General features: G+C 52.1%; 1 protein-coding gene across 1 annotated transcript; it reads right to left on the bottom strand.

Moving 5' to 3' along the window:
• Positions 1–28,856: 28,856 nt before the first annotated feature.
• Positions 28,857–70,306, bottom strand: ATP7B (ATPase copper transporting beta). Its single transcript, XM_058276860.2, is given in 21 exon segments — positions 28,857–31,063; positions 40,549–40,651; positions 43,373–43,490; positions 43,579–43,782; positions 44,728–44,870; positions 46,120–46,263; positions 47,160–47,313; positions 49,339–49,428; positions 49,430–49,480; positions 49,482–49,523; positions 51,196–51,225; positions 51,227–51,391; positions 54,224–54,304; positions 54,493–54,647; positions 54,734–54,861; positions 64,442–64,533; positions 65,291–65,524; positions 67,052–67,226; positions 68,291–68,315; positions 68,318–68,366; positions 70,126–70,306. Coding segments are annotated over 21 exon segments (2,610 nt in total). The 5' UTR covers positions 70,279–70,306; the 3' UTR covers positions 28,857–30,789.
• Positions 70,307–71,397: the final 1,091 nt, after the last annotated feature.

The following is a 71,397-nucleotide window of genomic DNA, read 5'->3' as shown; positions in this document are numbered from 1 at the left end:
TCCCATGGGCCTCTTCCCGTGCCCCTGTGCTCAGCTGATGCCCTCGGGCCCCCAGGACCTCTCGGCAGCTCAGAGTCTCTCTTTCTGCAGCTGCAGGGACCCTGGGGTTCCCTCTCCCATGGCAGGTAAAACGGCGGCTGCCTTTCTCCACCCCTTCCTCGGTTTACACAGGAGTCCGGTAGAAGGATTAGGGCGCACCGCCGTCAAAGGCCCGTACCTGAAGCGGTCTATGGAAAACGCCGGTACCTGAATCTGACCAAAGGCCCCCCGCGCGGTGTGTTCACACGCACAGGAATGGGGCAGCCTAAGAGCAAGTTTTGGAGGTCCACAGAAGACTCAAGCCAGGACAGTTTCGTTTCTTGGGAGAAGCCTGCTGATCCGAGCCACGCTTATCCACACACAGCCTGGCACATAAGGCTCGGGAAGTGGCAGCTGTCATCAGTGCGCTGGAGCACGTGAGATTTGTGTGCATTCTGGTGGCAAGGAGGAGGTCACAGGGCTCCAGGCCCTGGCCGGGTTTGGCACTTCAAGCCTTGGGACAGGCAGCCAGCCCTGCCCCCACCCCGGGGGGTGTCCCTCAGGGTCACCTCCGGTCCCTTACTCAAGGAATCTTGAGTTGTGATCTTTAGGGTGCCCACCTATGGCTCCTTTCCTTTGGTGACTTTCCCCTGAGCCCATCAGACACTTCCCCTCCTGCCAGCTCAGCACGGGCGGGTTGGGGGCTCCCCCCCCCCTCAGCCCCTCCTGCCTCCCCACCCTCCCGGCTCCCGCCGCCTCCTGCCATGCTCTGCCTCCATCCTCCGGCCCCAGGAGGGACCCAGGCCCAGTGCTTCGCCCACCCCTTACTCTGAGGGGGAAGGGGTCCTCACTTGCAGGCCGGAGGCCCCTCCCCGGGGGGCACACCTGCCAGGGGAAGGCGTTTCTTGAAGCGAATGCTGTGGTGCATCCCTCGCCGCCCACCCCCTCCTGGCCCCGCGGCGCACCTGCGCTCCTCGGAGGGCACGGCCGAGCGGGGCAGCCTCAGCCCCCCACACACCAGCACGGGGGACCGGCGTCACCACGGCGCTCGCCAGGCAGTCTGACCGGGATCACGCACGGGCCTGAACCCCCACGTCACCACGCCCTGACCCCAGCCCCTCTGCCCACAGGGGCACAGGGGGCCCCAAACTCAGCATCCTCGAAGAACCCCCACCCCCATCCCAGACCTCGGAGCGGGGAGAACCGGCCCCTTGTGCTCTTCATCCCAGCCCTGGATCCCTCCGGGAATCGACGCCCTGCTTCTCCTTCCCCGTCCACCACGCCACCTGCGCGTCCAGACACTGCGCTCTCCTGATAAGGCTCTCCCCGCCCCATCCAACGCCACCCTCTTTCACCTCTTTTTGTTTTTCCGTTTTCACCAGCACACTTCTCAAGCGCTGAGCTGCAGGTTACAGCGGCTGGCTGCAGGGCCTCTGTGAATACTCCAGCCTGCCGGGGGCCAGCCCCGCTCGCCCTGCTCCTGCACCCCCAGAGCTACCCGTCCTGGCGCCGGGGCTTTCGCAGGAGCCCTTGGGCCTCATCTCGCTCAGCGTACCACGTCTAATGCCCATTTCCCTCTTTAGAAACCGCTCTCGATGTCAGGAGTTTTAGAAATGCACACTGCAGTATGCTGGCGTAGAAAGACATTCTATCTGGAATTGGCTTTAAATTACATCAGCAACCAAAAAATGAGGAGAAAAATTATTTTAAAAATGGGGGGGGGATAGAATAAGCAAATATGGCCAACTCTTCACCGTTATTGAATCCAGGAGGAGGTTGGGGTGGGTGACGGGGACTCAGCGTGTCATTCTCTGTCCTCCTTATGTACAGAGCGGTTGACATTTTTCAGAACTGTTTTTTCAAACATGTCCTTCCCTGGGCCTCCTCACCACCATGCCCCCCTGGCTCTGTTCCTCTCCTGAGCCCTCCTGTTATCCCGTCTCCCTCCCTCTCCTCCACCCTGAGAAACAGCTCCCAGCCTGCTCGGTTCTCATTCGCCCGTGCTCGGGGTTCGGTGCCCCTCCAGGCTCATCTGCGCACGCGCGGCTCCCCTGCAGCGTGAGCCCTGCCCCGCTGCACACCCCAGGCCCGCAGCTGTCGTCTTAAAAAGTGCATGGCCACCTTAAACATACAGGAAACCACAGAGGACATAATAACAAAACACCCACATGCCCACCCACCCCCCGCCCAGATGCAGCCTGTGTTGTCATTTGGCATATTTGCTTCATTGTTGGAAATATAGGTGAAGACGCTGTAGTGCCTCCCCTGGCCCCCATTATTTCCCTGCCTCCCTCCCTGTTCTGAACTTGGAGTATATCTGGAATGACTGTTTCTAAAATTTTACAAATCCTATTTCATTATCTAGATCTGTCTGCAATTATTTTTTTTACTTGACATGTTTGCTTTCAAGAGTTATCCATCTTGGGAAGCGGATTTGGTTCAACTGATAGAGTGTCTGCCTACCATATGGGAGGTCCAGGGTTCAAACCCCGGGCCTCCTTGACCCGTGCTCAGTGCTGATGTGTGCAAGGAGTGCCATGCCACACAGGGGTGTCCCCCTTGTAGGGGAGCCCCACGCGCAAGGAGTGTGCCCCGTAAGGAGAGCTGCTCTGTGTGAAAAAAGTGCAGCCTGACCAGGAGTGGCGCTGCACACACAGAGAGCTGATGTAGCAAGATGACGCAACAAAGAGAGACACAGATTCCTGGTGCCGCTGACAAGAATACAATCGGACACAAAAGAACACCCAGTGAATGGACAATGGTGGGGCAGGGGGAAAGAAATGAATAAAAATAAATCTTTAAAAAAAAATAAACAAGAGTTCTCCATCTTGATACTCATAGCCCTGGCGTGTGGGTTTGATGCCGTATTCTGTGATGCGTACCCTGGTTGTCTGTCCATTTCCCTGCTGACGGACCCTTGATGTCCAAAGAGGATGCCTGCCCAGGTCTCCTGTGTGCACATGCTCCAGCGGCTTCTTTCCTCTCGGCGGCCCCCAACCTTGGCACCTGACCGTGCTTGTTTGCTTTTGTGATTCCCCGACTAGACCCCAGGTTCTTTGCAAGCAGAGAGGGTGCTCATTCCATCCTGACGCAAACAGCAGGAAATGCCTTGTGCATGGTGGGCTCACGCGGCAGAAGGGAGGGGAGACGGAGGCGCGTAGACCTTCCCATCCTCAAGCTCAGGCTCCGAGACTAGCCAGCAAGTGGGGTTGTTCTGTGGAAGTCTGGGTGGCAGCTGGGAGTGATGAGGCCGACAGACCTTCCAGCGGTGATTTAGGTGCTTGGCATCGAAGAGCACAGTATCAGCACGCTTGTCACGTCTTAGGAGAACAAGGAGAGAAGAGCCCTGCCTGTGTTTTGCACTAGTCCTTTAAACCGGCCTCTGAGAAAACCCTAGGCCATTTAGGGTAGTTTTTCAGATGAAGGGCGACTACGCTGTCGTAAGCCAGCTACGACCAGCCAGGCAACGGGCCAGACGTCGGATTCCATTTGGAAACCTTGGTTTAGCTCCTGCTCTGAGCCGGGCGGTGCTGTGAGGCGCTGAGGGGGGGAAGGACGGACGGGGGAACCGGGGCGTGTCGTCCCCCCCCCCCCCCCGCCGGCGGGCGCCCTGGGGGCGCTCGGGTGGGCTCCTCACCCCTGGCCGACTGGGCCGTCCTCCGGCAGGTGTAGACTTGTGACCTGGACACGGGGCGGCCTGGCCGGGGCAGGGCCGGCACGGGGGGATCCTGGCAGCGTTCGGGGGAAAAGCCAGGACCAGCCAGAGGCCTCAGAGGAGACGAGGCCCCAGAACGGGCAGCCCAGGCCCAGCCGGGGACAGGAGCGGAGGCAGGGGACCGACCCCACCCCATGCTCCCTCCCGTGGAGACTGCCCGGGCGCCCATCCCAGCCCCCACCAAGCCTCAGGCTTCACCTTGAAGACGTACTTCCAGCCCGCCCACTTCCACCTGCACCACGGCCGACGCCCCGCTGCCCCGTGCCCGCCCCCTGCCCGGCCTGCCGCCACAACCCATACAACCCACCCCCACCCGCGACCAGAGCCATCTCCCAACACAGTCAAAGCAAGCCGCGACCCGCAGCCCACCCCCCGCCCACTGCAAGCCCCAAACCTCAGCCTACCCCCCCACTGCAAGCCGCGAACCTCAGCCTACACCCCCCACTGCAAGCCGCGCATCTCAGCCTACCCCCTGCCCACTGCAAGCCAAACCTCAGCCTACCCCCCCACTGCAAGCCGAACCTCAGCCTACCCCCCCGCCGTCTGCCCACTGCAAGCCGCGAACCTCAGCCTACCCCCCGCCCACTGCAAGCCGAACCTCAGCCTACCCCCCACTGCAAGCCGCGAACCTCAGCCTACCCCCTGCCCACTGCAAGCCGAACCTCAGCCTACCCCCCCGCCGTCTGCCCACTGCAAGCCGCGAACCTCAGCCTACCCCCCGCCCACTGCAAGCCGCTCATCTCAGCCTACCCCCTGCCCACTGCAAGCCGAACCTCAGCCTACCCCCCGCCCACTGCAAGCCCCAAACCTCAGCCTACCCCCCACTGCAAGCCGCGAACCTCAGCCTACCCCCCGCCCACTGCAAGCCGCGCATCTCAGCCTACCCCCTGCCCACTGCAAGCCGAACCTCAGCCTACCCCCTGCCCACTGCAAGCCGAACCTCAGCCTACCCCCCCGCCGTCTGCCCACTGCAAGCCACGAACCTCAGCCTACCCCCCACCCACTGCAAGCCGCGAACCTCAGCCTACCCCCCGCCCACTGCAAGCTGCACATCTCAGCCCACCCCCTGCCCACTGCAAGCCGAACCTCAGCCTACCCCCTGCCCACTGCAAGCCGAACCTCAGCCTACCCCCCCCCCCGTCTGCCCACTGCAAGCCGCGAACCTCAGCCTACCCCTCCGCCCACTGCAAGCCGAACCTCAGCCTACACCCCCCACCCACTGCAAGCCACGAACCTCAGCCTCCACCCCCGGCCCACTGCAAGCTGCGAACCTCAGCCTACCCCCTGCCCACTGCAAGCCACGAACCTCAGCCTCCCCCCCCCACTGCAAGCCCCGAACCTCAGCCTACCCCCTGCCCACTGCAAGCCACGAACCTCAGCCTCCCCCCCCCACTGCAAGCCCCGAACCTCAGCCTACCCCCTGCCCACTGCAAGCTGCGAACCTTAGCCCCCCCCACCGCCTGCCCACTGCAAGCCACGAACCTGAGCCCCCCCGCCTGCCCATTGCCCTCAGAATGCAAGGGCACCTTTGCCCCTGGGTCCGAGGAGCCCCTGTGAGACCCGGCCCTGCCTTCCCCCGGCCCGTTCTCCTGCTCACCCCCTCACCCCCTGCGAGGCTTTCCGGAGCCTTCCAGCTGGGTCCCTCGGGCCTTCACCCTCACAGGGCTGCATCTCTCCCGGCACCTCCTCGGGGAGGCCTCCCTGGGTTGCCTCTCCAAAGGGCTGGCCCTCGTCCTGGCCACTCCTCCAGCGTCCCCACAGCACTCACTCGGGGTGGACTGTGCATCCCCAGGAGGCGCGCTCAGGTCCCCGCGCCGGGCCCGTGCCCGACCTTCCTTGGAAAGAGGGTCTCTGAAGAAGGGATGAGTGAGGATGACGTCCACCTGGAGAGGGTGGGCCCTAATCCAACACGCCCGTGTCCTTGGAGGAGGAAATGTGGGCGCAGCAGCGGGAGGCAACTGCGCCCTGGCTCCCACACCCAGCTCCAAACCATGGTCGACCCGGCGCTTTAGGCCACCTGGCTTCCAGTGGGCTGTTTTTTTAAATGAAGTATTCTCTTTTTTCTTTTTTTAAAGATTTATTTTATTTATTTATTTCTCTCCCCCCCCACCCCCATCCCAGTTGTCTGTTCTCTGTGTCCATTTACTGCATGTTCTTCTTTGTCCACTTCTGTTGTCAGCAGCACGGGAATCTGTGTCTCTTTTTGCTGCGTCATCTTGCTACATCAGCTCTCCGTGTGCGCGGCGCCATTCCTGGGCAGGCTGCACTTTCTTTAGCGCTGGGCGGCTCTCCTTACGGGGCGCACTCCTTGCGCGTGGGGCTCCCCTACCCGGGGACACCCCTGTGTGGCACGCATCAGCACTACGCATGGGCCAGCTCCACACGGGTCAAGGAGGCCCGGGGTTTGAACCGCGGACCTCCCATGTGGTAGGCGGATGCTCTATCCACAGGGCAAGTCGCTTCCCTCGGGGGCTTTACGCCACCTGGTTGCTGGTGCTCTGCTACGGCCGTAGGAAGCAAGATCCCCGCCCACTGCACTCGTCGTTTCTTTGCCTACTGCAGGTGTCCTTCCCTTTTCCACTAGAAGTTATGCTCGCGAAGGCCCCGGCACCTGCAGGTGTGTAAGCGCCAGGTAAGATGCTTGTTGCACAGCGAGCGGTTCCTGGGGCCTCTCTGTCCTTCCTGCAGCGCTCCCACCGCCCTCCTAGGAACTCCCTCGGCGTGAACTTGCTGCACTTGGCTCTGACCCTCCTCCGCGGAGAAGGGCTGTCAGAGAGCTCGGGGGGCCGGGCGGGGTTCAGCGGGAGCTCTCGGAAGGGCCCCCGCTCAGCACCCAGACGACCCCGGGAACCGAGTGCGGCTGCAGGCTGCCCGGGCTGTCCAGCGCCTGCGACGCCCACGAGCAACTGCGTTGACGCGGAGGGACAGGAGGCCTGCGTTTCCCACCACGCCTGCCGCAGAGCGGGCGGCCAGGGCAGCGGGCGGCGCGGGGCTGCCAGGTGGAAGCTACGCCATCCCCAATCCGCTTGGCTGGACAGCGCAAGCCTGTCGGCAGGGGACCCCGGTCTGACCTCACCGTCTCCCCGCAGTCCAGGAGCGCGGGAGGGGACTCAGGCCCCAGCCCGTCCTTCACCGGCAGCGCCTGAGCTCCCGCGGGTCCCGCGGATCCGCGTCCAGGCTGTGCGGGGGCTGGACCCCTGCGCCCTGCCTCACGAAGACGCAGCACCCATCCCTCACCTGGGAGGCGTGCTCACCGCTGGCCCCCGTGGCCCACAGACCCGAATCGGCTCCTGTCTCCGGCCCGCGGCCTCCCGGGGGTGACGTCGGGGTGGGGGACCCTGGCCTGCTCGACTTTCGGGCCACCGAGATCCAAGGGGATCAAGCGTTTTCTCCCACAGGTACGTGCCCTTTCCCCCTTCCCACTCCCCTGCGCAGCCAAGGCGGGGGGCGAGCCCAGGCCTCCCTGCACGGCTGTGACCACCAGGCTTTCCCGCACACACCCCTCTGCCCACCCCTGCCTCTGCCCCCAAGCGCTCCCGGCCAATGCCCAGCCCAAATGCTACCCTCCTCCCTCCGCTAAGGCCAGCCACGATTCCCTCTTCCCTAAGTACCACTTTCCAAGGACACAGATCGCACTCTGCACATACGGGGGGGGGGGGGGGGTGTCGGGTTTTCCCCACACCTGTTCCTCTGAGCAGGGCTGCCCTTGTCTGTGAACCCCCACGGGGCGCACGACCGATGAGGACGACCTGCAGTGCCTCCCTGTGGTGGTTCCCTGGGGCAGCTTCGCTCTTCCCCGCCGGCCGGGGGAAGCAGCGGCTGCCCTCCCTCACCCAGGGCACAGCCCAGCGGCCGAGGCCACGGTGCCCGAGCTGCTGGGGCAGGCCGAGGCTGGCCGAGACCCGTCGCTTCAGGCAGTGGGGACAATCCACCCACCGTCCCTCACTGCCGCCGGGAGGATACACGAGGAGGAAAGCATCGGTTTAGAAGGGGAAAGCGCTGGGGAATTAGCTGTAGCCTACATTTTTAGCCTCAGGAGGAAGGGAAAAGCAAGGGAGAGGCCATGTAACATAAGGGTTCCTCATCGCGGGGGCGGCGTGGGTGGGCACGACGGGTGGATGGGAGGAAGACGGGGGCTGGGTGGGTGAAGCCAGAAAGGAAGGAGGGACGGAGTAATTTGCACTGTATGCCCTACGACTGGAGAGATACTCGTATCGTGATAACTGACAGCGAAAGTGCAGCAACGTGGAAACATCAACTAGGTAAACCACGTGTCAGTCAACAGATGAGAATAAACAAAAGGCGCTCTATCCTCAAACGCAATATCATTCAGCCGTCAGAAGGAAGGAAGCTCTGATACGGGAAACGTGGATGAGCCGCGAAGACGACATGTTACATGAAACAGCCAGACGCAAAAGGACCAATATGGTCTAAGCTCACTGGCAGGAAACAATCTAGAGTCAGAATCTAGAATACAGGGTCCCAGGGCCGGAGTGGGGGCGAGGAACGGGGAGCCAATGCTTAATGGGCCAGGGGTTCTGTTTGGGGTGATGGAAAAATCTAGGTGATGGATGATGGTGATGAGAGCACAACACTGTGAATGTGTCATCACTGGATCGTGGTTAAAAATGGGAAAACGTTATGTTTTATATATGTTACCAGAACACATCTTTATGGAAAAAATGATTTGGAAATGCTAAAAAAAAAAAAATTACCTAGAAATGGTGGAACTTAAAATGAAAAGCAAAGCCCCATCCTGAAGTGTTCTAGTGTATTTCATGCTTTATAGGAAACCCCACTAGATCCAAAACACGGGTGTCCAAAGTTAGAGAGGGACAGTATAAGCTTCTTTTTAGAATATGGACTCTAAGCTCACATAGATTTTAGCCTTAATTCTGATCCTTCAACAGGAAGAAGAAAACATAAATTTATAAAACACCTGTATTCCTCCACACTCACACAAAAAAGCTCCTTCACGGCCCTTGTCCCTTCCCTCCCCACCCTCGTGCGCTGGGGAGAGTGTAAACCACAGTGTAAACTATAGTCCGTGGGGTGCAGCAGAGCTCCACGATGTACTCGCCAAACACAATGAATGTGCCATGATGGTGAGGGAGGTTGTTGATGTGCGGGGAGTGGGGGATGGGGGGGGAGGATGTGAGAACTTCTTATATTTTTTAATGCAACATTTTTTTGTAATGTATGTATCTCCAAAAAACAATTTTTTTTTTTTTTTAATTTAAACATAAAAAGGTTATTCTGTGACTAAACTTGCCTGACGTGAGGGTCTACTCCACCACACACCACTGCCCTGGGATCCGTCTTTAGGGCACTTTCTGAGTCATCAGAAAGGGCAGAGCAAGATGGTTCTGTTTTGATTTCTTTAAAAAATCAGTACATACTTTGGGAAGTCATACCTGAAAGTGATGTCATTCTGTCCTGGAGAGAAAGGAAAGACTCCAGAAAAGGGTGAGGGAGACGGTCATGTTCCTGGGCAGAAGGCAGCTGGTTGAATCGGACTCGGCCTGGTTTTCTAACCAAATGGAAATGATCCATTACAGCTAAAGCTGAAAATGGTGACCAAACGGTGCTGCTGCTTCTCTAAGCACAAACCTTTGCGCTGTGTGGAAACGCTCTGGGAATCCAGCGGGGTGACATGGATAGACGAGGCTTGGTCACCCGTGGGACATGCCATTCCTCTGTGCATTTTGGATTTGGATTCAACAGAGAGAAACCAGAGCTGTACGAGCTGGCAGGCGAGTCTGAGGCTTCCTACCCCTGGCTCTCTGATGTCTTCCAGACATTTCCTCTGACTGCACCTGAAGAAAATCACTTCTTCCTTCTAATTGAAAAAACAACAACAGCAGCAACAGTAGTTCTCCCAGTAACTCCAGTCTCTGTTACGGTCACGTTTTATAAATATAGAATGCATTTAGATGTAGAATAAATATTTCATAAAAGGAAAAAAAACCAGAACTAAAGCGCCTTTCTCACGGCTGTTCGCCAGCACCTTCCACGCTCTTTTTCTCAGTTCCCACGGCACCTGGCCTCATTCAAACAGGCAGTTTACATTTTCTGAGCGCCTGCACTCGCAGCCAGGGCAACGCGGAACCCCGGGGGCCGCGTGGCAGTGCCCGTCTGCCTTTTCCAAGGCGCTCTTCTAGGCACAGTGAAGCCCGAGTTGGCGTCACCCGCCATGACTCAGCTCAGAGGTGGCAGAAGCGCCTTTGGCTCCGATCTGGGCAACTCCACGGCGGGTGCGAGAGCGCGTCTCCCACAGCTCGCGGCCTCCTGCCCGAGCGCCCCCGTTGAACACGCCGTGGCCGAGCGTCCTTGCTCACGGGGTCACACCTGGGGACCCCTGGGAAACAGGAGGACCAGGGTCCAGCCCGGCGTGCGGCACCTGGAAAGGGGCTGCTCCTTTTTAAAAACGTCGCCATCCCCAAAGAGCGCCGGCCGCTCCCTCTGGCCCAGCCCCGGCACCTGCAAAGGTGGCTTTGCGCGCGGGGCGACAGGCCGCGCTCGATCTGTTTGTTGCCCCTAGCATGCGATCCTCGTCACCCCACTGCGGTAGCAGCCGAGCATGGGCCGGGCGCGATGCTAAGTGCTTTCCCACGGGTCTTACCAGAGCCTCACAGCGACTCTGCGGTGGGAGCTGTCACTGTCCCCGGCTCCAGGTCTCGCCTGAACCTCTGAACCGCGCAGGCAGGGAGACCCGGCAGGCCGGACGGCTCCTCTAGCCGGAGCGCGACGCGGCGGCCTCTGGGGTCTCCCGTCTGCAGGAGGCGGCGCACAGGCCCAGGCAGGCCCTCTCCAGGTGCGCAGAGGGCGCACGCCATCCTCGCAGGGGCTTGAGGCAGGACCGTCCAGCCCCGGGCGCCTGGCACCAGAGACGCAGCCCAGCACAGACCTGCCCGGAGGCGGCTCGCCGAGCCCCGGGGCTGCCGAACACGCTGGGGGGCCTTTGAACATCTTTGCTTTTTTAGATGCTCCAGCTGTTAAGAAATAAAAGAATAAACACCTCATCCCAACTTGCAAGCACACAGCGCGCGGCTCAGCCAGAGGAGATGAGCGACGCGGCCGGCCCGTCGTCCCGGCAAGGTGCGGGGCTGGCGCAGCGCCCCTCCCAGGGGGGCTCTGGAATCCTGGGTGCAAGGGCGCGCCCGAATGCCCCTGAGCGCCCGGGATCACCGACAGCCGCGTCCCCTTCCCCTCATCCCACGTTTTCATTCTGGCTGTGTCTCCCTGAATTGTCAGAGGCACAGAAAACTGAAAACAGAATTGGGGCTTTTTGCTGCAGGCTGGTTGTTTTGGTCGGAGGGACACCTGGTGGCTCTGGAGATAAACCACACCGAGCTGCAAGGAGCCCCTCAAGGTTGCCGGGGGTGCTCGGAAGTGCAGCCTCCCCGGCCAGCAGAGCCCGGAGGCCGTGCCGGGACAGACGACGGGGCGGCCGGGAGGGTCAGCTCGAAGGCCCACCCGGCCTGCTGGACGGAGAGCGCCCCCCGCCCAGGCTGGCTTCCTGAGCACGGATGTGGAGGTGGGGAATGGCGCCCAACACGAGAGCACGGGGTGCACCGTGCGCCCCAAAAGCCTCGCTCACGCCCTGACCTCGGTCCCTCGAAGGCCACCTTGTTTGGAAACAGGAAGACGCGGTTAAGATGAGGTCCTACTTGACCAGGGCGAGCGGATCCCGTAAGACTGGAGCCCTTATAAGAAGAGACGCGGCGGGGAGCGGGCCCCGTGGCCACCGAGGCCGAGATCGGGGTACAGGGCCGCGCGGCAGGGAGCGCCGGGGGTTGCCGGCAGCCCCCCGAAGCCGGGCAACAGGTTGTCCCCTGCAAGTTAGAGGGGAGCTGGCCCTGCCACACCGGGACGCCGGGCTCCCAGCCGCAGAACCGGGAGAGAAGAACCCGCGGCTGCCTTAAGCCGGCGGGCGGGCAGCTCCTCCGTTAGGGCGCCCTGGGGTCATCAGCAGGCCTGGGCAGCACCTGTCCCGCGCTGCGCACTCAGTGCCTCGCAGTAATCGAATGCGCCCCGTCTGGTGACCCTCCTGGGACGTGGGTGCCCCTGTTACAACAGGCCCACTACAGCACTTTTATTTTAATATTAGCGTGAGATTTTACTTATTTATAATGTCTTATGTACTTTTTTCCTTCATCATATACTATAATTCTCATTGTAAACACAAATTGAGACTATACACAAGTTTACAAAGAGAAAAAAAGAAAACCGGGCCAGGGGAAGATGAAGGAAACGGGAGGCAATGACAGGGAAGGGGCAGAGCTGCCCTCCACGCCCTCCGCTCAGCGCTCGGTGCCTCGCGGCGTGGCCTGCTGCCGTGCCGCTCGCACTGCCCGCGCCCGCTCCCCACGCGCCGGGCACGCCTCGCGCTCAGGCTGGCCGTTCCAGCCCCAGCTGTCAGGTACTGCAGGCGCCTCCATCGAATCTCGCGGATCCACAGCCTCTGCTCCCACGGCTGTCCCCTATTTCATCAGTCACCCAGGCCCTTAAAGGTACAGGGAGAACGGAGGTACCATTTCTCAGTGCTCAGTTCAAACGACCTCCTCCGCACATTCCCTCGTCCTTCTTTTGGGATTCTGCTGTCGCCTCCTCTTCCTATCTTCTTCTCCTCTTCTTCTCCCTGTCTTCCATGCTTTTGAAACTTCACTCATTTCCCTTTTACCTCTTAGACTGATTACCACCAGTATCTGACATAATTCTGGCAAGAAACTAAGCTCTAGCTCAAATATAATATAAAAAATAAACTCCCTTAATGACCTTAGTTATAAAATTAGTTTCCTGACATCCCTTAGTGCTGCATTTACAATTCACTAAAGCACTCTGAATGCAGCTGGCTGGAACAGGGGTAGCTCCCCGGTCACCGAGGGACAGGAAGGCTTTACCCCTGAGAACCCCAGCGCAGTCCCAAACAGAGCACCCCTGCACCAAGTAATATCCAAAGGGTTTCTTTTGGGGGCTCAGGGATGGAGTTATTATGGTAGTCTTTTTCTCTCTACTTGATATAGTCCTGTATGCTTAAGTTTTTGCTGTAAGTGTTTATTACTTTTATATTAAGAGGAAATAATAGCCATTTCTATTATGGAGGAAAAAAATGTTAAGTCTTTGCCAATTCTTGTTTTCCCTTTAGCCCTGGGATGTTTTTACACTGCTGTGCATTCATCTTTTTAAACAGAATAAAGGAGGCCCAGGGATTTCATAGCATTATTTAACATTCTCATATTCTAGCCTGTAATTTCAACCTTTGTCATTCTCTTCACACAAAGGAAACAGCAGACAAGCAGACATCTCCCTCTGGAACGAGCCCAAACAATGGTGTTTATGTCCCTCTCTAAGTTGAGTTTGAAAACGAAGAAAGAGGAGTGGCTTCATTCCTACCAGCTCCACAATCCTTCCCAATACCAAATCAGCTTTCCCGTACATCACGGTAATCTGAAAACGGAAACTGAGAATCAGCGGGTGTTGCTGCTTAAAGCATGTTTTTCTATATGTGTTCCTTGCTTTTCTCCTTACAGAGGCTTACGTGTTAGAAAATGTATTTTCTTTATGTGGAAATTAAATAGCATCTTCTTAAATAACCAATGGGTAAAGAAAAATTTTAAGGGAAATTATAGAAAATACTTAGAGAAGAATGAAAACAAAGACACAGCATGCCAAAACTAATGGGATATCGCACAGGCAGTGCCTAAAAGGAAATCTACAGCGTGGGTGTCTATATTAAAAAAGAAGAAAGAGGTCAAATTAATAATCAAACTTTACAACTTGAGGAATTAAAAAAAGAAGAGCAAAGTAAGCCCAAAGTTCAGAAGAAAGAAAATAATTATGATTAGAGCAGAGCTAAATGAAACAGAACAGAAAACCAACTGAAGGAATAAACAAAAAGTTTGTTCTTCGAAGAAATCAGTAAATTTGACAAACCTTGAGCTAAAGTGACAATGGAAAAATGAGAAAAGATGTAAATAACTAAAATCAGAAGGAAAATGTTGATATACCTACTGAACTTACAGAAATAAAAAGATTATAAGAAAATATTACGAGCAATTGTTTGCCAACAAGCTAAATAATCTAGAATACAGGGAAAAAAGTCCTAAAAATATACCAATTACTCAAATTAACTAAAGAATAAATAGAAAATCTCAATAAACCTATAGCAAGTACAGAGATTGAATCAATAACCAAAAACCTTGCACCCAAGAAAAGGCCAGGACCAGATGTCTTCACTGGCAAATTCTACCAACTTTCCAAGAAGAATGAACACCAATCCTTTGCAAACTCTTCTAAACAATTTAAGAGGAGGGAAAAATTCCTGATTCTATGACATCATCATCACTAAAAGAAAATTACAGAACTACTATTCTTTATGAAGAGTAGAATTCATAGATAGACGAAAAAATCCTTAACAAAATACCAGCAAACTGAATCCAACAACATATTACAAAGACTGTACACCATGATCAAGTGGTATTTATCCCAGGAATGCAATGGTGGTTCAACACCTGAAAATGAATGTAATATACCACATAAACACACTGAAGGAGAAAACCCACATGATCACAATAGACACAGAAAAGGATTTCAACCAAATCCAGCACAATTCCTTGATAAAAGCATGGGGGAAAGTAGGAACAGAAGGGAACTTCCTTAACATGTTTAAGGGCATCTACGAAAAACCCACAGCTCAATGGTGGTAGACATAAAGCTCTCCTCCTAAGATTAAAAAAAACAAGGCAGGGGAGCAGATGTGGCTAAAGGGGTTGAGCACCTGCTTCCCCACATGGTAGGTCCCAGGTTTGGTTCCCGGTGCCTCCTAAAAACAAGCAAACAAACAAAAACAACTTGGGAGCTGATGCAGCTCAGCGGTTGAGCTCTAGCTTCCCACTTATGAGGTCCCAGGTCCATTCTCCGGCCCCAGTACCTCAAAAACAAAACAAGGGAAGTGGAGTTGGCCCAATGGATAGTCCACCACATGGGAGGTCCAGGGTTCAAACCCTGGGTCTCCATGACCCGTGTGCAGCTGGCCCAGGCGCAGTGCTGATGTGCGCAAGGAGTGCCCTGCCACGAAGGGGTGTCCCCTGCATAGGGGAGCCCCACGCACAAGGAGTGCGCCCCGTAAGGAGAGCCACCCAGTGCGAAAGAAAGTGCAGCCTGCCCAGGAATGGCGCCGCACACATGGAGAGCTGACACAGCAAGATGATGAAACAAAAAGAAAACTCCGATTCCCAGTGCCGCTGATAAGAATATAAGCGGTCACAGAAGAACACGCAGTGAATGGACACAGAGAGCAGACAACTGGTGGTGGGGGGGGGGTAGGGGGGAGAGAAATAAATAAAGTAAATCTTTTAAAAAACAAAACAAAAACAAGACAAGGACACCAGCTTTCACCACTGCTATTCAATATTGTACAAGATGGTCCTTCCAGAGCACTTAAGCAAGAAAAAGAAATAATAGATATCCAAGTTTGAAAGGGAAAAAACTATAGGCATTCCTCAGAGATACTGTGCGTTCAGTTCCAGACCACTGCGATAAGCAAATAGCACATCAGAGTGAGTCACATGAATTTTTTGGGTTCCCAGTGTATGTAAAAGTTATGTTTATACTATACTGTAGTTTATTAAGTGTGTAATAGCATTATGTCTAAAAAAATACCCAATGTACATAAATTAATTAAAATGTGACACAGACACATGAAGTGAAAACACGATGCTGGCAGAATTGTTTGACACAGTTTGCCACAAACCTTCGATTTGTAAAAAAATGCAATATCTGTAAAGCACAATAAAGCTCAGCACAATAAAACAAGGTATGCCTGTATTTGTATTAGTAGATGATATGATCTTGTATATAGCACATCCAAAAGGAATCCACAAAGAAACTATTAGAGCTACTAAATGAGTTCAGCAAAGTGTCAGGGTACAAGATCAACACACAAAAATCAACTGGGTTCCTATACACTGGCAATAAACAATTCAACAAGGAAATTAAGAAAACAATTTCATTTACAATAGCATCAAAACATAAAAAATATCTAAAAATAAACTTAACTGAGGATACAAAAGACATATTCACTACAAAATACTACTGAAAGAAATGAAAGAAGTAAATAAATGGCAAGACATCCCATGTTCATGGTTTGGAAGAGTTAATATTGTTAATACATCAACTTTTATCCAAAGCAACATACAAATCCCATGCAATTCCTCTTAAAATTTCAGCAGCCTTTTTTTGTAGAACTGGATAGACTGACCCTCAAATTCATATGGAATTGCAGGGGGTGCCAAATAGCCAAAACAATCCTGAAAAAGAACAGGGTTGGAGTACTCACAGTTCCCGATTTCAAACTGTACTACAAAGCTACAGAAATAAAAACATTGTGGTACTGGCATATAGATAGACAGAGACAAATTGAACAGAAATTGAAAGTCTAGAAATTGACCCATGTATCTACGGCCAATTGATTTTCAACAGTGCTAAGTACAAGCAGTGGAGAAAGAACAGTCTCCTCAACATGAAATCCCCATGCAAAAGGATGACGTTAGACCCCTACCTCAAACCATACACAAAAAGAACACAGAATGGATCAAAGCCCCAAATGTAAGAGCTAAAAATATAAAACTTTCCAAAAAAAAAAAAAAAATAGGGGCAAATCTTCATGACCTGGGATTCGGCAATGGATTCTTAAATATGAAACCCAAAGTACAAGAAACAAAAACAATAGCTACATTTGCCTTCATCAATATTTTTAAAAGACATCTGTACATGAAAGGATATTATCAAGAAAGTGAAAAGACAACCTATAGAAGGGGACAAAATAGTCACAAACCATACATCAGACAAGGGCATAATAAGCAGAATATATAAACTACTTTTACAATGCAACAAGACAAAGATAAACTACCCAATTAAACAGTGGGCAAAGACTTGAAAAGTCGTTTCTCCAAAGAAGATATATTAATGGCCAATAAACACGTGAAAAGATACTCTACATTGTTGACCTTTACGGAAATGCAAATCAAAACCGCAATGAGGTACCTACCACCTCACACCCCACTAGAATGGCTACCATTTAAAAAAGGAACAAACGAGAAACACGTGTTGGGGATCCTCCCAGAGCCCCCGCGCAGGTCCCAGCAGCTCCAGGGCAGGAAGAGCAGCAGCGGCCAGCAGCCGGGCTTGGAGAAGGCTCAGGACGCTCCTTCCCACAGCACCCAGCACGCAGCGGGAGCCCCAGGGAGGTCGGCCGGCGAGGTTGTCAGCTAAACCCGCTCCGGCCAACGTGCACCCACACTGGAAAAGGCGAGCAAAGGGAAACAAGCTGAAGTGGTTCACCAAGCAACTACGTAAGATTTACCTGCAGAAAATGGAGAGAATGAGGAGCACCAGCCTCTGTGGAAGCAGGAGAGAAGGAAACCAAGTCTGACTTTATCAGAGTATTTTTTATCAGCTATTTTGTAAATGCAAGTTTTTTTAGTCGCTCTAGAAGAAACATTTTTAAGGAGATTGGAAATCTACTTCATCCCATTTTTAAAGTGTAAATGCCTTTTTTTTAAAGGAGGGGAAATCATGTGCTGGTTATTTATTATTATTTTTTGGGTACAGTCAGAAAAGAGTGGGATACTGAATTATGGGTGTTGACTGGATGTCAGGTTAGCATTCCATAGTGTGTGGGGAGGCTGTATGATACTCTGTAATACAACACATACTAAATGGTGATTTGGAGTCACAGTCATGCATTTAATATGTGTTGAACATTTTCAATTATTTCTATTCCCATGACTTTTCTTAACAGAATTGTTTCTTAAAACCACTCCCTCATCTTGGCTCTCCCTGTCGGAACTGTGCACTCTAACATCCGCGGTCATGGCCATCCAGCTTTTCTACTAACTTTGTTACGTGCTGTGTGTGCCGTAACAGATTGGAAATGTGAGTACGTGGCATGTATGATATTAAATTGTGAATTACCGGGACTTAACAATGTAACAGCTTATTGACATTTGAAGATACTGATACCTGATATCCTCTTAAGGAAAACTTGCCTCCACAATTTAAGCTGGAAAGTCACTGGAATAATTTCAGAAAAAAACACTACATGACTTTCTAGTTTTCGGTACATACAATTAAGAATTGTATACAAATTGTTCATAATGTCTGTGTGCTGATCTTCAAAACAACCAGTAAAATCTCAATTATTAAAAAACAAAAAAAACGTGGTGGAGAAGATGCCGAGAAATTGGACCTGTGTGCACTGTTGGTGGGAATGGAAACAGTGCAGCCACTGTGGAAAGCAACATGGCAGTTCCTCAAAAAGTTAAGTAGAGAATTACAGTGTGACCTGGCAGTCTCACTCTAGGTATATACTTAAGAGTGGAAACAGGGTTGCAAACAGATACTTGTATACCAGTGTTTGTTTATAGCAGCATTATTCAAAATGGCTAAAAGTTGGAAAACACCCAACGTCCATCAACAAATGAATGGAAAAACAAAAGGCATACACATAACGGAATATTACATATATGGAATATTAATCGGCCTTAGAAAGAAATTAGTTATGAGACCTGCTGCAACATGAAAGACTATTAAAAATAACAAATTAAAGAATCTTTAAAATATTATGCTCAATGAAACAAGCAAGGCACATGACAAAAACTACATATCACTTAGATGACCAGAAATAGCAAATTTGCAACGATAGAAAGCAGATTAATGATTATGGGAGAGGGTGGGGAAAGAAAATGGGGAGTGTTCACAAAAATTAAATTTTTAAAAGGAGCTATAAACAAACAAAAAAAGAGGCCACAGCTAATGTTTTGTCTTATCTAAAGCTTGTCTTATCTCGGCTGCTACAATGTGGGTGGAGTTGGCAGTTTCTAGGGTAGCAGCAATATTTTGTTAGGCCAGAGGCCACTTCTTGAGTGCCTGAGATAACCAAGTATTTTAGTTCTCTTCTGAACTATGGTGAGCAGGGTCAGCCCTTAAGCAGCAGGTGGGAGGGGAGAAAGAATTTCCTATGCACTGGGGAGTTCATCTATAGAAATACATGGATTTTTTTCTGCTCTAAAAAAAAGTCTTCTGTAATTCATATATACTTTTTCTAATTAACCTATTTGGCTGATTTGGGTATATGCTGGATTTTCTTAATGAAGGTCACCTATATTCATCTTGGTTCCTTAGTAAACTAGTTGAAATATTTGAGGATCTATTTTTTTCACATGCCAATATCTAGGTGTCATTTAAAAAACAACAACTATAATTATTACATTCATTTATTTAAAAGGTAATCTCATCACAATTGTTTGCTAAGGTCTTAAAGATTGACAGCATCAGGAACAGACAGTGGCTGATTTATTCTGATGCATGTGCAATCACTGTCAGGGGGATTTGCTCAAGTTTTAGAAAGCATCTCCTGCTGAGGACACGGCATCCCTTCCAAGGTGCCAGCACGCTCCTTTCCACATGGGCCGTGCAATACACATTAAATCGTCACACCCGCAGCCTGAAACCCAGCGGGTCTGCGGGTGGGCCTTGGGTGCTGGCGATGGAGCACAGCCACACTTGCTCTTCATCTCTGAAGCCACAAGATGCGTCAGGGACGCACCTTGCCTCAGTGCGTCTTGGTGCGTCAGGGACGCACCTTGCCTCAGTGCGTCTTGGTGCGTCAGGGATGCACCTTGCCTCAGTGCCGCAACAGGGAAGTGTTGGGATCTGGATCTAGAGGTAGGAAAATGTCCTTGAAATCTGATAAAGACTTCAGTCACCAGCAGGTATGTGGTACATACAACTAGGGCAAAGTTCTTAAGTGGATGCAGTTTGTGTCCCTGATGATGCCAAGATGTCTATTTCTACTTGTTTTATTAAAATGTTTTGTTGGTTAGAGAAATTGGAGGTTTACAGAAATCTCATGCGTAAAATATATAAAATACAGAGTTCCCATATGCCATCCTATTATTACCATGTTGCATTAGTGTGGTATATTTGTTATAACTCCTGAAAGAACACCTTTATAATTATACTACTTACTATAGTCCATTGTTTTACAATAGGGTTAGCTAAGTTGTACAGTCCTATGCTTTTTCTTTTAATTTTTATTCTAGTAAAAAGACAAATGACCTAGAATTTCCCCTTTTAACCACATTCACATATATAATTCAGTGCTGTTAATCACACTCACAATGTTGTGCTACCATCACCACCAAACTGTACAATCAACCCAAATACAAGCTCTGTACAATTTAAGCATTGTATTAGTCAGCCAAAGAGGTGCCAATGCAAAGTACCAGAAATCTGTTGCCTTTTATAAAGGATGTTTATTTGGCGGGTAAAAGCTTACAGTTAAAAGGCCCTAAAATAAATAAATAAAAAACAAACAAGGCCCTAAAGAGTCCAACTCAAGGTTGTTTTCTCACCAAAGTCCGTTGCCACGTGTTGAAGCAAGATGGCGGGTGATCTCTGCCCGGTGTCTCCAGCCTCTGCAGCTGCTCCACTGCCCTCTTCTCTTTAGCTGTGAACTACCAGGCAAGTGGCTCACCTCTCTTCCTGGGACGTTCTGTCACATGGCAGGTCTGAAATGACCACGTTCTCTCTTCTTCCGTGTGATTGTCCACTTCTATAGGCCCAGCAAGGGGGCAGGGACACAATCCTAGCTACACCTTACAGATGGAGCCCAATCAGAAGCCCCAATTGAGTTTATCAAGAAAACTGAGTCAGAGGTCCCTCGCCGAATCTCATCCAATCAAAGGGCATCACACCCAGAGGAACAGAGCAGTTTATAAACATAAGCCTTCTCTTTTTGAGATTCACAAAAATAATCTCAAACTGCCACAGGCATTAACTCCCCACTCCTTGCATGCAGCCCAGCCCCTGCTTAGCTGTATTCTAGTCTCTGACTCCATGCCTTGGCGTATTCTAATTATTTCCTATCAGTGAGATCATACAATATTTATCCTTTCCTATACGGCTTATTTCACACAATGTGAGGTCCTCAACATGCGTCCACGTTGTCACATGAATCAGAACTTCACTCCTTTTTAATGCTTTATACCACATTTTATTTATCCATTGATCAGTTTGTGGACACTTGGGTTGCCTCCATCTTTTGGCAATAGTGAATAACGCCGCTATTGAAGTCAAGGAGAGGGACAAAGAGGTGTAATATGGGGGCAATTGCAGGACTTGGACTGTTCTGGGGGACATTATGACACATACATGTCATTATATATTCTGCCATAACCTACAGAATGGAGTGGGAGAGTGTAAACTATAATCCATAACTAGTGGCAATGCTCCAAAATGTGTTCATCAATTGCAATCAATGTACCACACTGATGAAAGAGGTTGTTACTGTGGGGAAGGGTGGGGGTGTGGGGAGTGGGGCATACGGGAATTCCTTATATTTTTTTATGTAACATTTTATGTAATTTAAGTATCTTTTAAAAATAAATTAAAAATATATTTTTAAAAATGCCACTACAAACATCGGTCTGAAATATCTGTTTTGAGTCCCTGCTTTCAATTCCTTTACATACGCATCTAGTAGCCGGGTGGCAGGTCACATGGTAACTCCATACCTAGCTGAGGAGCTGCCAAGCTGTCTACTACAGCCGCTGCACCATTTTACATTCCCACCAGCACTGAGTGTGTGTTCCTATTTCACCACATCCCCTCCAAACCTTGTTTCTATTTCTTTATTATAGTAGCCATTCTAGTGAGTATGAAATGGTATCTCGTGGATTTGATTCTCTAATAGCTAAGGATGTTAAGCATCTTTTTATATACTGTTTAGTCATTTCTATATTCTCTTTGGAGAAATGTCTATTGAAGTCTTTGGCAAATTTTTTAATTGGGTTGTCTTTTTATTCTTGAGGTATAGTTTTTCTTTTTATATTTGGGAAATTAAACCCTTATTGGACATGGGTTTTCCAAAAATTTTCTCCCTCTGAGTAGGTTGTCTTCATTTTCATGATAAAGTCCTTTGATGCACAAAATATTTTAATTTTGATGAGGTCCCATTTTTTCTTTTGTTACTTGTGCTTTGGGTGTAAAGTATAAAAAAACCATTGGCCAACACAAGATCCTGAAGAGGCTTCCCTACATTTTCTTCCACAGAGTTCTAGTTTTATTTTTTATTTTTTTTTAAGATTTATTTATTTATTTCTCTCCCCTCCGCCCCCTCCCCCCCGCCCCGGTTGTCTGTTCTCTGTGTCTATTTGCTGTGTTGTCTTCTTTGTCCACTTCTGTTGTTGTCAGCGGCAGGGAAATCTGTGTTTCTTTTTTGTTGCATCATCTTGCTGCGTCAGCTCTCTGTGTGTGCGGCACCATTCCTGGGCAGGCTGCACTTTCTTTCACGCTGGGCGACTTCCTTAGGGGGAGCACTCCTTGCACGTGGGGCTCCCCTACGTGGGGGACATCCCTGCGTGGCAGGGCACTCCTTGCGCGCATCAGCACTGTGCATGGGCCAGCTGCACACGGGTCAAGGAGGCCCGGGGTTTGAACAGCGGACCTTCCATGTGGTAGGCAGACGCCCTAACCACTGGGCCAAGTCTGCTTCCCTGTTTTATTTCTTATATTTACGTTCCTTTGATCCATTTCAAATTCATTTTTTGTATGTGGTCTAAGTGTCCTCCTTCATCCTTTTGCATATAGATAACCAGTTCTCCTAGCACTATTTGTTGAAGAGACTATTCTTTTCCAACTGAGTGGACTTGGTAGCCTTCAAAAATCAATGGAACATAGATGTTAGGCTCTACTTCTGAACTCTCAATTCGGTTCCACTGATCTTTATTTTATCTTTGTGCCAATACCACACTGTTTTAATTACTGTGGATCTGCAATACACTTTTAGTCAGGAAGTGAGAGTCATTAAACTTCGTTCTACTTTTTCAAAATGGCTTTCGCTATTTGGGACATCTTACTCTTCCGAATAAATATGATTATTGGCTTATCCATTTCTGCAAAGTAGGCTGTTGGAATTTTCACTGGGATTGCACTGAATCTGTAAATCATTTTGGGTAGAACTGACATCAACAAGACGATATTTAGTCTTCCAATGCAAGACATTGGAAAGGCTTTCCACTTATTTGGATCTTCCTTAATTTGATTTAGCAAAGTTTTGTAGTTTGCTGTGTATAAGTCCTTTGCCTCTTTGGTTAAATTTATTTCTAGGTATTTGATTCTTTTTATTGCTATTGTAAATGGACTCTTTTCCTTGATTCCTCCTCGGATTGCTCATTACTAGTGTATAGAAACACTACTGACTTTTCTGTGTTGATCTTGTACCCGCCACTTTCTGAATTCCTATGATGTTCGAAGTAGGTTTTACCTATAGGTCTTTTACCATGTTAAGGAAGTTTCCTTGATTCCAATTTTTTAAAGTGTTTTTGTCAAGAAGATACTGGATTTTGTCAAATGCTGTTCCTGCATCAATTGTGATCATGCGTTTTCTTTCCTTTGTTTTGTTAATGTGGTATATTACAATGACTTCCTTATGCTGAGTCACCATTGCGTATCTGGGATGAATCCCACTTACTCATGGTGTATAATTATTTTGATTATTTTGATACGTTGTTGGATTTGGTTTGCACTTTTTGAGGATTTTCATCTATATTCATTAGAGAAATTGGTTTGCAATTTTTTTTTTTCTGTCATGTAGTCTTTGCTTGGATTTGGCATGAGGGTGATGTTGGCCTCACAGAATAAGTCAAGCAGTGTTCCCTCCTTTAATATTTAAAATAAAAAGAGTTTGAGCAGAATTGCTGAACATTCTTGGAATGTTTCATAGAATTCACCTATAAAGCCACCTGGTTCTGGGTTTTTTTGTTGTTGTTGGGAGGTTTTTGATGATTTATTCTACCTCTTGTAACTGGTCTGTTGAGAGCTTCTAATTCTTAAAGTGTGAGTGTAGGTTGCTCATGTGTTTCTATGAATCTGTCCGTTTCATCTAGGTTGTCTAATTTGTTGGCATACAATTGTTCAGATTATCCTATTGTGACTTTCTATTTCTGTGGGTCAGTAGTAATGCCCCCACCCCTTAGTTCTGATTTTACTTGCATCTTCTTTTTTTTGTCAGGCTAGCTAAGGGTTTTTCAATTTTATTGATCTTTTCAAAGAACCAACTTTTGGTTGTTAATGCTCTCTATGGATTAATTCTATTTCATTTATTTCTGCTCTAATCGAAATTTCCTTCTTTCCACCTGCTTTCAGTTTAGTTTGCTCTTGTTTTTCTAGCTCCTCCAGGTGTGCAGTTAAATCTTTGACTTTAGCTCTTTCTTCCTTTTTAATGTAAGGATTTAGGGCTCTAAATTTCCCTCTCAGCACTGCCTTTGCTGCGTCCCATAAGTTTTTATATGTTGTGTTCTCATCTTCCTTTTTCTCAAGTTATTTACTGATCTCCCTTATAATTTTTGTTTGACCCACCAATTAAGAATGTGATATTTAACTTCCCTAAATGTGTTGATTTTCCTGTTCTCTGCTTTTTATTTTCCAGGGTCACTCCATTATGGTCCATGATGCTTTGTATAATTTCAACTTTTCTAATTTTGACTTGTTTCGTGACCCAACATGTGGTCTATCCTGGAGAATGATTCATGTCCGCTTGGGAGGAATGTATATCCTGCTGTTTTGGGATGCATTGTTCTGTATACGTCTGCTAGATCTAGTTAATTTATCCTACTATTCAAATTCTTTGTTTCCTTATTGGTATTCGGTCTAGATGTTTTATCTGTTGGTGAGAGTGGTGTATTGAAGTCTCCAACCATTATTATAGAGGTATCTACCTCTCCCTTTAGTTTTGGGACACCATGGTTAGCTGCGTAAATATTTAAGATGGTTATTTCTTCTTAGTGGTTTGACCAAGTGTCCTTTTCACTTGAAACAGCTTTTGACTTAAAAGTCTTTTTTTTGTATGATATTAGTATAGCTACTCCAGCTCTTTTGGGTTATATTTGATAGTATTATCTATTTTTTCATCCTTTCATTTTCAACCTCTTTGTGTCTTTGGGTCTATGGTGAGTCTCTTGCAAACAATGTAAGGTTGGATCATGCTTTTAAAAAAAAAACTCCATTCTACCAATCTGTCTTGATTAGGGAGTTTAATCCATTAACATTCAGTGTTATTATCATAAAGGCAGTACTTACTTTAGTCATTTTGTCCTTTTGTGCTTTGTGTTTTTATTTATTTTATTATTAGAGAAGCTATGGGTTTACAAAACTATCATGCATAATTCACAGGATTCCCATATGCCACCCCTCCACCAACACCTTGCATTATTGTGGAACATGTTAAAATTGATGAATTTTTTCATAATCATATTATTTTTTTAAACAGTAGTTACCTTTGTCACAATTGATGAAAGCTTATTTTTTTGGGGTTTGTTTTGTTTGAATTTTTTTATTTAATTCCCTTTTTAAAAAAGATATATAGATGACAAAAAAAATGTTACATTAAAAAATATAAGAGGTTCCCATATATCCCACACCCATCCCACCCCACTCCTCCACATCAACTATCTCTTTCATCACTGTGGCACATTCATTGCATTTGTTGAATACATTTTGGAGCATTGCTGCACTGCATGGATTAGAGTTTACATTGTAGTTTACACTCTCCCTAGTACACTCAGTGGGTTATGGTAGGATATATAATGTCCAGCATCTGTACCTGCAGTATCATTTAGGACAACTCCAAGTCCCAAAATTGCTCCCACATCGCATCTCCTCTTCCCTCTTCCTGCCCTCAGCAACTACCGTGGCCACTTTCTCCACATCAATGATACAATTGCTTCCATTGCTAGAGTCACAATAGTTCTATAGTAGAATACTAGTAAGTTTTATCATCCATTATTTACATTAGGTATATTTTTTCCCATATACCACTCTATTATTAAAACTTCAGATTAGTATCATACATTTGTTATAATTCATAAAAGAATATTCTTATACTTTTATTATTTAGTTGATTATCTACAATATTGTTCACTTTGTTGTACAGTCCTAGGTTTTATCTTTTTTTATTCTAGTAATATATATATTCTAGGTTTCCCCTTTTAACCACATTCACCTATATAATTCATTGCTGTTGATTGCACTCACAGTAATGTGCTGCTATCACCACCATCTGTCATTTGGCTTTTTTATACTTTAGTCTCTCTTTTCCTTGACCGCAGCCTCCTTTTCTCTATAGTTGATCTTCAGTGATGTATCTGCCTAATTGCTTTCTCATTTCTGTTCTTTTTTAAAATACTTTCTTTGTAATTACCCTCATGTGTGTATAACACAACCTATATCCATAACCTACTAATTTGGAGATACCAACTTAGCTTCAATAGCATACATGTTCTACATCCTTCGTTTCACCTCTTTAGGTTGTTTTTGTCCCACGTTACCTCTGTATTTTGCATGCCCATTATCAAGAAATGACTTTTCCCCGTTCAATTGTATTATGCCTCTTATAGGAATTAAAGTGTAGATTTATATATTGAGGATACAGTACTATCGGGTTTTGCTTTTATCCTTTAAATTACCTTTACTGAATATCTTCACCACTTCTCACTACATTCATTCACTCGTTCATTCACTCGTTCATTTATGAGTTACTGGGGCATCTGCTCCCCAAGAACTCCCTTTAATAATTCTTGTAGGGCAGGTCTTTGTTGATGAACTCTCACAATTTCTATTTATCTGTAAATATTTAAAACTCTCCCTCCTTTTTGAGGGAGTTTTGCTGGATAAAGAAATTCTGGCTGATAGTTTTTCTCTTTTAGTTTCCTAAATAAATTATACTAGTCTTTTCACCTCCATAGCTTCTGATGAGAAATTGGTACTTAGTCTTATTGTGTGTCCCTTATATGTAGGAAATAATTTTTTCTTGCTCCTTTCAGATTTCCCTCTATTTCTGGCATGACATTCTGATTAGTATGGGGTAGGTCTATTGGGGTTTATTCTGTTTGGAGTACATTGTGCTTCTTAGATATGTCTATTTATGTCTTTCATAAGAGTTGGGACATTTTCAGTCATTATTTCCTCAAATTTTTTCTTCCCCGTTTCCTTTTCCTTCTCTTCTCCTTCTGGAACACCCACCCATGATGCTTATGTTTGTATGTTTTATGCTGTCACTCAAGTCCCTGATACACTGCTCATTTTTTGGTATTCTTTTATCTGTCCGTTCAATAGGTATGATTTTGGTTATTGTCATTTAGTTTACTCATTCTTTCCGCTGCCTGTTGAAATCTGCTGTTGTATGCCTCTATTGAATTTTTAATTTCCTTTATTGTGCATTTCATTTCCATTGTCATTTTTGCTGTTCTTTCAAACTTTCAAATTCTTCCTTTGACTCACACATTACTTTCTTTTCTTTAGCTCTATATCCACCATTAGTTTATTTCTACCCATATTCTCCTGCATCTCCTTGAATTGACTTAGAAGATTTGAACTTCTTTGATTGTTTCAAATTTTGTTGTCTCCTCTGAAGTTTTAACTTGTTCCCTTGACTGAGCCATATCTTCCTGTGTCTTAGTATGGCTTGTAACTGTTTTGTTGATGTCTGGGCATCTCGATTATTTCGATGTGCTAACTCTGATTGTCAGCTCTTGGTCTCCCTTCGCCTAGGGTTTTATTGTTGGCTGGTTTTGTGTTAAGGCTCTTCTTTGATGCTTGTACAAATTATTCTAGACTTTCAGTGTAGCCATGTTTAACTGTTCAGATTTTCTTAGCTCTTCTGCATTTGATTCTTGCCCTGCATATAGAGTCCAATTTTTAAGATTATACTTTTTATGCAACTGTTTCACCTCCAGGAGAAAACTTCCTTTCCCCAGTTTCTTCTTCGGGAATCTTCATCTGTTCTGATTATGTGCAGATTCTGCTCCACAGCTTCTATGATTTAATTTCTCTCCATCACTCATTAACCCCTTTTCATTACACTTTCCAGTTTTGGGATTCATCCTCTCACTGCAGTTCAGTCCCCACCTGCCCAACCCACCCCTCTTTTTCCCATGATGCTGGTTCTGCCTCCGGCTTTAGTCTATCCTGCCCCAGGGAGCCAGGTGGAGCAATTCCAGCGAGGCCTGTTTTTGTTTAGGTGGTCCAGCACCCAGAGATGGGGCTGAGTGTGTGAGCCGCTGGCCAGCAGCTCTGCTGCAGTCTCTTTTCCCCTGGGCACTGTGGTATGTGGTGCTCGTGAGCCACTTGCGTCCCACCCTCGTTTTCTGTGGTCCTGGGGCTCTCTGCCTGGGTATGTGTGGGGATCTAACGTGCTGCTGTGGGCGGCTCTAACAGTCTCCATCCACAAGAGGAGGGACCCAGGCTGTGCTGCCTCTATAAGACTCCCTTGCTGCATGGGACCGAGGGACAGGGGAAGGGGTCTGGACCGGCTGTTCTGTGATGTAAGTCTCCTGCCTGATTTTGGGTCAGCTTTTGTGGAGTCCTCCAGTCTCCATTGTACTGGAGAGCCAAGCATTGGGATTTGTCCTTTTATTAGTTTATTCTGAGTGGAGACTTTTCCAGGGCATGTCGTACAGCACCATTTCGATGACATCTCTATTTCCCTTTAAGGAGGATAGCTCGGTTGTCCTGTTTGTCCTGGTTTAGGCCAGTTGTCCTGGCGTAATTACTAACATTCGCTCCTGCTCTGGGTGATGATGACACTGTCAGTCCACTGTCAGGGGTAGCTCAGGTCAGGCCTGGCCCCGGCCCCAGGTGCTTGACTCGCCCTGCCCTATTCCTTCAGGGCTCGAGAGCCCAGGACAGCCCTCTCCTGACTGGTGTGTGCACCTGAGTCAGTCTTTGGGAAGCTGACAACCACCCTCAGCTGGAGAAGCACGTCCAATGGGGGATTCGGGGCATCTGTCTGACTCAACAGCGGGAATGCCTCGAATGGGGGCTCCCTCAACTCCACCGAGCAGGCCCAGTATTCCAGAGGCGGTCGTACCAGCGCTGGGGATGGCAGATCAAGGTGGTGCTGGCCACCTCACGCCCTCTGTGGTTAAATCCCGTCCTTTTCTGTTCCCTGAAAGGGACGGGAGAAAGCCCATGCCTGGCAGAAGTGCTCAGTGAAGTGGGCAGGGTGTGTGCTGGCCCCTGGCCACGCCTTCTCGCCCACAGACAGAACCAACTGCTGATGTAAAATGCAGAACAAAAATAAACTTTATTCTAATACTGCATGAAAAGTTTGGGAGTAGGAAATGTTCTTATCCCACCAACCAAAAATTCTTACAGTTTGAACATTTAAAAGATTATGTTCTTCACAATTACATAAATATTTTCATGTCCATATTAAACACAGTGTTTATGTTCCTAAAGTTTTGTAAAAACTGATAGATTCTTTAGACAACAGTCATTAGCCAAGTTAGGAAACAAGAAACATTCCCCGAGTACATCAAAGAATAAACAGAGGACACAACAGGGGTGGGACGGAGGGAAGGGGCCAGAAGGGAAAAGAAGACTGAAAGCAAAACAAAACAAAACAATCCCCAAACCCTGCACTTGGCTTTTAGAGGATAAACTCAGCAAAAACCAAGTTATCTGCAAAAATGGAAAGTAACCATCCAAGTTGAAGGTGAGATGACCTCAAGATCAAATTCAATCAAAGTTGATATAACTAATAAATCACCTGGTGTTTTGTTCTTCTAGGAGCAAAGACCTGTCTCTTGTTTATTCTGTAACAGCAGAACGATTTTTAAGGTGGCACCAAATGTAGAGAAGAGGGCCAAAGACATGGATTCTAATGCCTGTTCTGGCATGTTTACTGGCTGTGTGATCCTAGGCAAGATACTTAGCCTCCCTGAGCCTCAGTTTCCTCAACTGTAAATAGGACAATAATATCTACCTTGCTGGTTTGAGATTAGAGGTAATGTATAAAAAGTGCTTCCACCGCACCTGGCAACAACTCACCCTCAATAAATAACTAAAATTATTTGTGTGTGTGTGTGACAAGGGCTTTACCTTAGAATTTACCCTCAGATTCTCCTAGTCGACTCCCACGTGGCTCTGTCAATGACCAACTGACTCAGGAGTCTGAAAGAGAAGCCTTTCCTCCCCTTGATGTCACACAGCCACGGAGAGACCCTGGCACTTAAAGACAGACCTGCCCTGGGAAGCTGCGGGCACCCCCTCGGGGTGCAGAGGTGCAGGCTGAGGGTGGAAGCGGGGGCTGACCGCCGGCGGCACCGCTGCGTGCCGAGCTGCGCAACGCCAGGGAGCGCTGTCCTGGTGGAGAGCCATGGAAGCCCCTGGAGCCAGAGGTGCCCTGCACCCCTCCCGCCCCCCAGGGGCCTCTCCTCCAGCCCCCTCCAGGCCTCCGGAGACCACCCGAAGGCCGCTGGGGTCCCCGGGGCAGCCACTCGGGCCCCTCCGGCCGACGAGCACCGGCCCTGTTCTCTGGGAGGAGAAGCCAGGGCTCCACAGAGAGCAAATCCTAACTAACAGGAAGAGAAGCACGAACAGCTCCCGGCACGCGTGTGTCAAGGAAAGGACGCACGCGGGACGGGCACGAACCGAGCGCGCGGGAGGAGGCGGCGGCCGGCGGCGAGGTCAGCCCAGCCCTCTCGGGTGCCGAGGACGCCAGCAAAGGGAAGGGGAGGGAAGGAGGACGCTGCGCCAGGAGGAAACGACACTTGCACTTGAGGTAAACCGTGGTCTCGGCCACGCACACAGGGGCCGCGGGGAAGAGCCCGACACCGAGGTTCCTGCGAGCTGTGCGGAGAGGCCGGGCCGGGTCTCGGTCCTGACGAGGGCTCCTCGTCTCGTGAGCGGTCGCCCCGAAGGTGGACAGCACAGGTCCTCTCCTCTTCGGGCCGGAGCGCGGTTTCACACGAAGCCCACGCCGACGTCGCGGCTGGGGCCGGGGTTCTCGTCCCCTGCTCCGGGCTCCGGGGAGGCCAGTCCTACGGGCTGTCGGAGGCTCCTCCCAGAGGAGGCTGCGCGCTGTGGGGAGGACGGGTCAGCGGCGAGGGCGCGGCTCATCCTCTCCCCTGGGCACCCCCCAGCAGGCAGAGCTGGCTCCTCCCCCGGGGGCGCGGCGCTCCCTGCCAGTGCGCCTGCCCCCGCCGGAGTGCTCAGAGGTACTGCTCCTCGTCCCTGGCATTCAGGAGCAGAGACCACTTGTCCCCACCGTCCTCGGCCGGGGTGCTGTGCCGGGACAGCCTGTCCGACGTCAGGGAGGACAGAGACACGTGGCTGCCATGGCTGACCTGGTCCCATGGCGCGGCCCTAGGGGAGTCCCACCGCCGGTCATCCATGCCGATGTGCACGCTGACCTGGGACGCGCTCAGCGGCTTCATGCGGCCCTGGGCCTGGGCCTCGTACCGCTCCAGCTCCGGTTTCTTATAGCTAGAAGACAAGAACCCAAGAGCACTTGAGCCGTTCCAGACACAGGCCTCCCCCACCCACCCCCCAGCCTGATGGAGGCCTCTCATCCAAATCTTTCCATAACAGCCACTGTTAAGACATCATGGGGAAGCGGACTTGGCTCAATGGATAGGGCGTCCACCTACCACATGGGAGGTCCGCGGTTCAAACCCTGGGCCTCCTTGACCCGTGTGGAGCTGGCCCATGCGCAGTGCTGATGCGCACAGGGAGTGCCCTGCCACACAGGGGTGTCCCCAGTGTAGGGGAGCCCCACGCGCAAGGAGTGTGCCCCGTAAGGAGAGTCGCCCAGCGTGAAAGAAAGTGCAGCCTGCCCAGGAGTGGCACCACACACATGGAGAGCCGACACAACAAGATGACGCAACAAAAAGAAACACAGATTCCCGTGCCGCTGACAAGAATACAAGCGGACACAGAAGAATACACAGCAAATGGACACAGAGAGCACAAACTGGGGGGGAAGGGTTGGGAAGGGGAGAGAAATAAATAAAAATAGATCTTTAAAAACAAAAACAAACAAAAAAAGACATCATGGGCTAAACAAAGAAGAAGAAAAAAAAATCGTGGGCTAGATTACAGAGGCTTCTGGTCGACCAGGGCAGTGGAAGAGCGCCAACCCCCAGAGAATCTTTGAACAATGAGCAAAAATGGACAGCCCTCCTCCTCAGACCACTGGCAAACAGCTGAAGGGTTGAGTAACTGGACAAGCACTCATTCAAGAAAATCAAGTTACAAACTGTAAGGAGAACTGCGGCGCCTAACTGGCGGCTCCCCACCCACTCCCTGGCAGTGTGGAGCTGGCCTGCGTCTCAGTGTGGGCCCCTGGCCCCCTCAGGAGCAGGAGAGTGACCGTATGCACACGGGACGGTGCCGATTTGCAGGGGACAGTGGAAGGACAGAGCCAGGACACTCCTCTCTGGCTTGCCTCCCCAGAACCTGCCCGGCACACAGAAGCACCTTCCAGGCAGCGGAATCGGCATGAGACACCAGGAGGCCTGGGACAAAGGATGACGCACATTAGGACACCCAACAGAGCACCCAAGAGGAAGGACCTGTTTCACAGGGGGAGAGGGGCAACAGATCCCTGCAAGCAGGGAAATTCCTAAGGAAAGAGTGCACACCCTCGACAGGACACACACGCAGACACGACCAGAGGACCCTGCACTTCCACCTTGGGCTGGTCTTCCTGACGGGAGGGCTATGCTCTGAAGGCAAGTACCAAGACAGAGCGAAGGAGCAAAGACCATGGAAGGTGTGCCTTTCCTGGGTTTCTGTGTGTGAGCTCCTGGCACTCAAGTTTCTGTCTTATCACTAGTTGGATATGAATTAAGGAACAGACAGCTCAGAAACTAAGTTCCAGAGTTAAGACATTAAAAATATTAAAATGTATAATGTGCAATAAAAGATTACAAGACAAACAAAGGAAAAATGACAGCCCATCCAAAGAAACAAGATAAAATATAAGAATCAAAGAAGACCAGACTTTGGACACTCCAGACAAAAATGTTAAAGAAATAATAACCTTAAATATGATCAGAGAGCTAAAGGAAAATGCAGAAGAACCAAAGGATATCAGGAAAATGACAAATGAACAAAATGAATATCTCAATAAAGAGTTAGAAATTATGAAAATAAACCAAACCAACCCTGGAGTTGAAGACCATAATAATTAGAACTGAAAATTCCCTATAGGGGTTAAAAAGTAGGTGGGAACTGGGAGAAGAAATAAATCAGTGAACACAACGGTAAGCCAATGTATATGATTTGGGAGCAGAAAGAATAAAAGACTGAATAAAAGTGAACAAAGACTAAGAGAACTGTGGTATACCACCAAGCCAACTACTACATGCATGATGGAAGTCCAAGAAGGAGAACAGAGAGAAAAAAAATATTCAAAGAAAGAACAGCAGAATACTCCCCAAATTTAATTAAAAGATATGAATATCCACTTCTAGAAGCCCAACAAATCCCAAGGATAAATTTGAAAAGATTCATGCCCAGACACATTATAACCAATCTGTCAAATGTCAGACACAAAGAGAAGATCCTGAAAGCTGCAAGAGAGAAGCAACATGGCACGTACTAGGAAGCCCCCCAAAAAAGATTAAATGCTGATTTCCCGACAAAAACCACAGAGGCAAGAAGGTGATGGGATGAAATATTTAAAGTGCTGGAAGAAAATATTTGCCAACCAAGAATTTTGTATCTGGTGTAACTCTCTGGACAGATGAACATGTTCCCGGATGAACGGAAGCTGACGGAGTGCATTGCTGCTGGGTCTGCCCGGCATGCAATGCTAACGGGGAGCTTCACAGATGGAAAGGAAGGGACACTAGACAGTAACATGGCACAAAGAAATAAAACTCTCTGGTAAGGGTAACCACATGAGTAATTATAAACACCAGTATTATTGTAATGTGTTTTTGGTTTTGTAACTAAACTTTTTACTTCTTTAAGGATTTAAGATGCAAATGCATAAAAACTAACAGTAGGAGCTGATGTGGCTCAGTAGTTAAGCGCCAGCTTCCCACATAATGAGGTCCCAGGTTCAATTTTGGCCCCGGTTACCTCAAAAAATAATTTAAAAAAAATTCTTTTTAAATTAAAAAGTTGTAATAAATCTATAGTTGTGGACATACAATGTATGAAGATGTAATCTGTGAAAACAACAAAAAGGTAAGGGGACAAAGGGGTTTAGGATTCTGTATGCTATTGAGGTTAAGCTGGTTTAAAATCAAACAAAATTGCAAGATTCAGGATGTTGAAGTTAAACCCCAAGGTAATCACAAAGTAAATATCTGAAAAACATACACAGAAGGAAATGAGTAAGGACTCAAAAAACGGTTCACTACAAAAGATCAAATAAGGAAGTAATGGAAGAATCGAGGGAGGAAAAAAGTATAGGATTTACAAAGACCAAATAGCACAACTGCAGAAAAAAGTTCTACATTATCAGTAGTTCCTTTAAATGTAGATAGATTAAACCCTAGTCAAAAGGCAGAGATTGGCAGGATGGATAAAAAAGCATGACCCAACTCTACGTTTACAAGGACCCAAATTCAAAGACACAAGGAGGTTGAAAGGGAAAGAATGGAAAAAAACTTTTCATGCAAAAGAGAGCTATATTAAAATCATATAAAATCAACTTTAAGTAAAAAATGGTTGCAAGGGACAAAGGGCACTATAACCTAATAAAGGGTTCAATTCAACAAGAAAATAAAAACAATTATAAGTCTATGCACCTAAGGTTAGAGCCTCAAAATAAATGAAACAAATATGATGAATTTGAAAGGAGAAACTGACAGTTCTACATTAAAAGTAGACTTCAATACACCACTTTAAAAGATGGATAGAACTTCTACACGGAGGATCAGTAAGGAAAGAGAAGACTTGGACAGTCCTATAAACCAGCCCAAACAGGACCTGGACAGTATAGGAGCCCAACCACACCTGCTTCATTCTCCAGGACAGGACACATGCTGTGTCACAGCACAAGTCTCAATAACTTTGAAAAGAATGAAACCATAAAAAGTACCATCTCCAATCACAATGGAACGAAGCTAGATATCAAGATCAGGGAGATCTGGAAAACGCAAATATGTGGAAACTAAGCAACACACCAAACAACCAACGGGTCAAAGAGGAAATCACAAGGGAAATTAGGCAAATATCGAGGCAAAAGAAAAGTAAAGCACAATATACTGAAACTTACGGGAAGCAGTAAAAGCAGTGGTAAGAAGGAAATTTATAGCTTTAAATGCTAACAATAAAAAGGAAGATCTCAAATAAGAGACCTAACCTTACAACTGGAGGAGACAGAAAAGAAGAGCAAACCGGTCCCATTACGATTAAGCCCACAGAAACAGCAAGGGCTGTAAGAGAATACCACGGGCAGCCACATGCCAACGAAGTGCATAAACAACTTAGATACACCTGGGGCCAGGGGGCTGCCGGGGGCCTCCCACTTAATTCTACATCTCTCACGTCTCCTCACCGTGCCAGAGCAGAGGCAAGCTCGACAGGGCCTTCTTTCCCGACTGATTCCACCAAGTCCTTTTCCCTCGGCTGTGGTTTCTCATTCATCCATTCATGCACATCACTATTTAGATGACGAGGCATCTAATTACGAGGACAAATTACTAGAAGCAGACAATTTACCTACACTGACTAAAGAAGCAGCAGAAGATCTCAACACACCAATAAAAAGAAGAGATTAGTCAGTAATCAAAAACGTCCTGCACGGTCACGGTGGGTGGAGACTCACACAAAAACTGAAGGAGTATCAGATTCCACCCTGGGGGGCTCTGCCGTACTTTCTAATGGAACACCAGGAATTCCCCGAGTGCAGGGGAAATGACGAGCGAAGGACAGTCCATTGATGGGTCCTTGATACTGATGACTGTGCTTATGAACCTTTACTCTTGAAATGCAAACCTAACCTAGTATTATAGGGTGCCTAAGAGTTGCTTCCTGGGAACCTCTTTGTTGCTGAAATATGGACTTTCTCTAAGCCACACTCAGCATATACATACATTACCCTCCCCCGAGTGTGAGACATGACCCCCGGGAATTACTATCAAGCACCAACTAGCAAAGCAACTGGAAAAAGACCTTGACTGAAGGGGAGAAAAGGTAAAGACAAATGACCTTATATGGCTAAGAGACTTCAAGGTGAGTTGGAAGGTTATTCCAGAGGTTGCACCTATGCCCATCTCAGCAGGAGCTCACTGACTGCCAAAGTAGATACTACTCCAAATAGTGGTGCTCCTGAGGGCTCTGGAGACATCCAGTCAGGGCAGATGGCTCAGGAGTTTGGAGCCCTGCCAGTGGGCCCTACTTTGGAATTTATGCTCCCCAGGGTGACAGAGTTGGACTCAGTTGTGGTTTCCCTACACAATGGTTCTTTTGTTCTTCTATTTGAACCTATAGTTAGTACTAGAGTTGGAAGGTGACATCCAAGAGACTTAAATCTTTGGGCTGTCCATGTGTGAGCTGGGCCTTGTAATCTCAAAGGAGTTGCAAGACCTTCTCTTCAGTTCACTGGTATTACCCAGGACAACTAACAAGAAGGTGATGATGGACAACTAGCATAACATAGTGCCCAATCATTGGCCCTATGGGATCACAGTCCCCTCTCAATTAGAGGTGGAATGGACATTACCAGCCCAGAATCCTCAGGATTGGGGGGTGAACGATGGATTAAAGTAGACTTACTGGTATTGTACTATAGACTTATTGGGATTCTAGCAATGGAAGAAATTATATCCTTGATGTAGAGGCAGTAGCCACTGGAGGTTCTGAGGGAAGGAGAGGGGAAAATGTGTAATGTGAGGACATTTTAGGGACTTGGGAATTGTCCTGAATGACACTGCAACGACAGATCAGGCCATTATATATCTTGCCATAACTTACAGAATTGGGGGGAGAGAGTGTAAACTACAATATAAAATTTAATCCACATTTGGTGGCAATGCTCCAAAATGTGCTCATCAATTGCAATGAATGTACCACATTAATGAAGGATGTTCTTAATGTGAGAAAATGTGGGAGGTGTGGAGAGTGGGGCATATGGGTATACCCTATATTTTTTATGTAACGTTTATGTAACCTAAGTATCTTAAAAAAAAAAAAAATAGGTGTAATATGGTGGCATTTTCGGGACATTGGAATAGTCCTGAATGCTGTTGCAGTGATAAAGGCCATGATAAATCTTGTCATAACTTACAAAAATGTTTGGGAGAGAGTTTAAACTATAATGTAAACTATAATCCATATAGTTGCAATGCTCCAACATGTGTTCATCAATTGTAACAAATGTACCACACTAATGAAGAATGTTGTTAATGTGGGGCAGTGTGGGAGGGGGAAGGAGTGGGGCATATGGGAATCCTCTGTATTTTTTAAGTAACATTTACACAATCTAAGTATCTTTAAAAAAAAAAAGAGGAATTAACTAGGAATAAAAAATATATATATATATTTTTCTTTATTTATTTTTTTAATACTACATTCAAAAATATATATATATATATAGATGGGAAATCCCCCCCAAAAAAACAAGCCCAACAAAGAAAAGTTCAGACCAGATGGCTTCATTGATGAATTTTCCCAAACTTTCAGAGAAGAATGAACCTCAATCCTGCTAAAACTGTTCAAAAAATTGTAGGGAACACTTTCCAATTTATCCTACGAGGCCAGCATCACTCTAATAACAAAACCAGGTAAAGGATCACAAGAAAAGACAATTACAGACCAAAGAGAGTCCCTTAGCAATATAGATGCAAAAATTCTTCACAAGATACTAATAAACTGATTCTAACAGCATAAAAAATGAACAATATGCCATGCTCAGTGGGATTTATCCTAGGAATGATAAGGGTGTTAAACATTCTAATCAATAAAATATACATCACATTAATAAAACAAAGGAAAAGTCGCATGCTTAACTCAATTGACACAGAAAAAGCATTTGACACAGTACATCTTGATGACAACAATCTAACAACAAGAATAGAAGGAAACATCTGATAAAAGGCATATATGAAAAACTCACAGCTAACATCATACTCAGCGGAGAAAGACTGCATGCTTTCCCCTTAAGATCGGGAACAAGACAAGAATGCCCACTGTCACTACCATTATTCAACATTGTACTGGAAGTTCTGGCCAGTGCAATTAGGTGAGGAAAAGAAACAGGCATCTCAATTGGAAAGGAAGTAAAATGTTTCCTATTTACAGACGACATGATCCTATAAATAGAAAATCCTGAAAAATCCACAATGAAGCTATCACAGCTAATAAACAAATTCAGCAAGGGGGGGTGGAGAGGAAACCTGCAGAAATCAGTGGTGTTTCTATATATTAGCAATGAACAATGTGAAAAAGAACTCAAGAAAACAATTTCATGAACAACAGGACTAAAAAGAATCAAATCACTGGGAAAATGGTAACCAAGAATGTAAAAGAGATTACATGGAAAACTACAAAACAATGCTGAAAGAAATTAAAGACCTAAATAAATAGGACATTCCATGTCCATGGATGGGAAGACTAAATTTGTTAAGCTGTCAATTATACCCAAGGGATTTACAGATTCAGTGCAATCCAATCAGAATTCTAACAGCCTACTTTGAAGAAATGAAAAAGCCAAACATCAAATTCATATCGAATGGTAAGGGACCCCAAATAGTCAAACACATTGAAAAAGAAAAAAAGGTGGAAGACTCACACTTCCTGATTTTCAAACTTATTACAAAGCTAAGTAATCAAAACAGCATGGTACTGGCATAAGGACAGACACACAGAACAATGGAACTGAATTGAGATTTCAGAAATAAACTCTCACACCTTTGGCCAACTGACCTCTGAGAGGGGTGGCACGGTCACTCAATGGTGAAAGAATCGTCTCTTCAATGAAGGCAGCTGGAAGAACTGGATATCCAGGCAAAAGAATGAATGCCGACTTCACCTCACACCACACACAAAAATTAACTCAAAATGGATCAATCACCTAAATACAAGAATTAAAGCCATACAGCTGTCTAGAAGAAACATCTTCAAGATCTTGTGGTAGGCAGTGTTTTCTGAGACTATACCAAAAATACAAGCAAAAAAAGAAAAAATAGATAAATAGGGCTTCATCAAAATTTAAAACTTTTGTGCATCAAAGGACATTATCAAGAAACTGAATAGACACCCCCCCCCCAAAATGGGAGAAAATAACTGGTAACCATATAACTGTTAACAGTTGGAAAATAGACTATAAAGAACTCCTACAACTCGACAACAGAAAGACAAACCACTCATGAAATGGGGAAAGGACTTGAATAGATATTTCTCCAAAGAAGATACACGAACAGCCAAAAAGTACATGAAAAGATGCTCGGCATCACTCCCCATTAGGGAAATGCAAATCAATCAAAACCAGAACGAGATACCATTTCAAAACCATTAGAATGGCTATTTTAAAAAATGGAAAGTAAGTTTTGGAGAGAATGTGGAGAAATAGGAACCCTTGGTTCACTGTTGTTGGGAATATAACAAACTTTGGAAAATAGTTTGGTAGTTCCTTAGAAAATTAAGAATAGAATTCCCATATGACTTAGCAATCTCACTTCTAGGTATATACTCAGAAGAATTAAAAGTAGGGACTCAGACGAATATTTGCATATGAATGTTCATAGCAGCATTATTCACAATTTGCAAAAGATAGAAGTGACCCAAGTGTCCATCAACAGAAAAATGGATAAACAACATGTAGCGTATACATACCATGCAATATTGTTCAGCCACAAAAAGGAATGAAATTCAGATACAGGCTACAACATGGAGGAGCCTCAAAGACACTATGTGAAGTGAAATAAGTCAGACACAAAAAAGAAAATACTGCATGATCTCCCTGATATAAAATAAGAAGAACAAGCAAATGCATAGAGTCGTAAACTAGAAAGATTAGTAGGGGTCTGGGTGAAAGCAGGGAATGGGCAATTGATGTTTAATTTAGTACAGAGTTTCTGTTTGAGGTGACGGGGAAGCTTGGGTAATGGATGTGACAGCAGCACAAAACTGTAATGCATGTGACCACTAATTGTATACTTGAAAGTGGCTAAAATGATTAATTTTAGGTCATACATATGTTACTTAAAAAAGAAGTAATGCCAAAGCTTTTTCCTTTTTTTTTTTAAAGCCCATAGAATTGTACACCAAAGAGTGAACCCCATTGTAAACTATTGGCTATCATTAGTAATATAATTATAGTCATTTTTTCATCAATTGTAACAAAAATACTGCATTAATGCAAAACGTTAATAGTAGGAAAAACCACTGTGGGGGGGGTGCATATATGGGAACTCTGTACTTTCTGTGTGATTTTTCTGTAAACATACAACAGCTTTAATAAAAATAAACAAACAAAACCTCTTGGACTGTAAAGAAAAGGATAATAAATGTCTATGGTTCAAGTTAAGTTTACCCAGTTTAGAAAATCCCTACCCAACGCCTTGCACATAAATGTCTTTTTTTTTTTTTAGGAGGTACCAGGGATTGATCCCAGGACTCTGTACATGGGAAGCAGGTGCTCAACCACTTGAGCTACATCCACTCCCCCTGTCATTATTTTTCAGTTAAATTATAACACATGTATAAATACATGCAATCAAAGAAAAACGGCAGCACACAGGAGACCTGTGTGCATCTGACATTTACACCGACAGCCCTGGAGCAGACTGACCAGGTCAGCCCAGCACCGGACGTGGCAACTATTTGCTCAGTGCGTCTAAACGCTGCATAACACACTGGGCCCCCGGCGTCACTTTGCTCCAGGGGAATGAACCGTGAACGCCAGCGGAGAACAGCTGTTCGCACCCGGGATCTGGGTGCTGGTGAGCCCAAATCTGCCTGGGGAGTGTCAGGTGGAGGCTGCCCGCCCACACACCCGCGCTGGGGCTCACCACTTGAGCTGCAGGGACGAGAGCACCACGGACACGGAGGACGCCGCCATGGCCGCAGAGCCCATCCACGGCTGCAGCACGACGCCCACGGGCATGAAGACGCCTGCGGGAGAGGACACCGCTTGTGCCGCGCCCTCGGGGAGGCTCCCAGGTCAGCCCGCGCCACCCTCGCCCGTGTGCCCGCCGCTCCTCCAGCAGGTCGGGGCGTGTGCCCCCAGCCGCGGGGCTACCAGGAGCAGCTGTGGGCACAGCAGACCCCAGTGGGCCCCGGCTCCTCAGGCTTCCCACGTCTCTGGGCTTCCTGCAGCTGTCCCCAGTGGCACCACCCATTTCAGAAGAACTGCCAGGAGGCACAGAGTCACCAGGGCTCTGAGGGCAGGGGCAGGTGGGAGCGGGGAAGACTGGGGGTTCAGCGGCCCCAGGCACTGGGGGGGGGGTTCAGCGGCCCCAGGCACTGGGGGGGGGGTTCAGCGGCCCCAGGCACTGGGTGGGGGGTTCAGCGGCCCCAGGCACTGGGGGGGTTCAGCAGTCCCAGGAACTGGGGGGCGGGGTTCAGTAGTCCCAGGCACTGGGGGGGGGTTCAGCGGCCCCAGGCACTGGGGGGGGATCAGCGGTCCCACCACTGGGGGGGGAGTTCAGCAGCCCCAGGCACTGGGGGAGGGTTTAGTGGTCCCAGGCACTGGGGGGGGGGGTTCAGTAGTCCCAGGCACTGGGGGGGGGATTCAGCGGCCCCCAGGCACTGGGGGGGTTCAGCAGTCCCAGGCACTGGGGGGTGGGGTTCAGCGGTCCCAGGCACTGGGGGGGAGGGATTCAGCGGCCCCAGGCACCGGCGGGGGGGGGGCGGGATCAGAGGTCCCAGGCACTGGGGGGGGGATCAATGGCCCCAGGCACTGGGGCGGGGGAGGGGTTCAGCGGTCCCAGGCACTGGGGGGGGGGGAGGGGTTCAGCGGCCCCAGGCACTGGGGGGGGATCAGCGGTCCCACCACTGGGGGGGGGAGTTCAGCAGCCCCAGGCACTGGGGGAGGGTTTAGTGGTCCCAGGCACTGGGGGGGGGGTTCAGTAGTCCCAGGCACTGGGGGGGAGGGATTCAGCGGCCCCAGGCACCGGCGGGGGGGGGGCGGGATCAGAGGTCCCAGGCACTGGGGGGGGATCAATGGCCCCAGGCACTGGGCGGGGGAGGGGTTCAGCGGTCCCAGGCACTGGGGGGGGGGGAGGGTTTAGCGGTCCCAGGCACTGGGGGGGGGGGGGTTCAGTAGTCCCAGGCACTGGGGGGGGCGGTTCAGAAGCCCCACGCCGTGGGGACTGTGGGAGAAGTTGGACAAAACCCTGCTGACGTCTCGCTTCGGTACTGACGGATGCTCTTACCTCCAGGGCTTTGTCAGACCTTGTTTCAAGAGAAACAAGAGCGCGGAGCTCGTGCAGCTAAGTCACTGGGAGAGGCACCAGTGCAGATAGAACTGCACTCCTGGTAGGGCCCGGGGCAGGGGTCACCCTGCCCGCCAGGGCCCAGGAGCCTGGGACGCTCGCCCAGCCCTGCTCCGTGGATCCCTGGGGCACAAGTGGGAGGGCGAGGGGGAAAGTCCATGCTAAAAACTTCAGGTCGCCTCAGCCCACATGCAGGCTCCTCCTTACAGAGTCTGGAACTTTTCCCTGTCTGGCTCCACAAGATTCAAAGGGAGGTGGGGACAAGCTTTAAAACAGAAAAAAACAAGCAGTCTGGGGAGATTAATGTTAGGTGGAGGAGAGCTGGAGGGTAATCTAACAATAATTTTGGAAGTAGATGAGGACGGTGGTTAATCATTAAATACAGGAATGTTCTACTATAAGGTGTTAAGAAAGTGGTGATACATGGGAAAAGATAGCTAATGTAATTTATAGGCAATAGTTAACAACAATGCTGTAACGTGTCTGTAGCAAAAGCAAAGTTAGTACTAATGTAATGCTAAAAGGTCAAAAGAAAGAGTATGGGGGTTTGGTTTTGGGAGATATGAATATGATTACGCATTTTTTTCTCCTTTTTTCATTAATAAGACCCTAGCTATGTCACTTAACTCATCTATGTTCACCTGTGTATCTTTCTGAACCCTAGAGGAACAACTAAGTGAACAGTTAGAATTAGAACTTCTAGGAGTAATGCTTCCATAACTTGTTGAGCTGCCTTTTCTGTTATTTTTATCATTTTGAATTTGAAATAAAGCTATTTATTTAAAAAGCAGGAAAAATTCATCTCTCTCCATGATTACCTCTGAGTTAGAGTAAAACTGAGCAGGATAAGCTTTCTGAAACACCGATGTTTCAGAACACGTGCCTAGCTTGGAGCAGAGCCCCGGTGCCTGCTGATCACGGCTGCCTTTCAGAGGACAAGTCTTCATCAGTGGGTCAGAAAATCTGGCCACCCGTGAATAAAGGGTCACGCATCTTGGCCAGCTCTTCAGGGAAGTGGAAAGATGTGTGAGTGGGTGAGTGGGTGGGTGGGGGATCGGAGGGGGCCAGCAGGAGGTGCAGGGAAGGACGGCAAGGTGAGGCCAGGGGTTTTGATTTCTACTCCCAGGGAAAACCCAATCCTCCCCACAACAAAGCCGCTAAGGGCTGGTGGATGTTACGAGAGATTTTGCATGAGTCCCCGTCACTGTAAACTTCTCTGCTCTGGACTTGCACTCTCCTCCAGCAGGTCCTCCTTTGCCTTCTGTGACATACTACTATACAGCAGAGGACGTGACGAATCCAACGCGTTCTGAAAAGCGTCCAGCCGGCCAGCGGAGTGGGCCGCCCGGCGGGCTCCCCGGGACCCTTCCCAGCCAGCAGTGGGGCGAGCCGGGCCTACCTGCTGCGATGGGGATCCCGAGCAGGTTGTAAATCAGCGCCAGGACCAGGTTGATGCGTATTCTCCGCACGGTCCTCTTGGAGAGGTGGATGCTGGCCACCACGTCCAGCAAGTCGTTCTGCGGAGGGCGCGGGGCCGTGAGGAAGGGCCCGTTGCCGCCCTCGCCGCGCAGCGCCCGGGCCGCGGGCGGGGGCGGCCGCACTCACCCGGATGAGAACCACGTCGGCCGCCTCGATGGCCACGTCTGTGCCCGTCCCGATGGCGATGCCCACGTCCGCTTGGACCAGGGCGGGAGAGTCGTTGACCCCGTCGCCCACCATGGCGACCCTCTGCCCCTTGTCCTGGAGCTCCTGCACCTTGGCCACCTTGTGCGAGGGCAGCACCTCCGCGAAGACCTTGCTGATGCCGACCTGAGGGCGGGGAGAGCGGGAGTCGGAGAACGAAGACGGAGGCACCGGTGTGCGCAGGGCAGGGGCGCGGCGGCAGGGGAACCCGACTCCCCCCGGACCCGCAGACGCGGGCCCCAGGCCAAAATCACCCCCGACTTCCTCCCAGGGCGCTGCACCCTTTCCTGCCTGCTTCTCTCCATCTGCGGTCCAAGCTGCCTCTCCCAAGTGCCACCTGGCCACGTGTAAAACCCTTGGACGGACCCCGCTGCCATGGGGTGGTAGCTAAGCCCTCGCTCTGCCTCCTGAGGTCCCTCTCGACCTGGGGTCTGCCCGGCTGCAGCCCCACGGCCCCGGCTGGCCCACACGAGCCGTGCACCCGCTCAGACGCCCGCGACTGCGCCAGCTCATCCCGCCACTTGACACCTCAGCCACCACGCTGCCCGTCCTGGGCATGGCCCTCTGCCCCTTCCCCAGCTCTCCCTCCTCTTCTCCTGCCAGCTCCTGCTTCACGGCCTCTCCCCAGGAAGCCTTCCCTGACCCCTGCCAGGCCGGGGGGTGGGCCCCCAGCTCCTTTGGGCCCCCGGTTCTCACTCAGTCCAGCACTGAGCAGGCGGGTCATCGGGGTCACCGGTCCCCCTCCCCCTGGACCAGGGCGCCTCGAGGGCAGGGCACCCTGTCCCCTCTGTGTCCCCAGGGCTGGCAGAGCGCTGTCTGCCACGGGGCTGGGGCTTCGTGAGTTCCTGTTGAGCAAGTGGATGAGCTCCCCGTTTTTAACAGGGAGCAGGGGGTGCTATGCAAGCCCATTGACTAACAAGAAAGGCAGCAGTACGGCGTCTCGGGGTGACGGCCGAGTGCGCTGAAGGAGCACGAGGAGAGAAAAGCCCTCGGCGAGGGGCAGGGGCCAGGAGCAAGGCGGGGCTGGGGGCACGGGCCCGCCGGGGCCCCGCGAGGGGTGCGGCGCCCCACCTGGGTGGCGATGGCTCTGGCGGTCCTCCAGTTGTCCCCCGTGATGAGGACCACGTCCACGCCCATGTGCGTCAGCGTGTGCACGGCCAGGGCCGCCTCCGGCTTCACCGTGTCCGCGATGGCCACCATCCCGCAGAGGGCACCTCGAGAGAACGCCGCCCCGCGTGAGCAGCCACACTCCGCCGCCGGCGCCCACGCCATCCTTCCCCACGCGGGGAAACGTCCGCGACGGGACGTCAGATGTAAAAAACCAAACACCAAAGTATGGAACATGATACGGTTTTGTTTCTTCTACATCAAATACATTTATGGATGCAGGCTACAGTCTGGAAGGAATACCAAACCGCTGACGCCGGCTCCCTGAGGGCTGGGATTCTGGGCAATTTCATTTCCTTCTCTGGATCTTTCAAAATTTCTGCCAGGAACATATATTACTTTGCAGAGTACCTGGCTCATAATAAGAACTCAATACATGTTAGCTCTCTCTCTATATATAAGAAATAAAGACAAATATTACTCAATAAGTGATGGATGTCCCAACAACTAGAAAATCCATCCTTCCTGGCTCTTCCTACAGACATTTCTGTAGAATTGCTTTTCCAGTGGATCTTTAGATACTGAAACAGAAAGGCTCTTCAGGACTGAGGTGTAATAAAGTGAGGGTGAGTGAGATCTAGGAGAGTGTGGACCCTTGAATTACATGCTTCCTGGACAGCCAGACAAGAAGGCAGTGGGTTTCCAAGGACACGAGAGGAGGCATGGTGGGGGAGCAGGGAAAACAAAAGAGAGCATGGGCAACGCAGACTTCTTTGGCTGCAGCATTCAAAACAGCTCCACAAATGATCATTTCTTATCTGTTACAGTTTTACTTGTACCTGCAGAAAACAGCATTAAGAAAGAAAAAGAGGCTAATCTAGCTGAGATGTGAAGCCCAAGATATGACCTGTGTAGAGAAGCTCTGTGTAAAACCCAATTTTTGAAACCAACATTTATGAGTTGCAGGGGACGTCCTATTTAAGGCATCTTCCAGCTAAACCGTGTGGGAAGGGGGCTTCCAGTTTTGCCTGGAGGATTTTAACACACTCTTTTCTTAGAGGAGCCACATCTATCAGGGCAGGCTGGCAGGGACCAACGAGGGGATGGCTTTGGGCTGCCATAAGGATGGCGGCCAACGACAGTGGAGGAGGGGTTTATAACTCCAAGGTGAGGCCAAGATGCCGAGCAGAGCTCTCGGGGTAAAGATGTGATGGTGCACAAGGGACCCGGGACTGAGGAAAACAGAACAAAAAAGAGCAGAGAGGGAGGTTTATGAACAAACAAACAACAAAACAGGGCCTGACATCTCCCAGAAAGCGCCTTCTCGAGAGGGCAGGAGCAAGGATGGGCAGCTACCGTCGATGGCCACCAAGATGGCGGTCTGCCCCTTCATTTCGTGGTCAGTCATGGCGTCGCTGATGTCGCTGGAGATGGCCAGCCCGTTGCGTCTCATCCACTCGCGGTTCCCAATCAGCACGGAGAACGTCTGGGTGGCTGCATCTGTTCAAAAGTCATTGTGCTTATTCCCAGAGTCCAGTTTCACTGTGAGCAAATGAAAAGCCAGGGCACCCTTTTACCAGCAAAACAGCCTTTGAGTACTGCCGGAAATCATCACCTAGTAAGTGCCTCTCACAGCACCAGAGGGCACTGGGCGTAGCTCAAGTGGTTAAGCAAAAAAAAAGTACACTTAGCAGGGAGACCAGAGGGATGTGAATGAAAACAGGGAGCGGAAGGTGCTTGCTCTGTGTGTGAGAATGTCACAGGCACGTCATGCTCCTGTGGTGTCTGTATCTGCTGACTCTTCTTTTTACAGAGTCTAGAAACAGGCATCTGCCTCGCACTGAAAGCTGGTGCTTCATCGCCGCTCACAGCAGATGACCCACGGTGTCCTGGTCTCCTCTCATGACATGTTTGAAAGTGAAAACTCCTGAAAGGCCAGGTGAGCCTTCACCTGCCACCTGCCAGAACCGTGCGCCTCTCGTGGGGCCCCGCCTCAGGGACCAGCCCAAGCGCTGCAGAAAGGTCAGCCTGGGGTTCCGGGCTGCAGTGACGTTACCACGTTGTTGATGGCTTTTAAAATTACTATCTAAACCAAGACTCAACGACCAATAGATTTAAGAGAAAACACTAGATGTCTGCAGAATGCCTGTCTCTATTTTGCAGCTTACAAGAAGCAAGATTAATTCGAGAGCAGAAAGAGGAGAATCAAGATTATGGATAAGCAGGACCCTGTGAATTTAAGCACCCTCTTTTTCCCCACCACTGGTATCCAAATGTAGACGCACCCAAGGCCACGAGGGGAGCTGCCGGCTCGGCCCGCGGCTTGGCTCGCTCCACCTCACCCAGCGGGCCCCTCCACCAGCCCCTCTGGCGGCAGGGACGAAGGTCATCAGTACCTTTCTCAGCGGGCACACCACCAGCCCCGTGCAGGGGGCTGGCCCGTTCGCTGGGGGCCAGGATGTCGTCCACGTGGCTGACTTTACAGCCGATTCCACAGCCGGGGACTGCTTGAAAGTCCGTGCAGTAGCCCAAGGTTTCTGTCCCAAGTTCCTGCAAAAGAGGGGAGAGGGTGAGGAGGCTGGAAAACAGCAGGGGCTGGACAGCGACGTGGGTGCGAAGGCAGGTAAGAGATAGGACGAACGGGGAATGCCGAGAAAGAAGGGAAGGGAAGCAGCGCTGCAAGGAAAGGCTGCGAGGGCCACTCTGACTCGACAACCCCTTCTTCCTCCTCTGTGCTAGAGAGTTTCCCGACGGAACGGCCGAATTTCTCTCCCTGGGCGGCTGGCCCGTGGTAACCGGACAGGGGATACCCTGGAGAGGACAGAGGCCACTCAGCACCCAGGTCCTCAGACTGAGGAGGGGAAAGGTAATACCTGCTTGTATCTCATGGAAATCCATGGAAAATTTCACGGAAGTGATGGAATAAATGGTGACAGAGCTATCTGGAGGGCATCAAGAGTTAACGCTCAGGGACAGAGTGGGCGAATCCTCGCGACTGTGGAACGAGCAAACACAAGAGGGGGGCGCAACTATGGACTAAGGGAGACTTATTATCACTCTAGCAATGGAAGAGCTTATCATAATATTCATATAAAGACAGTGATCACCAGGGTTCTGAGGGGAGGGACGGGGAAGAAGAGCGGGAACATGGGAGCGTTTTGGGGAACACTGGAACTGTCCTGCCTGACATTGCAATGACAGACACAGACCATTGAACATTTTGTTAAAACCTATAAAATTGTGTGGCACAAAGTGTAAACCATAATGTCAACTATCAACCATGGTTAGTAACAATGCTTCAATATGTGTTCATCGATTGAAAGAAATGTACCACACTAATGGAAGATGCTGTTGAAGTGGGCAGGTGTGGGAGGCAGAGGAGGCGGGACACATGGGAATCCCCTGTATTTGCGATGTAACATTTACGTAATCTAAAACTTCTTTAAAATAAAGTAAAATTTAAAATTAAATTAAATCAAAATAAAATAAGAGTTAATTGCTCATTTATCAGGCCTTGGGGAAGAGTGAATGACATGGCAGGACAAAGAAGTGAGCTGCTGTTATCTGGGTTAGCAAAACAGCAAAGGATAGGATGACGGAACACGAGGGTAATTAGAAACATCAGAAAGGTCCCACGGGAACTATAGCTGGAACGAACCCTACCAGGAGGGCCGGCAACGCTCAGTGAGACCTCTGGGAGATCTCCTGCCCAGGACGCGTCACTCCTTTTCAGAGGCGCTCGTAACCTCTCCACAGCCACTGATCATAGTATTTGCTTAGCTGCGCAAAAAACATCAGAGCAATACGTGGGCACAGCCTGCGGCCCTTATCTTCAGAGGGAAAACAGAAAACGAAATGGGACCTTGCTGGGAGAGATCAAAGGAGCACGTGCTTCTCCCTTCCCTGCACAGGAAACCAGCTGGCGTCTGGCTGACCCCATGGGTTCCCCCCCCATCCTCTTGGGGGTCCCCAGTTGAATGGACCCCCGACTGTGTGGGCTCCCGGGCCTCTTGGGGGTCCCCTGCGAAATGGACGCCCCTGATTGTGTGGGTTCCCCATCCTCTCGGGGGTCCCCTGCTGAATGGACCCCCTGACTCCATGGGTTCCCGGGCCTCTTGGGGGTCCCCCGCTGAATGGACCCCCGACTGTGTGGGCTCCCAGTCCTCTCGGGGGTCCCCCGCTGAATGGACCCCCAACCCTGTGGGCTCCCCGTCCTCTCGGGGGTCCCCCGCTGAATGCGCCCCCACCGCACTCCAGTCCTCCCACCTGGTTTCTTCCCGCTGCACGCCACTTGCGCAGGGCTGAAGACGCCGGGGAGGGGGCAGGAGTTCGCCTCTTCCCGCTCTGCAGCCCTGAGCTCGGCCGCGGGCACCAGTGCTCAAGAACCGGCCGTCAGTGCTCAGTAAAGCTCTGACCTCGCCTCCCTCCGGGGTAACCTGGACATGGGACAGGGACTGCCGCGCTCCCCACGCAGGCCGTGTCCTCCCCGAGGGGACTGGCTGTGCAGCCCGGCGGCCAGGAGGAAAGGACGAGGTGGGGCGGGGGGCCGGGCACCGAGCAGTGCCGCGCATGTACCTCTCGGCAGTACTTGGTGACCGCCACGCCAAGGGGGTGCTCGCTGCTGGCCTCGGCAGTCCCCACCACGGCGAGGACCTTCCTGAGGGGGCAGCGCCGCCGCGTCCGCGAGCAGCAGGAACCGCATGACTTTGGGGACCCCCGTGGGTAATGGTGCCAGTTTTGTCAAACATCACCGTCTTTATCTGCCAAAAACAACACCTGGGTGACCACAAACGCGGGTGGAGGGGACGCTCAGACCACGTCCTGGAAGCACGGCGCCAACCACCTTACGCCATCACGGCTCGGTGGGGGATCCAGTGCTCAGCGACCCCCTCCGCCAAGGAGCTGCCTCCCCACCCGCCCGTCGGACACCGCGCGTGGCCTGCAGGGACGGCACAGCAGGGCTGCCCGCGGCCGGCTGCGCCCGGCCAGAAGAGACGGGTCAGCCTTCCTCCTCGGGCTGGGTCGGGACCGGGCACTGAGGGTCCCCGGGTCAGCCCCACGCCATCTGCTGTCACTTGCCTGCGGACGTGCAGAAGCTCACACCCCAAGTTCAGGAGAGACTGTCCTTCAGCCATCAGACCTAGCTGCCCGGGGCCGGCGAGACCCTCCCAGTGGGTCACCCGACCGCAGCCCTGTGCCAGCTCCCGCACGCCTCCACGCCGGAGGCCAGCCCTGCCCGGCACGCGGCTCTGCAGGCCCGGCCTTGACCCGGAACACAGCACTGCCCCAAACCGGATCAGACTGACCCACAAAGCGCGGCTCGCTTACCTAACAAACCAGCCCCACGCTTTGTTTCTGCCACTGAGCGGTGGCCCCTTTCCTCAACGCTCCTAACACACCTGCTCTGGTAATTCCTAACTCTTTCAGTAATTCTTAACTCCTCCCATCCCTTCTACACTCTGCCGCCAGGGACCCTCCCCGGATGTGGTCTAGCCACACCCCGCAGGTGCTGTGTCCCCGCCACGGCTCCCTGCTGGTCTCTTCTGGACCCGCCATCGGCCCCCGCCCCCTCCTCCCCCGCCTCGTCTCCCGACGTCTCTTTCCAGGCCTTTCCTTCATTTCTGCACATATCATTTCTGCAGGTAAACTGCTGAGTGCTGGGGATACAGCGGCAAGGGACGGCTCGGTCCCTGACCCTCGGAGTGGAGGACACAGCAGGACAGCCTCCCACGCGTGGCGCCCTTTCTGGAACCCTCTCCCCGTCCTCTGGCTAGCTCTCGCTCACGCATGATGCCCCTTAGCCTTGACTCCTCCCTGACCACCTGGCTCCCCACCCAGCCCACTGCGCCCCTCACAGCACCTGGCACTTGCTTGTAAGCTTGCACCTGCAGTTCCCTATTTAGCCTCCGTCTTTCCCAGCAGACTGGAGGCTCCTTGTAGCAGGGCCACGGCGGGAGACCCCACGCAGCAAATGCTCAGCCCACACTGGACCACCAAGGGAAAGCTGCTGGCTGGAGGGAGACCCTTACGGACACCCCACCCGCCGTCAGCGCCGCAGAGCAGGGGCTTTCCTCCTGGGGGCGGCTCCCGGGGTGGGTGCTAGCCGCACCCTTCTACAGGCCTTTCGGCAGTTTACCTAACCTCTTCCTGCCAGTCTCCTCTTTAAGGGGAATAGTAAGCACCTATCTCAGAGGGTGGTCGCTGCGATTAAATCACTATTTATAAGGCACGTAAGTGACCCACGGCCAGCCGCTGCCACGGCCACTCCTCGTTCCCGGTCGCCCCGCTTCCAGTCCTACTTAATTCACGGTGCCACCCTCACGTGTCCTCGTAAGGGACGCTGCTAAACACGCTATTTCAGGAGGACGCTCTGACACGAAGGCAGCCTGTGCACGGCGCCGCGGGAGCGCCGTGGAGCGCCCGGGGGCTCACCTTGTGCGCCATCTCCAGCGGCTTGCCCCCGCTTGATGAGGATGCCGTGCTGGGCGGCCACGCCCGTGCCCACCATGACGGCCGTGGGCGTGGCCAGGCCCAGCGAGCAGGGGCAGGCGATGCACAGCACGGTGATGGACGTCTGGAAGGCGAACCGCAGGACCACCTCCGCCCGGGAGATGTGCTTGCTGGGGGTCTGCGGAGGCGGGCGACACAGAGGCAGGGTGACGCGTGCGGCACGCCAGCATCGCGGGCGCCCAAGCACGTTTCGGGGGGGGCAGGAGGGCCCCGGCGGTGGGACACGCTGGGACTTAGGGGCCCTGACCGCGGCCTTCTCTGCTTTGGTCGCGGCACTTAAGGGCCGCTCACCAGAACTTTCCACCCGGACCACCCTACAGGCTGCCCCCTGAGCGGGTCGTCGCGGGAGCAGGGGTCCACGCAGAAGTCCTCCGTGGGAAAGAGCGCGGGCTGTAGAGCGAGCCCCCGCGGGCCCCGCCGGCTGGGACACGACCTCAGCCTCGTGTGTCGCGGCTCCATCTACGAGGTGGAGACGATCCCCACCGCACAGGCTGCTGGGGGGAGTCAAGGCGAGCACAGGTGCACCGCCACCGCCCGACAACGCCGGGACCTCGCCACCACTTTCACCATCATTATGAACTCTAAAACGATGGGTCTCCAGGGCGAGAATCATCCAGGTGGGAAAGGACACCAGGGAGTTTGTCACCGCAGGTTGTTCTGGCCCAACAGAACTGGGACCAGCCGGCCGGGGCGGCTCCCTAAGTGTGGTGTGGTGAGCGCCGTGGGCCAGGACGCTGTCTGGAACAACGACGCAGATCAACTCGCAGGGCGCGGGCGGGCGGAAGGAGGGCTGCCCGAGAGAGGTGCGCGGCGGCCGGCCGCGGCGTGCTCAGGGCCGGCGCACGGCTCCATCTGCGCACACCTCTCCGGGAAGGCCGGGCGGTCGCCGGAAGGGAGAACGGGCTACTGCCAGGGATGGGATCTGGAGGCACCTCTTTCCCTCTCTGTATTTTTCACTACTGTTTTATTTGTAAACCCCAAACAGACAAAGCGGGGGTCTCCTCTCCAGGTACCTGGGGGCACATACTGGTCCTACTATGCGCACTCTGAGACCTTGACTTACGGGGCTAACTGCACAATGCCTTGGTGTCCGTGGGGTGTGAGCAAGAGCTGCAGTCACTGAATCACGGGGGAAGAAACCTGTTTTCTAAATCAAGGATAAGGCCCACGATCCCCTAGCTGCTGCCCATATGTTAGCCTTTGATTTTGAAAGGTAGCATTTTAAAATAAGGGATATTATTAGAGTCATACATTTTTCAAAGAAACAACTGTGTTTAGAGAAATACATGTAATTAAGAGCTAAGGTGGTTTTTAAGACTAAAACCCGTTCTTGTCAAAATACCATGAGACCCAGCATTCCTATGGGACGGGGTGGCTTCCGAAGCTAACAAGAACCCTGCCCCTGTGCACAACTTTTCTATAGCAGAGTGGCAGCAGTAGCTTAAAGGAACATGCAGTGCCTCAGCTGCCAGCGCCCTCCCTGCCATCGCAGATGAAAACAGAAGCAGCGGAGTGAGATGGAAAGGCCAGGACAGCAGAAAGCTGACTATTCCCACCTGCTCGGGACGAGTTCTCCCATAGCCCCAAGCTACTCAGCAGCACGCCCCCAGGAGCTGACTGTTAGGCATCTGGGTGCGTTAACAGCTGCTGGCAAATCCCAGGAACACACCTGTGGGTTACTCTTACAAAGCCCTGAGGTCTCCCCAGATGTCAGAAGTGCTTAACTTCGACAGTTGTCTCCACTTTCCAATAGGAAATTTGAAGCAGAGAAGGAGCTCTCAGGAAGCAACAGGTACCCCAAGAATATCTTGCACCATTAATCATGGGCAGAAACTTTTCCAAAAGAAAAATGATCCCTTCTGTATTTGCAGTTTCTTATTCCATGGCTCTAAGGGAAAATAAGCATCTAATAGGTCTAGGCATAAGAAATTAAACCAATTTAAAAATAACGATGAGTAGAGACACTGTTGTACCCGCTGACACTCAGTGGCACTGTCTCCCTCGGCCAGCAGGGTTTCTCAGCGCCCCGCGGTCTGGGCGCTGCAGGATGTTAGCGGCACGCTGGCCCCTCCTGTCAGACACCAGGCGTGACTACCAAAAACGTCTCCAGACATTGCCAAGTGTCCTCTGGGGGCAAAACCGCCCCAGCTGAGAATCCCTGATGTATCTAGCACTTGTTTCTCTACGCGGATACATTTTTTGAGGGATCAACTCTACTTCCCACTTGCTTTTTAAAACGTGAACATGTGTATTCCATACCTCACAGAGAACACTGGATAAATATTTAATTATTAAAAAGCTCTTCAAGCTATAAGGGGAGTGGATGTAGTTGAAGTGGTTGAGCGCCTGCTTTCCCTGCACGAGGCCCCAGAATCGATCCCTGGTACCTCCTAAAAAAAAAAAAAGCTATTAGCATTGTTTGGGAAGCTGAGAGGGTCGAAGATGGTATCAATGGAAATTTTTTTTTTAATCTGTTAAAGAATATTATGATGCTATCAAAATGGTGAAGTGACCTACTCTCTAGGCTGCGTGCCTCCTAACCTCAAAACTGACAGCACTGTGCGGCGTACATGCATAAAACAATGTAACAGAGCGGGCTGGTGCGTGTGGAAATCTTACTAGAAAGCAAAGAGCGTCCGTCATAAAAAAAAACTGCAGGAGAAGCACAATGACAGATGGGCCTCCCTGGCTTAAATTTTGCTGCCAATAAGTAAAGCAAACGAATAAAATGTAATAGACAATGTAACATTTTTTGTGATCTACGTATCTTTAGGGAAAAATGAAAGACAAAAAAAAATTTTTTTAAACCTAATGACCGTACGGGAAGAACAGGATTAACGGCAGAACATTAGACAATACACAACCACCACCAACCTGCCCGAGGCACTCAACTTACAGGGAAGTATTTCTGAACAACACCAAAATCGATAAAACCGATTATAATCCATACCACCAACGTCAAAGTTGAAATGATGATGATAAATGGGACAAAATATCCACTAAATCGGTCAGCCAGCTGCTGAATGGGTGCCTACAGAAATAAAACACCAAGACACGGGAGATTACAAGGGCAGAAGCGAAACGCCGCAGGCTGCAAGGGTGGGGAGTCTTCTCTCTGGAGCTCTTCGCTCGTCCACCCCTTCTCCACCAAAGCCGCCCGGCGCACGGCCCTTCTCCCAGCGCCATCCCTGGGGCTGGACGCCCGCCCCGCCCCACTACCTTGGACATCTGCGCCTCCTCCACCAGCTTCACGATCTGGGCCAGCGTGGTGTCGCTGCCCACGTGGGTGGCGTGGACGAGCACGGAGCCGTGTGCGTTGATGGACCCGGCGATCACCGTGCTGCCCGGCTTCTTGGTGACCGGCATGGCCTCCCCTGGGGGGAGGAGACCAGCCGTCACGCGCTCGGCCGCCGGCGGCGCGCGCGGGACCCGGCGGCTGCCGTGGGCCCCGCCGCCTCACCTGTGATGAGGGACTCGTCGGCCATGGTGTTGCCTTCCAGGACTTTCCCGTCCACGGGGAACTTGCCCCCGGGCACGACCTTGATGACGTCGCCCCGCTGCACCAGCTCCATGGGCACCTGCTCCTCCCTGCAACAGAGGCGGCCCGGTCACACGCGGCGGCTCGCCCGGGGCCCGCCCTCCGGCCGGCCAGCCGGGCCACGGCCTGGACGCACGGCTGGCCTCTTGGCCGATGTGCCGGACACTGGGCGAGGGCACTCGTCTAACCCGTGCACCTATGCAGCTAGTCACTGCCTCACCGCCAGCCACTGCTCTCGCCACTGGGTAGAGCAACGTCCCTACTCGCTGGAAGCCACGTTCTGTGGAGGAAACAGCAGACAAGGTGGTGCCAGGCACTAAGTGCTGTGATGGGGTGAATGGGGACGATGAGCCGAGGGCCTGTGTAGGCGAGGACGGGGTACGGGGCGGCCTCTCGCAGGTAGATGACAGTTAGGCTGAGACCTGACGGGCAAGAAGTTCCAATGTCCGGGGGGAAGGAAAGCTTAAGGGCGGGAAAGCAGCCAAGGCAAGGGCCGCAGGCGGGAGGGAGCAGTGCGCTTGAGCGTCAGGAAGGAGGCAGGCTTGGCTCGAGCCAGGTGAGCGCCGTGCGGGTGGAGGTGCGGGAAGCAGGCCCAGTCCAGGCCACCGGGGTCTTGGCCGCAGGAGGGGCTTCGGAGGTAAGGTTCTCGGCAGGTCAGAGGCCAGCTGAGTCCCCTTCGAGTGGTCTCTCCGGAAGCTACCAAGAATTAGCTGTAGGGAGCAATAAGAGAAGCTGGGAAAATAATAAGGCTATTGGAACAGCCTCAGCAGGTGACCTGGACTAGAAATGGAGAGAAGGAAATACCCAGGGTATTTTCAGAGGCACTTAGCCACAAGATTGGCAGATGGACTGAGTGCAGAGTAAAGAAAAGAATCGTTCACTGGGAGGGCAAGGAAATCATTTAAGGGGAGGAAAACAACTATGGGAGAGGCCGCTGAAGGGGAGGGAGGGTGGAGGGAGGGAAACGTGAAGGAGAGCTGGACTTGAGACAGAACTCCCAAGTAGGAGTGTCAGGGAGAGAGTCGAAAACGGGAGTCTGGTGCTGAGAAGAGATCAGAGCTAGAGGGATAAATCTGCGAGCCATCAAAACTCCTACGGTATTCAGAGCCACAAGACTGGACGAGCTCATCTCGGAGTGAGAATGGGGGAGGGAGGGGTCCCAGGACCAAACCTGGCTCATGCGAGAGAAGCAGCAAGACCAGCAGGGGAGACTGCAAACACCCGGCCAGGGACACAGCAGGACAACCTCAGAGTGAGAGGCGGAAGGCGAGAGAGGTGTTTAAAGGAGGGCGCCAAACGCAGACAAGGGTGCAAACTTACAGGAAACTGCCATCACGAGAGAAGGCTCTCCTGCCTGTCCTGGACCCACAGTCCATCTTCCCCCACCAGATCCTGCGTCATACAGCCCTGCTTTGCACAGTCCATTCAGAGTGCACCTCTCTGGCTCGCAGTTTCATCACAGAGCTGCTCTGTCATCACCTCAATTTCAGCATATTTTCCTCTCATGAACTATAACAAGTATATAATACTAATACAGAATATTAATAATCACATGTGTTGGGGGGGAAATACACCAAATGCAAGATATGGGCTGCAGTTAATAGTATTTTGAAGACGCTCTTCCATAATTTGTAACAAATGTTTCACAGTAATGCAAGGAGTTGGTTGTGGGGTGATGCATGAGAGCCCTGTATGACAACACGCATGTTTGTTTGGTGAGTTCACAACTTTTACCGTACGCTTAATGTTTACGTATGTTCACGTATGAATGATATCTTTCAATAAAATTTTTTTAAGTGAAAAAAGTTTCATCATATGCTTAATATCTGTGTACTTCAGTAACGGGGAGTTACAGAGCAGTAAAAAAGAAAAAGTAATTTTGGAAAGGAACAGGAAAGGGGGGAAAATGACAGCGAGAGGTTGGAGTGCAGATTTAAAAATCTGCTGGCTGGATGAAGATAAAGCAACTCCAGGAGTTGGTGGAAAGAGAAGCCTGTTTGGAGCAGGCTGAGTGGAGGGGGTGAGGTGAAGACAAAAAGAAGCAACAGAAGACGCCATGTGTAAGGAGTGCTGCTGTGCGAGGCCTAGACAGCTGAAGCAGCCGCGCGGGGAGCGCGTGCGTTGAGACAGGAGGCTGCAAAGTGCCTGCTGGGGGGATGGTCCAGCAGAGAGGGACGGTGCGGGGAGGGCCGCAGAGGGCAGGCGGGCAGGGGCGGGCACCTGAGAACCCGGCCGGCTTTGGACAGCGTCTCTCTAAGCACCGGGTGGGCCAGCAGAATTTACCGCGATAACTAGGTGTTAACTGCATCAACTGTATAGGACGTTAGTTTAAGTATATATATAACTGGCTCATGGGCAAAGGCTCAGAAAGCAGGCATATAGAACAAGCAGGACTCTGAAGTCACTATATACATCTTACTTTCCTTCTGCAAAGACTTAATTTTAAGATATCACAGAAGGGGAGAGGGAGCGCTGGGCGCCCACCTCCCACATGGGTGGTCCTGGGTTCGGTTCCCAATGCCTCCGGAAGAAGACAAGCAAGACAGTGAGCTGATGCAACAGGCTGGCACAACGAGGAGACAGAACGGGAGACACAAGCAGGAAGCGGATGTGGCTCAAGCAACTGGGTGCCTCCTTCCTACATGTGGGGTGCTGGGTTCAGTTCCCAGTGCTTCTAAAAAAGACGGGCAGACACAGAGAAAAGAAAGTGAGCACAAACAATAAGTGGGGAAGGAGGAGTAAATAAATCTAAAAAACAAGATATCACAGAAAGGAAGCGTGACAGTCGAGTTCTTTCATGAATCCCAACAAGAAAAGATCATGCTTTTGAACTCCTCCACACCCGTGGACGTGCGTGCCCTCTGACTGGACTATGCCAGGGAGGTGGGACTCATGTTGGGTCTCCACCTTCTCAGTGGACCTTTAGATAAATGGGGACACGGAGACAGACACACAGAGAAAGGAAGTGGCCGTTTCTGGCCTTGCCCTGGGAGAGGACTCGAGGATCACTAGCAGCCGAAGCTCCAAGTGCCGGGAGGCCAGGCCCGCATTCAAGGCTGAGGCGCCCACAGCTGAGCTCGGGAAGAAAGCGGAGCAGCTGAGGCGAGGGAAGGAGGCTGCGAGGAGCGGAGCCCACAGCCGAGCTCCGGCAGACGGCAGACCCTGAGGGGAAGGCAGGGGCCTCAGCGGAGACGCCGCCATCTCGCCAGGCGGCAGCACACCAGGAGGCCTGCAGCTGACTTTGGGAGAAAGCGTCGCTGCTGGTGCTCTGGTTTGGACTTTTCACGGCCTCAGAGCCATAAGCCTTTAATCTAACACATGTCCTGTTAGAAATGCCAGCCCCTTTCTGCTACTTTGCATCGGCAGCCCAGTGGCAAACAAAGGCAGGACGGCCTAAAGAAACCACCACATCTGAGGAGGAACACCGGTTCCTGATGCTTGTACCGTGTTACTTTTACACTGCCTCTCCCCAAGCTCCTGAGGAAGGGACAACGTCCCCCTTTCCACGGGAAATCCCACGGCTCAGAATAACAACACGAGGAAAGGGCTCTCAGGAAGACACAGGGCTGGGCACGAGTGCCCGTGACGTAAGAGCATCTTACAGCTCGTCTCTAGCGTGTGTGGGTGGGCACGCGCCCTGCTCACAGCGAGGTGCGCCCTCCCGGCGGGCAGCGTGGGGCCGAGGCCGCTGCCCGTCTCTGAAGGCCCCCCACTCCCGAAGCACGCCACGGGCTCCCGAGACCCGCCGGCGCCAGGGCGCGCCCCGCTGCGTGCCAGGCACGGGGGCACGGCAGGGAACAACCAGGCTCGCCACTCACGTCCCGGGGCTCGGCACCCTCCTCACAGGCTGGCAGGAGTCCGGGGGACAGAAGCGGGTTAAACGGACCCGCTCAAACCCTGGCTCGAGGCCCGTCCCCCGCTACGGCGGCACCCAGGCGACACTGACCTTTTTCTCGGGGTGACGGGTGAGGCGTGTGAGTGGCTTAGCCTGGGGCCTGGCGCAGCGCCCGGCAGTCCTCACCACCTAGCGGCCTCCGTACAGCGGCCGCGCAGGGTGCCGGGCCATGGCAGGACAAGCAGCCCCCGTCGGGGGCCGCCAAGAACACACAGGGCCAGCTCAGCGGCAGCTCCGAGAATCGCCCGGGCAGTGCTGGGAGGGAAAGCCCTTCCAGGGACAGCAGGCAGACCTGAGTCTCCAACGCTGGCAGTAAATCTGCAGGCGCTTGGTGGCTGGAGGGGGCCAAGACCGGCACGGAGAAGGGGGCGTCTCCACAACCTGTGGATGCAGTTTCCTTTTTTTTTCCTTAAAGAATTACTGGGGATTGACCTGGGACCTCGTACCTGGGAAGCAGGTGCTCAACCACCGAGCTATCCCCACTCCCCAGTGAGAGTTGGTTTTTTCTTTGTAGGAGGTGCTGGGGATCAAACCCAGGGCCTCAAACGGGAGAAGCAGGCGCTCAACCACAAGCTATATCCACTCCCTACTGCTGACTTTCAATGTCTGCCAGCGATGCTGCGCTCTTCTGAGGCCCACTTGGGCACTGCGTGGAGGATTCTATCACCCCGCCAAGGCCTCCACTTTATGAGAAGCCTGAGTGTGGAGAAGGAGCATCACAGCACCTTAGAAACAGCAGCCACAGGGGGCCAGAGGCAGAAGTTTCCACAGACGCTAATGACTAAGTTTTGTTTTTTTTTAAGATGTTTTTTATTTCTCCCCACCCCCGTGCTGTTTGCACTTGCTGTGCGCTCTGTCTTTAGGAGGCACTGGGAACTGAACCCAGGACCTCTGATGTGGGAGGGAGGTGGCTGATCACTTGAGCCACCTCCATTTCCTGCTTTGTTGGATCTCTCATTATGTTTTTTCTTCTTGTATCTCTCACTGTATTGGCTTGCTACACCTGCCCATTGAGTGGGCTCACTGTCTTGCTCGTTTTCTTTAGGAGGCACTGTGAACCTCCGCTCCCTGCTTTCTTGGGTCTCTCATTAGGTTTTCCTTCTTGTGTTTCCTGTTGCATCATCTTGTTGTGCTGACTTGCTGCCCCTGCCCGTCACACCAGCTCCTGTCTTCTTTAGGAGGTGCAGGGAACTGAACCATGGACCTCCCATGTGGGAGGTGGGAGGTCAGTCGCTTGAGCCACATCCACTTCCCTAATGACTAAGTTTTAAAATGTCCACTTACATAGTGACACTTAAAGAAACCAACACAAACTTGGTGCCTCTCTAAGAAATCTCTGCTGAATTTCCCTTCTGATATGAATTAACCACCTCCTTCTACCTCTAGCTGGATTTAAGGGCGCTAACGTGGCCCCTTCTGATACTGAATTCCCAGTAGCATTTCTCCAGGAACCAAGACCCCGGAAATGCTGAGCTGCTGAGACCCGCTCTCTCGGCAGGCAGGTGTTGTTTTCCGCCCTCGTAGCTCCTCAGTGCTAAGGGTTTCTGCCAGCCGCCTGCTGACCTCACCTGCTTCCTGCTCTCTCCAATCCTTCCTCATCTGACAGTCAAAAAGGCAGCGAAGAGAGTTCTGACGAAGTGGCCGATGATCTAAATGAAGTTTGTAATTCTGTTTTTCCCCAAATTGAAGAAAGCGAACACGTGAGCGTGGGACACTGGGAACCAGATGCATATAGCCTTATCTCACCAGCGTTGTTTCAATGTACAGAAAAACTCAGAGAATCTACCGCCCACATCCACGCACATCGCATTGGTGCGTGCCGGCCTTTTAGGATCGGGCGCGTGCGCGTGATACATTTCTCCTACGGCCTCGCGACAGTTTATTTCGTTCGACTCTTTATCTGAGCGTCTGCGACGCGAACGTGCCCGTCAGCACAGCGTGCTTTGAGGGCGCTGCGGAGCGGCACCTGGCACAGTCCTGCAGACGAGCGCGGCGTGTGCATGGGCCTGGCGGCAGGGAGGAGCCTCCTCCTGGAGCGGCGAGCGGGCGGCTACAGTCTGAGACGGGGGACGGCTACGTGGTCTTCAGCCTCCTGACTCGAGATTTTACCACCATGCTGCGTGCCCACGGCCAAAACGTAATGCCTGCCTTTGGGAAAGAACCGCTGGCAGGCGCGGCCCCACATTCCTGGCGTGCTGCTTCTGGCATAGACGCACGTGTCCTCGTACTCACGTCTACGGCGCAGTTCCAGGCAGCTGTAGTCTGTGCCACCCAAGGCACCTGGAAAGAAAGGGAGTCCATGGGACTGGAGGGGGAAGGATGAGTCAAGACAAAGCGCAGGAGCCGGGCGCTTGAGGCCCCATCTGCAAGCTTCCCCTTCTCGGCAATGCTCAAGTCGTTCTTCATAAGGAAAAAAGCCAGGGTGTGAAAAGTACCGCGAGCCGCTGAGGCCCACAAGCGCGCGCTGCTTTACCACATGAGGATCCCACACGTGCAGGCCTTCAGCGCGGGCGTCCCCGGGCGATCTGTGGCCAGACGCCAGGGCCTCGACCCCAGCGCTGCCAAGTGCCTGCCGTTACTTCCCTTCCCAGGACAGGAGACGCTCCCTAATGAAAATGCCGATGACGACAGACAACCTCCCGGGGCAGTTATCAAGGTGAGAGGAGGGAAGCGGATGTGGCTCAAGTGACAGAGCTCCTGCCTACTATACGGGAGGTCCTGGAAGTTCTCAGTGCCTCCTAAAGAAGATGAGCAAGACTGCAAGCTGACGCAACAAGAGACACAAGGAGGAAAACATAACGGGATACAACAAAGCAGGGAGAGGAGGTGGCTCAAGGGATTAGGCACCTCCCTCTCACATGGGAGTCCCGAGGTTCGGTTCCTGGTGCCTTCTAAAAGGAAGATGAGCACACAACAAACAGATAACAGGGAGCACAAACAATAAGGGAGTGGGGAGAAATAAATAAATCTATCTTAATAAATAAATCAATAAAGATGAGGCGAGATAGGGAGTGGATGTAGCTCAAGTAGTTGAGCACCTGTGTCCCACGTACAAGGTCCTGGGTTTGACCCCCAGTACATCCTAAAAACAAAACAAACAAGCCAACTCTCATTGGGGAGCAGATGTAGCGAGTGGTTGAGCACCTGCTTCCCTGGCACCTCCTAAAAACAAAACTCAAAGATGGGATGAAGACACCTGACTCAAGAGCTCAGCAGTGTGCCTGGGCCGGGTGTGTCCTCGCCTGCCGCTGGCGTCATCATCGCTGAAAAGCCAACACCTAGGCAAAATCCCGCACCCCGCCTCCCCGCCTCCTCATTCCCCATGTGTCGCCCGTCGGCTCATTTACAACCGTCGCTCAGGGTGCTGCCCTGCGCCAGGCTCCGGCGGCGCCACGGGGACGCAGCGTGTCAGCCCCCACGGGGCTGGCCTCGTGGGGGCACAGCTACGTAAGCTGGCCACGGGGCGCCACGGGCAAACGCGGCGTGGGAGAGGGCCCGGCGGGCTCGTCACAGGCAGCGGCAGAGTCTAAACGAGCCGGAAGGCCGAGTCGGCGCTGGCCTGGGGGCCGCAGTGGGGTGCGGTGGGCAGGGCACGTGCAAAGGCCCGGCGCCTCCGAGGCCTGAGACCACCGGGGGCTGAGAGCAGCCTCGGGTGCCAGTGGGCTCAGAGGCCTGACCCCGCGGGCAGCCCTCTGCCAGGCCAGGGAGCGCAGACGCGGCTGAGCGGCGGAGGGCTGCGGGACGCCGTTAAGTTTGGCCTTCCAGAAAGATTCCTGCACTTCAACAGGGAGAAGGTGTGGAGGTAGGCTCAGCACCGGCAGGTGGAGGACGAGACAGGATGGAGAGGCATCGCCTGGACGCGGGGACTGACGAGGAAGACTCCCCACCCTGCCCCCAGACACACAAACAACCTGGTGGGGAAGGGTCTATTGTCCTTATTTTACAGAGGAGGAGACAGAGGGTCAGAGAGGGCCCTGGGGGGATGGGGGTCTCACGTGCAGGTGGGAGGAGGAGCAGGGGATACCAGGAGACAAGCTTGACCGGCTGTGCAGCCCCTGGGTGGTCCGCAGAGGGTGGGACGGGAAGGCAGGGGTGGAGGCGGCATTTCCAAGGGAGAGGGTGGGGGGCGGGGGCGGGGGGGGGCGGGTGGGGAGCGTGAGGACAGGGTCGGGGGAGGGAGAGGCGAAGACCAGGCCGAGGCAGGGCTCGGGTCTGTGGAGCTGGCGATCAGAGCCAGAGGTGGGCGGTGAGCGCCCGGGTGTGGAGGAGGCGTCCTACTGACCTAAGAACGGGAAGAGCAGCCCTGGAGGAAGTGACAAGGTCGTCGGGTCGCCGGGCAGAGGCCCAGCGCTGGCCCTTGTTCCCTGAGGGCACGGGCAGGGCCAAGGTGAGGCTTGCAGGCCAGCAGAGCACGGGGCTGCCACGTGAGCAGTCACAGACAGAGCCAGGCTATGGGGGTGAGGGCAGAGAGCCGGGAGCGCGGAGGGGGCTGAGCCAGCCACTGCGGGGTGCACGGGGTGCGCGGGGTGCGCGGGGACCGCCCAGGAGACACGGGGCCTTGGTTTTCAGAGGACCCGGAGGCGTTCAATGCTCAGCGTGCTAAGAACTATGCCTGAGTCCATTCTAGCTCTACCTCCTACAGGCTGTGTGGCCTGGGGTGGGTCGCTTAGCCTCTTTGACCTCAGTCTCCTCATCTGTAAAAGGAGAGTAGGGGCCTCCTCACAAGGTTTTTGTCTGCATGTTTTGATCAGATGAGACACTAAGAGGCTGTTAGAATTGTCTGGCATACAGTAAATGTTACCTAAATTTCAGTGATGGTGACAATTTAAAGAAATACCTGCCAAATTTATGAACAAGACAGATTCTACTTCCATTGCTCCCCTTTGGCAAACTAAAGCCTTTCCCTCCACCCGCCTGAAGGTCCAGCGCGTATTCCAGTTCTCTGTGAAACCTTCCTGGCTGTTTCCTAAATTCCTAGAACACTGGTCACCTACGACACTCATTTGCCATTTAGTATTCGCATACGGCCTCAAGGGTTTAGTTTTTTGTCTTTTTTTTTAACATTTAAAGCCTTGCCACTCAACCAGATTGGGAGGAGGCTCTTACTTATATAAATCCTCCATCTACAAAACAGGCACCACACACGGCGATGCCCATCACAGAGGAAATGCTCTTTAAAAAAAAAAAAACAATTTTACTGTTACATATTAACAAAGAATAAATCCATCCAAAGAGCACAATCAGTGGTGTTTGGTATAATCACATATTCGTGCATTCATCACCCCAATCATTCCCAGAGCACTTTCATTATCCCAATAATAACAATAACAAAAAACAAAGCTCACCACCTCTCAATCTCTATGCTTCCCTGCCATACATGCTGCTATTCCTTTTCCTTCTCTCCAGTCAACTGGTGTTTACATTTTGTAAAAACAGCCTTAAGTACACAATGCCACACGTATTCGGGTTTATACGCGGTTCAACTATCTCCTACAGCCCCATGTGACAGTTTCTAGCTTTCCTTCTAGCAATGGACCTGACCTTCGTCTTTTCCTTCCACCTCGGTCACTCCCGCGCCACAGCCGCGCTGGTCTCCAGCACCAGGCTGTGCTCTCACCATTTCTCGTCACTTCCAAGCAACCTGCCAGCTCTGCACAGATGAACCCTCAGCTCCCCGCCCTCCACGCTCCTCCTATTTCGGGTGCCCCCCAGGACTTCTGGGGAAGAGAACCCACCTGACGATGAGGTTGTCCTCGCCGAGGGTCACGACAGTGGCTTCCGTGGCTTGGAGAGACATGAGTTTGGCAAGGGCTTCGGAGGTTTTGCTCTAAGAAACAAGCGGGAGGTAAAGCAGGGCGGAGGAAAGCCGAGCTGCACAGACCCAGGCCTCCACCCTCAAGCGGGGGGCGGGGGTGAGGGGCCCTGCGCCGCCGCGAAGAGGCTGCCCGCCCGCCCAGCTGCCCGCACGCCGCCCGCTGCCCTCCACGCTCGGCCGCGCCACACCGCGTGAGCAATGCCGACGCACTCCAGACTCACGCGAAGACCTCTCTGCCCACGCACGGTTTTCTTTCTAGGCTCAAGCATTTTTCCTTTAGAGTGTGGGCGCCACTTTACAATAGGATAGGTTAAAATGCAATGCAGGGTGTTGTCAAGGGCATGACCCTAAGGCACGATTTCTAGGCCAACAAGCTACGCATGAAGTTATTACTAAGAGATGGCGCGAGTGAGGGGAGCGGATATAGCTCCGTGGTTGAGTGCCTGCTTCGCATGGCTGAGGACCCGGGTTCAATCCCCAGTTCCTCCTAAAAAAAAAAAAAGAAAAAAGAGAGAGACGGTGTGAGAGCTGACCCTTAAATGCGGGGTTCTTTCCATCACACATGCACCTGAAGAAAGGGTTTAACAATTAGCAAGATTAGCTGGGATTTCAGAAGTAGCAGTCAGCTTGGAGGTCAGGGATTAGCGCGCCTAATTACACGCAGGCTTCGTATTTCCTTAAGCCCTTCTCTACACTGCGTGGGCTTAGTAACTCTACACGCGGGTTCAGGTGGACAGCGGCCTCCGCCGCTCGGCGCCAGTGCGGTTACCTTGGCCACGTGTTCCAGCCACCGCCCCAGGGCAATGAACACGAAGAGCATGGGGGGCGTGTCGAAGAAGGTGATGGGGCTGCGCTCGGCCTTCTCGGCCACGGCGACCACCAGGATCACGAGGGAGTAGGCGTAGGCGATGCTGGTGGCCAGCACGATGAGCACGTCCATGTTGGCCGTCCTGTGCTTCAGCGCCTTGTAGGCCTGGACGTAGAAGTACCACCCGCCGAGGAACTGCAAGGCAAGAGGGGCCCACGTCCACAGAGGCCAGGACGGCGCGGGCTCTCGGCCCCGCACGGTTTTGGCGTGACTTTTCAGAACAGTATGTCCTGATTCAGAGGCCTGCTGACCACGGGAACGACGGTCAAGTGTGTAGGAGACCTTCCAACAGCAGACCACTGCGGGACGGTCAGGACCGCTAGGGTCCAGGTACACCGCGACGGGCTCGGCAGGCCCCCACGAGAAGAGCCACCAAAGCGAGGGGCCCACCGTGCAGTCAGAAAGCGAGAATGCCAGGGCCAGACAGCGCCGAGCGCCGTCCCATCTCACCTTAAGGAAAGGCTGAGGGAAGCAGATTTAGCTCAACTGATAGAGCGTCCGCCTACCACATGGGAGGTCCAGGGTTCAAACCCAGGGCCTCCTGACCCGTGCGATGAGCTGGCCCACGCGCAGTGCTGCTGCGCTCAAGGAGTGCCGTGTCACATAGGGGAGCCCCACATGCAAGGAGTGCACCCTGTAAGGAGAGCCGCCCTGTGTGGAGAAAGCACAGCCTGCCCAGGAGTGGCACTGCACACACGGAGAGCTGACGCAGCAAGATGACACGACAAAAAGGGACAGATTCCTGGTGCCGCTGACAAGAATGCAAGCGGACACAAAAGAACACACAGCAAACACACAGAGCGGACAACTGGTGGGGGAAAGGGGAGAGAAAAAATAATAACAATAAAAATCCACTGCTGGAGAAAAATCTAAAAAGGAAAAAAAGGTTGAGGTCTGCAGGATGTAAACATGTACATGCACATCTGCATGCACATGCAACTGCATATTTTCTCTTATAGAGAAAGACCTGCAAAGACACACCCCCAAGCATGAACATACTACGGAAGCGCTGGAAAACCGCGCCGGCTGGGGTGGGAGGGGCCGGCAGTGCAAGCACAGCTTCCCTTTTGGGATCACGCACTTCAGAACGGTCTGAATCGTTTATAATAAATGTCTGTTAATTAAAAAAAAAACATCGTGAAAAACACATTAACTCCACGCACAAAACTGCTTGCCACCCAAGAGCTCTAAACATCCCGATGAGTTTAACTGCATATTGTAAAATATCGGGAGAAAGAGCACATCTCCCACCGGAAACACAGGTGCCTTGACAGAACCCAGGGCGGAAGTTCCACGAGGCTGAGCTCTCCCCGTGTGTTTTCCTCAAAGACAAGGACGGCGTTTCTCCCTTTCAGCAGAGGGTGTTCAAGAGAACTGCGTGAGCCCGAGGGCGGCCCAGTGCTGCTTCCAAACGCAAAGGGGAACTGAGCCCAACGAGGAGCACAAGAGGCAAGCCCTGGGCCTCCGGTCCCGGCAGCGAGGGGGCTGCTCTTCCCGGCACTTGCAGCCAGCCCGGAAGCAGGGCCTGCGCCCCTGCCAGGGCACCCTCCCGCCGGCCATCGGGGAAGCCGCCGGCCACACGCAGCTCCGACGGCCAAGGGCCGCCACAGGCCGGGCGGCGCGAGGGCGGAGCGGAGGTCCGCCCACGTTCCCGGGACGCACCTGGACGAAGGTACACAGCACGAAGAAGATGAGGTTGAGGATGGAGAGGCCCGGGATGATGCTGTGGTCCAGGACCATGGACTCGTGGGGCCCGCCGCTGGGGACCAGCATGTAGATCATCAGGCCCATGACGGGAATGCCGAACACCAGGCTGCAGAGGAAGGACTTCCTCCACCTGCAGAGCGAGACGCCGTGACCGCGGCCGCCGCCATGCCCGCGGGGCCAGACTCCAGGGCCCTCCGCCTGACCGGGGCGCGGGAGGCGACGTGCAAGGCTGCACGGGTGTCCGGGTGTTCAGCTCCGGCCCGCCTCGCCGGGACACCTCGCCCCCACTTAGCAGTGAGGCTGGGGCGGAGGACGAGCCCGAGAGGCTCACACCCTCAGCGAGGAGAGCGAAGGCAGCGCCGCCCGGGTAAACTCACGCACACTCCACGTGAGGACAGTTAAAGTCGGCGCCAACACGGACGCGGTCCTGATGAAAAGCCGCGCGTGAGACCCGCGCTGGCGGCAGAGCCGGGGGCCCGCGGCAGCCTCGGCACCAACCCGCCGGGGAACTTTCAAGGCGCCTTAAGCACGGTTTGAAAATGGCTGGCCTGCGGGACCGAGCCCCCCGCTTCTGGGGGCCCCTCGAGAGCCCGCCCCCCGCTAGACCCCTGGGTGCCCCTCGTTGCTCCAGGCCAGAGAACCTGGAGCCTCCCCCCAACCCCGTGGCCCGAGACAACCTCCGGAGGATCCTGTGGGCCCCCGCGTGGGGGCGCCCCAGGCCCCCTCTCCCCTCACACTGTGGCCTCTCCAGGGTGGAGGCGACGCCCGCTCCCCCCAGCGCCTGGCACACGAAGCCCCGGCACTCGCCGAAGGAACGAGCGTCGGGAGGAAGGACCCCGCCGTCTCCTTTCCACTTGCCCCGGAACCCGTCCACGTGAAGTCCTCCAGTACATGGGGGAGGCACACCCAATTTCAGAGCCCATGGGCTGTTGACGTGGAAACTAAGATGACACAGCACTCACAACGTGGCTTCTCGGTCTCGTGTCAACTGTGGCCGGTGGCGACCACCCCGGGCTGCGCGGGCACGGGTCCCGCACCGCAGGAAGCCGCCCTGGGCAGCGCGGTTCTGGCGAGTGGGCCTGGCCAGGGCCAAGGCCAGCGCGCCGGGCGGCCCGGCATGAGGGCGTGTGCGCAGGACGAGCTGCGAGCTCGGCGCGGGGGACACGAGTGTGCAGGCTCCTCTGCTCTACCTACTGCTTGATCTCCCTGCGGTGGTCAGGTGCTGAGCGCCGGGGTCCCTCTGGGCCACAGATGCGTGAAAGCCGACTTCCTTGTTATTAAGAGAGAAGGGGGGTGAGAGGGAGGCAAGGCACTGATTAAAACAGGCGCTGGAAGAAAGCATTTACCAAACCTCAAGATAACACATCCTGTGACATGAGAACGCTCACGCACAGCCGCCTCCGCGGGCGCGCTGGCCCTTCGCTCTGACGCCCTCTTCGCCCAAATTGCCCCCCGTTTTCTGTTCAGAGATTCCGCTGCCCTCCACAACACCTACCCCAAGGCGATGGCTGCACAGGGTGCTTCTGTCCCTCTGCTGGCAAAGGCTCCAGGACACACCACCCGCCCCAAAGCTGATCGGGATTTCTGAGTTCAGAAATCCCAACATCAACTGGTCGGGTACTTTTATTCTGTGCACGAGGGAACGGAGGGCCAGGAGGTCAGGAGGCCAAACGCCTTGCCCCAGGGTCGCAGTGTTCTCGGAAAAGGCAGGTCCACCCCCGCACGGGACGGACAGCCGGGTCCTCCACTGAAGTCGACCTTGGCTAGCGTTCCGTGGGTTTCTTGGGGGATTTCACTCAAGCGCCCCCCTGCCTCCGCTGTCCTGGCCGCTGAGCACCTGAAGCGCTGTATGAACAGGCAGTGTCCTGCCCGCCCGCACAGCACGGGGGCGCGCCTCAGAACTCTGCTGTGCGGCTTTTACGCAAAACTCAGGCACGGCGGGAGAAAGAGCATCTGAGCTGGTCCACAGACAAGCTCCTTCAGCTAACACCAGCCTGATTCCACCAAGAAAAGACGTCCAGAGGGGCACAGAGGGAGGCTAGACACGGCGACGTCCTGAGTAAGGCCAGGGGAAGGGCGCACCGCGCCAAAGGGCCGGGCGGCAAGGAGGGCCGCCCCCGGGCGCTCCGACGGTGCCGGCACCCCGACGCCTCGGCCTCAGCGATGCCACCGCACGGCGGCTCTTTAAGATTTACTAAAGAGCCAGCGGGCGTGCGCTGAGCCGCAGGCTGCTGAACCCGCGCCCGTCGGCCGTTGGCTCGAGTCCCCGCCTGCCACCCGGTGGCCGTGTGCCGTGCGTCGCCGGGCAAAGCCACTTCACCCCTCTGAGGCTCCCCTTGCGGGATAAAGCACTCAGACGCGGCCTCCAGGGGTGAGGCGGGGGGTCGTCGCCCTCATCATCGTCGCCTGCGTGCCGAGAGCTCTGCCAGGCCATGCGAGAGACCGCATCGCTCTTCAAAAAGAAAAACCACCCATGATAAAGAGAAAACGAGGGCAATGCCGATCCTGCTCTGAAGATGTTTCACTTCCTACGTGCATCGATCTCGCTCTCAGGGCACGGATAACACGGCACATACATAGACAACGGGAGGGAGGGACCCGAGGCAGATGGTGAGCAGACATATTCTAATTGGGTTTTCCAAAGCAGAAATCACCAAATGCTCCCATGATAAGGGCAGGCAAATACTTGGTAAAGAAATGAAGAGCGTTTAGAAATTACAATTAGGTCACTGAATGCCACACATGGGGTATTTTCAGTATATTGATGTTGCTCAGAGCATCTGAAATTAAGGCATCATTTTTTACTCATTTCACTGGTTTTCCCAAAACTTCGATTATCTGATGTTTACTTTTCCTCCAAGTTTATTTAGAAACGATGGCCCGCATTTGCACAGGGAAAGCGGAAGGACGTGCGGTGACATCCCTTCGTTTTTGCAGGCGGGAGGCTTCGCTGCATTTTCCCACTTCTCCACGCCGACTGCGGACACTCCTCATCTCTAAGGGGGCACGGGCTGGGGGTGTGAGCCTACCTCAATAATCCTGACAACATCCCGCGGGCCGACAGCCTCAGGGTCGAACTTGACGAGCGCCTTGCTGGTGGCCAGAGCCACCGAGGCGTAGGTGACGCCACGTGTCCTCATGAGCCTGGACTCGATGTTGTGCACGCAGGAGGCGCAGGTCATCCCCGTGATCTGGAACAGACGGCAGAAGGCCGCCGTTGGGGGTCGGGAGGGCCCGCGCAAAGGCCCGCAGGGCCCGCTCCACCCGCCCTCCCCGAGATCGCGTCTGCCACCGCCACCCCGGCTGCAGCACTTCCACGGCCGGCGCTGCCCCTGGGGCCGCAGGGATGGACACCGCGGCGCTTCCCACACGGGAGCCAGGCCTGAAACGGACGGCAGAGACGAGGCCAGACACGGGCGCCGGGAGGGAGGGGCCCTCCCCAGTCACTGCTACACGTTCCAGCCATCCCGGCGGCAACTGTGGCGTCTTTGCCGCGAGAGGAAGGAGAGCAGGTGTAGCGCAAGTGGTTGAGCACCTGCTTCCCAGGCACGAGGTCCCGGGTTCGATCCCCGGTACCTCCTTAAAAAAAAAGGAAGTGCGCCTGGGCCGAGCCCTTTGACCTCCTGCGACGTTCTCTGGGGCCCAGATCGCGGCATCTGGGCTGTGGCTGCAAACGGCCTCCTGCCCCCACCTCAGGGCTCCACCGGCACCAAGGGTGACGCCGCCAACCGCTCGTCACCAGCAGGAGGAAAGGAGAGAGAAGATCCTTGCAGGAGGTGGCGTTTGAGGTGGTCCCAAAGGGTGGGGGGGGGCGCGTTGGCAGGAAAAGGGAGCGGTGACAGTGAGGCGACACAGACAGGGCGTGCCGTGGAAAGAGAGAGAAGGCAGCCGTCAGCCGCGGCGGGGGGCGCCAGCAGCAGCCAGGCTGGGCTCGGGCACAGCACGTGCGAGCAGGGGGAGGCAGAGGGAGGTCTGCAGAGGGGCCGGGACCCAGCCACGGGGAACAGCCCGGCAGCGGCGCAGAAGCCACTGAGCGTGGCGAGCCCCGGGAGGCCCCGGCGGGAGTGGCCCTGAGACCCGCGCAGTACTCCCAGGATCAGACACCAAAGGGGATGAGAGCCCCACGTGGGAGGGGGGAGGGAGCATCTTAGAACGCCCCGCAGGGGGCCCACGACGGGAACGGAGGACCACCGTGCCAACAGGGAGCTCAGCTGTGGCCGTGCTCACAAAACGTCAGAAAGTCGGCAGATATTTTCATGGAGCTTTTAACCTTTCTATTTTTACAATAAAAATAAGAAGAA

Source organism: Dasypus novemcinctus, chromosome 15 (genome assembly GCF_030445035.2).
Source record: "Dasypus novemcinctus isolate mDasNov1 chromosome 15, mDasNov1.1.hap2, whole genome shotgun sequence".
In the NCBI taxonomy this organism is placed as follows: domain Eukaryota; kingdom Metazoa; phylum Chordata; class Mammalia; order Cingulata; family Dasypodidae; genus Dasypus; species Dasypus novemcinctus.
Note: the sequence above shows the minus strand (reverse complement) of the source record. Positions and strands in the feature narration are given on the sequence as shown.